We start from the raw sequence: 72,089 nt of genomic DNA, 5'->3' as shown, positions 1-72,089 counted from the left end.
CGCGAGTTACTAGGAACATCTAGTATCAAGAAGAAGCAGTCAACTAGTGTCTTCTGTAGGATGAATACCGTGCAAGCAGACACGTAAGATTTGCACGAATAAGGGAAGAGGAGTGCCATTTTCGGTTGCCGGTGTGGTCGCCTCCACATGTCGCGCCGGTCTTCTTTTTGCCGGGGAAACCGATGTTCTGGAGGAGGGTGCAGGCTTGGACGAACCCATGGCCAAATTATTGACTGTGTTGTCGTGGTCGTATGTCGGCGGAGGGGAAGCAGATCCGAGGCGGCGAAGGACAGCGTAGCAGGAATAGCTCCGGTGCGGTGGAGGGTGGCGAAGTTGGAGCGGCAGCGGTGAGGCGCAGGATGGCGTGGTTGAACTGGTTCGGGTACGGACGGCTCGGCCTCGGCTTCAACTACTAGCCGTGGAGGGCGTTGCGGTTGAGGTTGCGGTGGACGACGACGTCGGGGTATCAGCTCCGGCGTGATGGAGGAGGGCGGCGGTTCATGGGTGGAATGGGGTGGCGGACGGAGGACGCCGGGGTTTCGTGGCTGGTGGAGAGGTAGTTTTTGCGCCCACGGAGTACGAATGGGGAATCGGACGGGTGGGCGAGGGGGAGGGGGAGAACCATGTTTCGGTCTGGGACGCGCTTGTTTTTGGCTTTTTTGAACAGAAGATGGGACGCGCTTGTTTGAAATTTGGAAAAGTACAAACTTTGCCCCCCTCTTAAATTTCGGACCTACTGCGGGTCGGGGGTAGGATGGTAATCCCAGGTGTCCCAAATAGTGGGCGGGAGCGATTTCGGTCGCGCGCATGTGTGCATAGGTGGACATTGTGTATGAATGTTTTTCGGAGGCGGTTGCGTGGCGTCTAGATGAAGCTATAAACCTACCCTGGTTTAGACCTTTGGACGTCAGGCCGGTAGGTTTCACGGGTCAGAGTTATTAGAAAAATAATTTCCTTGTACTACCAAACATCGGTCTCACGCGATTTCGGGCGAGTAGAGGCTCTTTTGGCGCTTCGTTCGAAATTTTGAAACACAAGCATTCACGTTTAGAGTACTCTTGAACTTTGATGATTGACCTAAATAGACAACGTTAAATTTGACCTTGTATGTTTGAAAATCTCATTAAATTATCCGCTTCTTTTTGAAATTTTGACACTTGAAAATCCTATAACTACGATTATTTTGGAATGGAGGAGATAAATTTGAATCTATTTTGTACACGACTACATATGTTATTATGTACAAAATCAGAGCAAAGATTGGTGCCCCCATAATTTAGGTATGATTTACAAATGCCATGATATCAAATTCAAAATATTGAATGGACTTCATGTTGAATTCGATTTTTTTAAACCACCTTAAGTTGGTTCAAATGTATGCTAGTTCATAGGTAGCTATTTATAATGTTAATTGTGTAACTTTCGTATGTATAATGTGCTTTACACACACAACATGAACTATACTCACGTTTATATTCGATTGCTAAAGTGATGCATTGTCTGGAGTTCAAAATACTAACTATGTGGATCAATTGTGTTGAATAATAATATAGACATGCTCAAATTCGATAGAATCTAGATGTCTAATGGATCAATGACTATTCCTTACGCGAATTGCAAATATCATGATCCCATCCTAATATTTGGATACAATTTATATCTTTAATCAATGTGTACAGCAGTCTTGTACGTGTAGTTTCACTCTCCATCGGTGGTCTCTCACACATGCTCACACACTCTCTCCCGAGGTTTCTTTCTCGCTCACATGCTCTCAATATAACCCTCCCTCCCTCTCGTAACCATTTACGACTGTTTTCACTAACCTTTATCACAAGCACTCTTCCTCTCGCAAGCATACACACGCACAATCCCCATGACCCTTTCTATATACATAGACCTGCCTACGTGTCTCCTGTACGCACATTATCTTTAGGCATGTCTCTCACGCATTGTCTCACACATCTCTTCCTAATCGACGAGTATGATTCTAGCAGAGCATTCTGTACGATGCCCCTTAAAGTTAGGTTGGATGAATAGTAATATCAGAGATAAAGGGGTTACCTTAGTCCGAGAACCTAGGGTTACAAATCCTAGCCGGCTTTGTCAGTGGACATAGAGTCCTTCACAATTATGCTATCTTTGTCTTGTACGACTAGTCATCCATGGGTCTCCCTAAATGCGTCACGGGCCGACCAATGTGGCGCAGGACGGAACCGAACGAAGGGCCTCACCTCGACCCACCGGACCTCACGCGGTGACACACCCTCTGCCCCCACGTCTCGTTATCTTCTCACACCCACACATACCAACACAGACACCACACACACAAAAAATATTCTCCTGGTGCCTCTATCCACTCCCCCTTGCATATACACACTCAAGGGAATCTCTCGCCGTGAGGTCATATTCGTCTCTCTCTCTCTAGACCACTCTCATTTCTCGTGTTATCTCTCCCACGTCCCCCCCCCCCTCGGCCCCTCTATCCATGCCTCTCTCGAATACATAATACACACACATACCTCTCTAGGCCCTGCCAAATGCATCAAGTACACATTCACACATGTTACATCACGTAACCCATTGATTTAAAAAGCCCTCTCTTCACGTTTATTTCGCATACAACATTCCTTTTGAATAAAGTGTGGCCAAAAAAATATTTTAGAATTTCTACATATATACAACATTACAAAGTTATATGGAGGAGTATGAACGCTTGCATTGCATGGTGCCCACGATGATATTTATTCCGCACTGTGAATTTGTATATTTTATACTATATATAAAGTTAGTCATAATAAAGAGAAACGAAGAGCATCTCTCTCTCCATCGCATACCCCCCCTCTACGCCCCTTTCACGTACGCACACAAACTATCTTCAGGTCCTCTAAAAGTAAGCCCCCAGCACATTCACGCATGTTTCATCTCTCTCGCGCGATATATATAGTGACGATCATTGTATTTGAAGCGAAAGCACGATACGCACATTGGACTTCAGAATCCACTCATTACGGTCACCATTTACGTTTTGTGGTTATATACAGTCACGGGCTCACCGTACAACTCTGTATTTGCTCAAGACACGACTAGTTGACCAGTTAAACGCTCCACGTGGCACCTCTAGTGTTGCATCACATTATCTCACTACCATCGGCCCACCTGTCGGCTTGTATCTACTCTACATCTACACTCTTATAAAATACTAGCAAGATGCCCATCCGTTGCATGGAACATCAAGATGCATTTGTATGAGTAGTTTATCTTGTGGGAGAAAAGGATGAACAAGGGAAGGCCGTATTTGCAAGTGTGGAGAGGGGTGTGGGTATCTTTTTGCAAAATTGCCATAGTTTCCTTCCTATCCGTCAGATATAGATCGGACGGCCTATATTGCAGGATGGCAGGCACACGATCATCACCGACTATGCTTTTTATAAGAGTAGGGATAAAATACACTCTTATAAAAACAGAGTTGGTGATGATGGTGTGCCTGCCATCCTGCAATATAGGCCGTCCGATTTATATCTGACGGATAGAAAAGAAACTATGACAATTTTGCAAAAAGGTACCCACACACCTCTCCACATTTACACACACCTCTCCACATTTGCAAATAAGGCCTTCCCTCGTTCATCCTTTTCTCTCACAAGATAAACTAGTCATACAAATGCATCTTGATGTTACGTGCAACACACGGGCATCTTGCTAGTAAGAATGAAAACAAACGACAAAAATATATTGGACGGTGGTTCGAAGTCATGACCGCGGGCACAGCGGACAAGGTGGCCTTGCATTGGTATGCTGAGCCGTCTGTTTTAACACACATGAGCTGGTGTGGTGATTATACACACACGCACGCATGCACACGAACTGCATGCACGCAACACTCACACGAACACATGCACCCACGCACGCACGCAACACTCACACGTACACACGCAGCCACGCACGCACGCAACACTCACACGCACACACGCACGCATGCATGCACACACCAGTACACCACACGACCAACACACACTCTCACGCTCAAGTGCTCAACCTACACGTGCATGCGCACACATCAGGCCCTGACAGACACATACACAACCAGGTGATTCCCGCGCATGGGGTGGAGTCTTGTCGCGCCTGCGTAAATTTGTGTTTATCTGACCTTTTTCCTATGCGAACTAACATGTGGGACCCACAAGGAACGTGGTCAATTTAACTAGTCAACATGGTGCCACGCAGACTATTTGGCCGGTCAACAGAGTGCAATCCGATGCTGAACCGTGAGCAACTGACCGTATAATCATCGCAAAACGTATATAGTGACCGTAATCAGCTTATTCTGAAGTTCGGTGAACGTACTACGCTTTTTTCTCTGTAGGCCCTCCAAAACTACATCTCTACACGTTCTCGCATGTTACATCTAACAACTATGCAATACAGCACTACTACTACACTCTAACACAATAAATCATATGTGTTTTTACTTTTACTAGATATCATATTGTTACTTAATTATTCAGTTTGCATACATTAAAATTGCCTTTGAAATGTATGGCCAGTATCATATACCGCGCGGGGAAAATCCCGCCCTTTCCTGTTTAATCGGGTTTGTATCGATGGATCGTGCGAAACAGCAAAACTATAGTATTATATACAGTACAAGTGACAGTTCACTGGGCCGTCGTGTCGTGTACTCCTCCGTCGTAAGAGTGGAGCGCTCGCTTTCATAAATCTTCTAGTCCCTTTCGCCGACATGTGGGACATCAAGCTACCGGGTCCACGTGCCATACCGGAATACAGTGCAGAGCAGCCGGGGTGAAGCACCCAGTCATGGCGCCGGCGTAGTAATGAGCAATGAGGCGTCAAATCACAAAGCTACATCTTTCCCGCAGTTAAGTTGGAGGGATGAAGTAATAATGCTAAAAAATAAGTTGGAGGGACGAAGCAACCATCATTTCACTCGTTGCTGAATCCGCTTCTCCCTCATCTTCTTCAAGTTAACCACGTGTTGCTTCTGCCGTTGTTCTGCCTCATGTGGGAAGCGGATCGGCTTGGTAAAGCACTGACACGTGGGACCGCATGTTAGCAAACCGCCAGGACAACGTCCTCTAAAAATAAGAAACCCCCCCCCCCCCCGCGCCATTCGCGCGACAAAATCACCTCCTTTTTACTAATCTTGATTCTATAATTTTTTAGATCAATATAATTGAGATTTGTATAGATAGCACACAGGAGCAAAACCCAGTGGTACGGTTAAGGGCATCCACAATGTGTAGCCAAATGTGAAAATAGCTTTTGGCATCGTGGGAACCATTGTGGACGGTGTTGCCAAAGCCAAAAGGATGGAACCGAAGCTCCCTGATTGATTGATTGAAGGAATAGAAAAATGCAACGTCTCTTCTCTTTCTCCTGTGCTTGGACGCATGTACAGTATAGAGGACAGAGTCTACTCCCCTGTCCCTTCTATCACAAATCACAAAGCAGTTAGGCGTCAAATCACAAAGCACGGACGAAGCAACCATCATTTCACTCTTCGCTGACTCAGCTTCTCCATCGTCTTCTTCGAGAAACCATCTCATCGGACGACGCTATTGTGTACGAGTAGTACTAGTACATTTACGCGTCCTTTGGTTCAACGGACTTCCTGGATGCAAATAAGGCGGTTGTCTCGGCTTGCAGGCGGCACTTGCGAACGACTTACCGTGGTCTCCCTCAATGGTGTTCTCTGTCGAACGCACTTCGCCAAACCACAACGTTCGAGATATCGTCGACGTCACCGCAATGGGGAAGGAAGTCAAATATAGTTACTACCTCCATTTTTTTGTACACAAGGCCAGTATATCAAAATTACAATTTGCAAAAGGCCACTAACACTAATCGAGGCAAAATTGATGGGGTTTGCCTCGTACTAGCAACCAAGGACATTAATATCCCCTGCATGCATGCGAAAGTGAGAAGGTTGGTTTGCATGGCGCTGCATTAATCAAGCGATGAGGAGTGAGATGGTTAGCTCTTTGGGCTTTGGAGGAAAAAATACGCATTAATTGACACGTGAAACAAGGATTTGTATCGATTAATCCCGCGAAGGAAAACCCCGCCTTTCTTTTTTAACACTAGTACTCCTAGTACGTAGTACTACGTACTTATCCTGTTTGGGTCTAGGCCTTGCATTGCCATACTTCGCCACACATTTTTGCCAAGCTTGCCTAAAGTTTTCAAAATGAAAAGGAGGTACACTTGCACATGGCTGTCGCGGTTGCACCGCACCCTCACACGGTCGCTCCTGCACGCCGCGGTCGCACCGCACCCTCACATGCACAGTCACTCCTGCACGCCGCAAACCCAACCAAGGGAACACACCCTCACTGACACGTGCTGTCGCATGTGAACAAACCAAACTCAGCCATCCTACCACTGACACATAATTTTCGTTCATAGAGTATGTTTATCCAACCACATGTTGGGGAGTATCCGTACGGCCCGTGCGGTGGTCTGTTGAGGAAGAAGAAGAGGTGAGGAAGAAGGGTTAGGAGACGTAGGATATTCATCCAACCGCCTGAAATGGTAGACTGACCCAAGTCAGGCGACTTGCATAACAATATGTGTTTTTACACAGCAAAAGATCCATAAAAACAACAACATAAAGAAAAACTATCACTGCTCGCGGAACGAGACGGCCTCGTCGTCTTTGGCTGCCGGCACGAACCAGCCGTAGCTGTCGACGTGTGTCTCCGCATCGTGGTTGTCCTCGGCCTCCAGCTACTCGTTCACGCAGAGCGTGCGGGCGCTCTGCACGGACGAGAGCATCGCCCGGTTCAAGTCGAGGACGTCCGGTTCCGCCTGCAGGAGGGCCTCGATGGCAGCGGCATCCGCGCGCTCCGCGTTGAGTCGAGCCTCCGCTGCCTGGTTCAAGTCCAGGACGTCCGGTTCCGCCAGCAGGAGGGCCTCGATGAGAGCGGCATCCGCGCGCTCCGTGTCGAGTTGAGCCTCTGCCGCCCGGTTCAAGTCCAGGACGTCCGGTTCCGCCTACAGGAGGGCCTCGATGGTAGTGGCATCTGCGCGCTCCGCCTCAAGTTGAGCCTCCGCCGCCCGGTTCACATCCACGACATCCGGTTCCGCCTACAGAAGAGCCTCGATGGCAGCGGCATGCGCGCGCTCCGCGTCGAGTTGAGCCTCTGCCTCCCGGTCCTCCTTTAGTATCGCCAGGTTGAACCGCTGGTCCGCCTGCACCATGGGGGACTCGGACGCCGGCACGAAGTCGACGTCCATCATCTCATACCCATCGGGGGCCTTCTGCGCCGCGACCTCCGCCATGAACATTGGATCGGCTTCCTCCTCCTCGTAGCTTGGCTCCAGAGAACTCGGGGATTGGCCCGCCGCAAAGCGAGCTTGGGAACAGAGCTCTCTGGCACCGACCGCCGCCGCGATTTCTGCGCGGCGCTCCGGCGTCAGCATCTTGTAGTACGTGATCTTGCGGCGCACCATGGCTTTCCGGCGAACTAGGGGACGCTTGATGCGGGCTAGGGGATCGAAAGGTGGGGAAGGGGCTGGAGATTAGGTGTGGTTTTAGGGCAGTGGCTGGCGTAGGCCGAGCAGCGAAGGTTCTGGTGTGAATAGTGGTTCCGGTGATGACTGGTCAATCGGTTTTGACTGTACATCGCTCTTGTCGCGTTCGCGTTGCAGCCCAGCATGCTGAACCCTCCACGTTGCTCACCGAATGGAACGCGCTTCGTCTTGCGTTTTTGCTCGCTTGTGGGACCGCAGTTGAGAGCAAACCGACGTCCCTCCCCCTCCCCCGCCCGCGTCATTTTATGCAGAGTAAATAAAAACAGAGGGAGTATACTACGGATGAGGATCCCCTGACGTGGCCGAACCCATTGAGTAACTGACATGCGGGGCCTAGCAAGCATGGGGTCCGCCAGTAAGTGACCGAAAGGGAGGGTAAGGCAGGGATACGTATGTGAAAGGAGCTTCCAATGATATAATTTTCACATTATACATCTCATGTACTATTAATCTTGTCAATAGTCAAATGCGGTTTTGAAAAAGCATTAGAGCATGGTTAATAATATAGCCAGTCGATGGCTATAAGGAACTGCCATGTCATCTATAGCCATCATCTATTATATGCACTCATACAGTAGTGTGGGCTATAAGGTTGGCTATTTCCCGCAAAAAAATTATAAGGTTGGCTATTGTATTAGTACTTTTTTCCATCTCCTCTCCATCTCTTTCTTCATATTTATTGTATGTATTTAACTAGGAATGCGTATATAGCTAGGCTCTTGCATGAGAGCTCACTCCCCTTACTTTTTCACATCTCTCTCCTCCACATAGGCCCTATATAAATGGAAGGAAGGAGTACAACTATGAGCACTGCATACTCTAGTACAGATGTTGTCAGTACTCCACTAGTACTATTGGACAGGGAGCTTAAAAAAGTTACTATTGGACTGGCTATACGTGGCGAAATCCTAGTAGGAAGAGCATGCGCGAGAACAAGCACATTCACGTGGTTGAAAACAAATTGGAAACCATCTCGAGTACAAATCTAGGAGTACGTACGAATCTAACAATATTGATTGGGCGTTGTTGAATGTTGATACTTTTTTTTTATCAAAGTAGAGATACTTTGACTATACATAAAACTTATATGTAAACTAGAAAGGATAGGAGGGAGTATATTGTATGTTCAAAAACGAAACGAACATTGAATACCCTTTATATATGATTTGCGGATGCTACGATCACCAGTTCAAAATTTTGAATCCGCCTTAGGTATCACACATGCCCCCACTCATTCTCTCTCGATTTCATCTCGGGGTCCGGAGATCGATTGAAAGAGGACTAGGGTGGGTACAATACGTTCGTTTCGCTTATGAACGTACAATATACTCCCTCTGATCCCCACAGACCCCCCCCCCGGCGGGTCATTTCTATCATAGAAACAGACCAAACCTTTATCTCCTTGCACGACACGCAATTGATCTCTGAACATCAATCGATCTCGTCAACATGTGTCGGGGCATGAACCGAATGGGATGTCAAAACTAAGACGCGGAGCGACACGTAGTGGAGGCAAAGTGAAACTTTAAACGAACCGTTTGTTTGTATGCATGTCGGACAAATTACAAATAAACATTGGAAATACAAGCATGGTCTAGGCCCACATGCGAATGATACTTGACGGAATGTTCAAATGAAGCATGCGGGAGGATGGACTCGACCGTAGGGCGACATGATCGATGGATAAGAGGGTTGGAGAGGAATGAGAAATAAGCAAACGCCACATGATTATACTTGAACGGCTCAAATAAACAATAAGTTGTCTCGCTTGGCCTACATAGTGAAAGGCCTAATGCGCAACGCGGAGCACTGACGCTCGAATATGGCCGGGAAAACAGAGAAACCGACATGTGGGGCACACCTGTCGGGACGACGTAGCGCAAACTAGTGAGGAGCTGGCCCACGACCTCCTCGCCACCGGCAACCGTTCATGTGGGTCGTGGGAGCCAACAACGTGGCGCAGCTCCAGCACCGCCTCTGGACACGGCGACCGCGGTGAGCGACATGCTCATCGTCGCTAGACACGGTCGGTTTCACTGTGCCGAGGGTGGCGTTAGTGCTGTGGCACGACCAACAGTATGTTTGGTTTGTGCCCAAGGTTGCCCCATCAAAGCATTGGGTAACCAAAATTTTGGTTGAGGTTTTGGTTGCCCATGATTTGGCCGACATCGGCAAGAAAAATGAACTAGAGTTGGCTAGAGTTCATTGGCATGCCAAAAAAATGGCAACCATCCAAACAAAGACCAATCTTTGGGTCATGACCAAAATTTTGGTAAGGTGCACTTTGGCCACAATCCAAACACACCCCAACACCAGACTCGTCGAGGATGCACGGGGCGCCGGGACGCGTCCGCGGAGTGGTGTAGCGCGGCCAACTGCATCCTCAGGACCTGAGACCATGCCGGGTCGTCTTGCTTTTTCAATGACATGCGTCGATCGCATGTGAGCAAAGGGCATCTCCAACGTAGCCACGACCACAGCTGACTACCCTGGCACACCAAAAACCCTCATCCCTCGCGCCATCGCGTGGTGCGTTCCCAGCCGGCGCCAGCTGCCCGCATTCACGCCATCCGTCCGTATGCCGTCGTTAAGAGGCTCGGTGCCCGAGGAACCAACTCTGGCGACTTAATGACGCACCAGGACGCTTGGCCTCACCGGAATGCGCTACTTAAAGCGGCAACGCCCAGCTAACCTCCACACCATAGTGCATCGTCCTCCTACTTGGCACCACATCCGCCATGACCGCAAGCGCGAACTCTCTGCGGGAGAGCTTGTCTTCGGGGATGAAGCTCGAGGTCGCCGCCCTCGCTCAAGTCGTCGCACAAGCGGTGGCCACGCTGGCGGCCGACGACGGGAGCACCGTCAGCCACGCGTTCTACTTGCCGCCGTCCAACGTCCGGCACCGCCGAGGTTGGGGACTCCTCCGAGGATGAGTAGGGCATGGGAGGCGGCAGGGCATGGTGTGCCAACTGGCCGGTCCGTCTCCCATGTTCTACTTTTCCTCGCCGGAGACCGCACCTTCACTTCACGGGTCTTGAACCCCGCCCCCGTACATGGAGATCGCAGATGGAGGACGTCGGTTGCCGCTGTAGAATAGGTTTAGGGTCGGGTTTCTTTTATTTTTCTGTCCTATAAAAGTTCGAAATGTAACGAAAATCTTCCGTGTTTGCATTAATCTCGGCCGGTGTATATGAACTTTCACAATAATATAGTATATTGTAGGAGTACTAGCAAGATGCCCATGCGTTGCATGGAAGATCAAGATCTTGTGGGAGAAAAGGATGAACGAGGGAAGGCCTTATCTGCAAATGCACATTCACGCATTTCACATCTTTCTACATCTACGGGAACCTATGAAAGGGTTAACGTAAATTGCCTCTCTATCTCCTCCCCTGATTTTCATGGTGGTGGGCCCCTCCCTCCCCCCAATCTACAATCAACAGCTCACACGTTTCACATTATGTTAATTACGTAACTGGGACTATGTAGGTGTAGCATTACTCCTCCTAAAAAACCCAACTAAGCCAACCTCCCAGCATATCACGCGGGAAAAGACCCAGCCGCGCCGTTTTAGTCGGGATTACCGGATTACTAGTAGTAGTATCGATGGATCGCGCGAAGCAACAAGTTTTTTTTTTTGAGGGGGCGAAGCACCTAGTTTAAAAGGAAAAAAGGTGGTACACTCACATCACCCCTGTCGCGGTCGCATTGCACCCCACACACGTTCGGTCCTGCACACGGCTCACGCAAACGGAACGCGCTTCGGCTTGCCTCTTCACTGACACGTGGGACTGCACTTGGAGCAACCGACCATGCGCCAAACTCCCCCCGCCCACCGCGCGAAAATCCTCCCCCCACCCAAAAATTTCCCTCAAATCCTAGATTCAACCGCCCTTCGGCCAACTAGCCAATAATATTCCTCAAACCCCCCTCCCCCCCGTCCCCCTCCACTCCATTCGCTCCGCCAAAGCCGCCCTCCCCGCCACGCCGATACGTCGGCGCCGCGGTTCGTCGAGGGGACGCACGGCGATCCTCTCGCTCCCACAGTACGCTCTCGTAGACTGCCGTCCTCTAGCCGCGCCGCCGCCGCTAGCGACGTTCTTGTGGAGGCGCACGGCGGTCAGCGCCGCCACCACTGGCGACGTTCATGTGGAGACGCACGGTGGTCAGCTTCTCCCACGGTACGCGCATTCTAGACTAAGGCCCCGTGCATGTCGGTGTAGCGTTGAATGTTAGCTGATAGACGCTGTTAATCTCACTGTTTGCCGAAGTAGTTTACTGTCAATATGCTCTGCTTAAGAAGCTTCCTTGCCCTGTTCTGCACTCAATCTGCTTAGCTGACATGGCCTTCCAAGGTCGATTAGTTGCTAAAATATCCTGCCATATATTTATTGTGACGTAGATTGCCATGGTCAGTAGCCAATCTGTTAGGTGAAATAGCTCTACACCGTTTTATACTCGATCTTTGTTGTTGCGATGGCCTTCGATAGTTCGATGGCTGTGTGCTCGGCCTCATTGACTGCTGAAACAGCCTGCCATAATTTAGCACTCAAATCTGTTTGCTGAATTAGCTTTACATATATTTCGTTACTTAGATCTGCTCGTCCAAATATCTTGCCATAGCTTTAGACATCGACCTACGTATTTTCTTCTGGACTTCATAAAAAAGCATATATGTTTTTCCTGTAATATCTAGTAGAAGAACTAATTTGTATGTCTAACAGATGGACAGGACTTGGATAACTTCTGCTCGAAGATTCTCCGCTGCATATGTCAAGGGGGTTGAAAACTTCATGAACTTTATCAGAGCTGAGTACGGTGGTCCGAAATCAGATGTGCTATGCCCGTGTAGCAGTTGTATGAATTCAGTTACAAGACCCCAGTCAACTGTGCAAAATCATCTACACTTGTATGGGATGTCGGTCACATATACTAGGTGGGTTCATCATGGTGAAGCTATGAACGTCAATGTTATTGACTACGTGGAAGCAGCAGATGACCATCTTGATCTGCCTGATGCTCAGGTGGAAGAGGAGGAGGAGGAGGTGGTGGCGGAGCCAGTGAGTTTGACCAACATTCAAACAATGCTACGAACTGCTCGTGCATTCCGTGAACTTTCACCTGCAGAAGAAAGACGATGGGCCCGCATGTTGGAACAATGCAACGTGGCTGTCACCCCAGGAAATAAGCTGTCAGTATTCTCAGCTATGGTCACCTTTCTTCAGGTGAAGACATCTGAGCGGATGACCAACAAATCATTCGATGCGATGTTGGCTGCTTTCCGCAAAGCTTTCCCAGATGCGTCTGAGCTGCCACACACCTACAGTAAAATGAAGAATTTCCTTCGTGCAGTTGGAATTGGATATGATATGATCCATGTTTGCAAGAATAATTGTGTTCTGTTCCGGAAGGATTATGCCAACTTAAGTGAATGCCCGAAATGTAAATCATCAAGATGGAAAGATGGCGATGCTGTGAAGAGGATTCCGCATAATGTTCTGAGACATTTTCCAATTACACCAAGATTGCAGAGGTTGTTTCATGATGCTGAAACAAGAGAGGATGTACTGTGGCATTCTAGGAACCAGGAGTACAGAGATCAGAATGTAATGAGCCATCCATCACATGGTAGTGAGTGGAAAAGCTTCAATCAGAAACACGAAAAGTTTGCTGCTGACCCGAGAAACATTAGACTTGGCTTAGCTTCAGATGGATTTAACCCATTTGGTCACCAGAGCGCCACATATAGCATGTGGCCAGTGCTTGTTATCCCTTACAACATGCCTCCAAATGTCTGGACCAAAGAATCAAACTACATGATGGCCTTGCTCATCCCAAGTCCAAAAAGTCCTGGAAAGGATTTTGATTTGTTCATGGAGTCTCTTGTGGAGGAACTTCAACAGCTATGGAGGGGTGTTCTCACTCCAGACCTATATAGCAGTCCACCAGCTGATTTCTTTCTGCGTGTTGTTATAATTTGGTGCATCCATGATTATCCGGCTTTGGGCACTATGTCAGGGCGAACGACACATGGTTACAATGCATGTGTTCACTGTGACAGGAATCCGCTGTCATACGCAATACTTAGCAAGATCTGTTACATTGGACACCGTTGTTTCCTTGCTAAGGACAAGCCGCATCTTAGAAAATACCAAAGACATGTGTTCAATGCAAAGCATGAAAACCGTGATGCGCCAAAGAGGCTCACCGGTGATGAGTTGCAAGTGGAATTAGAGAAGGTCAGGCATATTACACCAGGAAACCATCCTGATAATGGTAGCGGGAAAAGGAAGCGTGGCAGGGTAGAAGAGAGATTATTGTTTACCCGCAGGTCCACTTTGTGGGACTTGGAGTATTGGAAAGATTTGGATCTGCGGCATAATCTTGATGTGATGCACATCGAGAAAAATATATGTGACAGCATTATCGGCACACTTCTTAATATTGAAGGCAAGACGAAAGATACCTTAAAATCTAGGATTGATTTGACACACCTGGGTATCAGACATGATTTGCAGGTGTAAGATGAAGGTAAACCACGGGATATGGCACCAGCTGTGTACGTCTTGGACAAGGTAAAAAGAAAAGAATTCTGCGAGGTCCTGTCACGTGTGAGATTCCCACATGGATTTGCTTCCAACCCTGAAAGGAGAGTCAGTGCAGATGGAAACAAGGTACAAGGGTTGAAACCTCATGACTGCCACGTCCTACTTCAAAGGGTTTTACCTGTTATCCTTAGAGGATTGGGCCGCCCTGACTTATACAGAGCAGTTGCAGAGTTGGGACAATTCTTCAAGGAACTCTGCAGTAGAAATATCAGGATAGATGCTTTGGAGCGTCTTAGGACAAGATACCAACTATCCTATGCGACCTTGAGAAGATATATCCTCCAGCCTTCTTTGATGTGATGGTGCATTTGGCTGTTCATCTACCTGATGAGGCAGTACTTAGAGGTACAGTATAGTATGGCTGGATGTGCCCTATTGAAAGGCGGCTAGGCACTTTCAAGGGCTATGTTAGGAACAGAGCTAGACCCGAGGGTTCCATTGCAAAGGCCTACATTGCTACAGAAGCGTTGACATTCTGCTCAAATACATTGAAATAGCTGATCAGCTTAGCAAAGAGGTGGATGAAGACAATCCCAGGCTCAGTGTTTTTCGATTATTCTGTTCGAGTTACAGGGAAGAGTCGACAAGAGGACAAACTTAAAGATTTGGACAAAATGGTTTGGTATGTGTTGAATAACTGTCCTGAGATACTACCTTATATCAAGTAAGTGCTAAGTACTGCAGCTTATACATCGTAATCTACTAAACTTGCAGCACATTCTTATATATTTAGATGTTTGATGCGATCACTATGTTGTGCAGCATCTAAAAAAAGGAGTTACTGCCGCAAAATCCAAGAAACATTGACAAACTGGTTATGGCAGGATTTGCGAAATGGTTCAAGAGCCATGTAGGCTTTTGAATTGCACTATCAGTTTTTTTAATATATTGAGTACATAAGATGATCAGCTTGTCTATTTTCTAACCATAGGTTAAGAAGATGCGGGAGGATGGGCAGGCAATTGATGATGCCCTTTACTCACTAGCAATGGGTCCTGATACTCGGGTAAGACATTATGAATCTTGCATTGTTGGAGATGTGCGCTACAACACCCTTGCACGAGACGGAGGCAGGAAGACACAAAATAGTGTCATCATGAGCACGGATATGTATGACAAAGAGACAACTGAAATGTATGCTAACATAACAGACATTGTTCAGTTGCAGTATATCTCCAGTTTTGTGGATCATTGGTGTGTGATTCTGTTGTGCTGTTGTTGGTATAACCTGTTTTCCAGGATCGCAAAACGCAGAGCTGATGATTATTTCAAATCCATCAATGTCAAGGCGGCGTACCAGACCAACGAGCCTTTTATTTTGGCAAATCAAGCAACACAGATATTTTTCTTGGAAGACACATTTGCACGTAGCGATGACTGGAGAGTATTGCAAAGGTTTGAGCAGAGGAATACGTTTAATAAAGTTGCACAACAAGATGATGCTTACACTACTCCTGATGTACAAGATAACACAAATGTTCCTAATATCTTTGAGAACCATCACGTCAATGACGCCGACGAAAAGATTGCCTGTCGTGCTGTGGACATACAAGAGTTGATCGAGAAGAAGCCAACGTTCGAGGAAGTTGAGGACGAAGAAGAAGATGACACCGTGGGGAATTACGATTCAGACTGATACACATGGCGAAGATGTTGACGCTGCTGCTACGGATGATGATTACATTGCTTTTGTCGTATTTGCCTGTCAGAAGACGTTTTTTTATCTACTATGTGAAATTGTGTTTGCTATGACAACTGAAACCTGATGAACATGTTGTTTAGTATTAACCTGTGAGAACATCACTTGTTATGTATGCTGATTTGTGTTTGGTGATTGTATGACGAGTAAAACATGATGACATTGTTGTTTAGTTGTACTCATATTTGGCTGTGAAACTTGAATTTGATGTAGTTTGTTGTTGGACTGCAATTTGCTCGACGTCTTCGAATGAGAACAAAGCTGACCCAATAGGGCCTCTGCTTATTTATTTATTTATTACCAAAAGGGCCTCTGCTATTTATTTATTTATGAGCAAAAGGGGATACCCCCTGATTTCCGTTAATAGAAATCATTAGATGTTCACAACACTATGCCCAGCCTGCTACACAGGTTTCATTCATTACTAGTTTCAGCAAAGTGCTCATGTCATAGCCACTGAATACATCACGAGTGCTACATACACTGCAAATAAAGAGACAATCATCCTACAGAGCACATCGATTTTGCCCATTATCTTCACAAGCTCTTTCATCTCCTCATTGCTGTCAAGGCCGTTCAGCAGCTGTTGCTTGGCCATGATCAGAGGAACTGCATCTTTAACCTTCTGCTCTGCATCTTCCTCTTCTGTCATTCCTTCAGTTACTTGTCCAACACCCCAACCTGCTGGTATTGGGATTCCTCGGCTAACCAAATAATCAGCGTAGTTACACTCCCCCACATCAGCAACTTCCCAGAAATACAAATCACACGAATCTTCCCTTTTTGCATGAATCAAATTGGAAGATCATCAACCAAACTATTAAAAAATCAGCAACTGAAAGCAGCAGAACAACACTTAAACATATTGTTACCCCATGATTCGGGCATTTGTAGAAGACTCGGCCAGGGTTGAGGATTATGGTTGAGACGCGACGGATGACTCTGCATGATTTGCAGCAGTGGCACCACACCAACGACAGCGGGTTGCGATGAGCAACCGGCTGCGGTGCGCGTGCCGGCGAGGGTGTGATGAGACCCACAGGCGATGGTACGGGTGGCGACTTGGCGCATATTTGGTTGTTGTCTGCTGAAGAGCAGGTGGACGAGCAGCCAGCAGACATGGTTGCTGCGGCCAGAGCTTCTGATGCTAGGCAGAGTAAGTAGAGAAGAGGAGAAGCGAACGTTGGATATGTCAGTTTCATTACTTGCAGAGTAGCATAGCACCATATATAGTCATAGTCTAGGTTTGGATTCGAACCAGCTACAGGAGCATGTCTCTCTTTTTTCTAAAACTCAGCAACGTCTCTTTACTGGTACACTAGCTTGTTCTGTACGCCTTCTCAAGTCTTTGATTCCTCCACCTGACATCTGGGACCCATCGGAAGGGCCTCTGTATTTCGCAAAAAAAAACGTCTGCCTCGCTGACAGGTCGGACCCACCAGCTATTTTCGCACGCAAGGAAGTGCCTCCTTATTACGCACAAAAAAAATGAATACTCCCCCTGCCAGCTGGAACCCAGCATAGTGGGAGGCTGACTTGTGGGCCTACCAAGTTGACGGGGACGGAGGGCTTTGTTAACTTAGTCAATATGAACGATTCTAGCTCCAGTTACCGTACGATGTTCATCCAACGGCAGTAGTGCTTCTTCAACCTCTGGTCTTCTTGCTCCAGCCGCCCAAACCAGCGCCGGTCGTGCCGCGTGCTCCTGCCTCCCGTGGCCGGCTGTGATGCCGCGGAGGCCTCACCGCCCCCTACTACTCCCACCGCTGGCCAGGGCATCCCTCTACTCACCCACACCCCCTGTTATTTTGCGGCGACGACAGCCTCACACCGCAGCCGGACCAGTGGACCCTCATACTCCTCTCCGCGTGGGCATCCACTGCCGCGTCTTCCCCGGCTCCGTGTCGTCCCCTTCCTAGGCCTCGCCGTCGTCCACCGCCTTGGTGCTCTCGGCGCGGCGTGGTCAATATGGTCAACAACCGACTTCCATTGGAAGAGTACTGTACGTGGAGAGGCTGACAGCTGGGTCCACGGCCGCAGCTGGGTCCACGGCCACAGCCCAGTTTTTTTGTGATTTGCCAAGTAAGTCGCTTTGTCAGGCCTGTTGTGCTGCAAATCTTTCAAGACGAGGAGAGCTTCATTCGACTGGCCGAGAAAATGGCCTATCAGTAATGAGAAATGGGTTGTACATTTTTAAAACACATCAAACCGGCAATTAGTTTCAAATTTCTTTTTTTCATTTCGAGAGTTTAAATTGCATTGATTTTTATGCGTGGACAATTTGTTGGATTTTATATTGATATACATTTATTTTTAAAATCAGTTTGAATGTGACTCAAAATTTCGGGATTAAAAACAGTTCGGACCGCACCGAAATATGCAAAATTTCATATAATTTTTTAACCGTGGCCACAATATGGGCTGTAATGCTAACAAAAAGAATATGGGCTCCAAAAAAACCTTAAGAATTAGCAAATGGGATGCAAATTATTAGAAATAATGGTAGATGGGTTGTATGATGTTTTCCACAGATTTGAGACTTTCCTAAAAAAAAGGTTGACGCACAAGCAAGGACTGTTGGATGTGAAGGAAATATGCCCTAGAGGCAATAATAAAGTTATTATTTATTTCCTTATTTCATGATAAATGTTTATTATTCATGCTAGAATTGTATTAACCGGAAACTTGATACATGTGTGAATACATAGACAAAACAATATGTCACTAGTATGCCTCTACTTGGCTAGCTCGTTGAATCAAAGATGGTTAAGTTTCCTAGCCATAGACATGAGTTGTCATTTGATTAACGGGATCACATCATTAGGAGAATGATGTGATTGACTTGACTGAGGGAGTCCTGGATTAGGGGGTCCTCGGACAGCTGGACTATATCCTTTGGCCGGACTGTTGGACTATGAAGATACAAGATTGAAGACTTCGTCCCGTGTCCGGATGGGACTCTCCATGGCGTGGAAGGCAAGCTTGGCGATACGGATATGTAGATCTCCTCCCTTGTAACCGACTCTATGTAACCCTAGCCCCCTCCGGTGTCTATATAAACCGGAGGGTTTTAGTCCGTAGAACAACAATCATACCATAGGCTAGCTTCTAGGGTTTAGCCTCTATGATCTCGTGGTAGATCAACTCTTGTAATACTCATATCATCAAGATCAATCAAGCAGGAAGTAGGGTATTACCTCCATCGAGAGGGCCCGAACCTGGGTAAACATTGTATCCCCCGCCTCCTGTTACCATCCCCCTTAGACGCACAGTTCGGGACCCCCTACCCGAGATCCGCCGGTTTTGACACCGACATTGGTGCTCTCATTGAGAGTTCCGCTGTGCCGTCACCGTGAGGCTCGATGGCTGCTTCGATCATCGGCAATGATGCGATCCAGGGTGAGATTTTCCTCCTCGGACAAATCTTCGTATTCGGCGGCTTCGTACTACGGGCCAACTCGCTTGGCCATCTGGAGCAGATCGATAGCTACGCCCCTGGCCATCAGGCCGGGTTTGGAAACTTGAACTATACTGCCGAGATCAGCGGAGACTTGATCTTCGATGGATTCGAGCCCATGTCAGGTGCGCCGCACAATCGCGACGAGCATGATTTAGCTCTGCCGTCGGACAGTGTTCGGGAGATCACACCTGCAACCACTCCGGCCCTCAATCCGGAACAAATTGCGCCATCTGTGGACGGGTGGATGGACCCCGCCACGGAGGCCGCGCACTCAATGGCATAGCGCCGAATACTAACTTCACCTCCTACGAGACCCGTGTTGCCGAACCCTTGGATTCGTCCCCGGCCACGGACTCCGAGCCGCTTGCATCCGTGCCTATCAAATCTGATTGGGCACCGATCATGGAGTTTACCTCCGCGGATATCTTTCAGCACTCGCCTTTTGGCGACATACTAAACTCGTTGAAATCTCTCTCCCTGTCAGGAGACCCTTGGCCGAACTATGTACATACTCGTCGATGTAGAGGCGCGCACGTGTCGTAGTAGAGGCGCGCACGTAGCATGTACACGTACGTACAACGGCCAGTGTGCAAGAAAGAAAATACGGCCACGTACGTACATACGGGCAGGGTCTCGAACGCCTAGTCGCGCATACGTACGGCCAGGGCTCATGTACATGGCTGGGTCGAAACGGAGAAACCGCGTCGTCGTCGTGTTCATGGGGAGGCAACGGAATGCGTCGTGTTCATCGGGAGGCAACGGAACGCGTGGGAGCCAACCGGCTTGGACGGAACAGCCGATGGAAACGAGGCCTGGCGTACCGCAGAACAGAGGAAACGGCCTTGTGTTCGACCGGCCACGTTCAAAATGGGATTCTGTTCATCGGGAGGGGTCTGGCGTACCGCAAAACGGAGGAAACGGACCTCCTACGGTCGAAACGGGGGTCCTGTTGATCGGGAGGGGTGTGGCGTACCACAAAACGGAGGAAACGGACTTGTGTTGGAGCGCTGCGGTCGAAACGGGGGTCCTGTTCATCAGGAGGGGTGTGGCGTACCGCAAAACGGGACTCCACGGGATACTGTTCATCTCCACCGCCGACCCCCTCCAGCCTCCACGGGCTACTGTTCATCCACCGTCGACCTCCTCCAGCCTCCACCTATGACTGTTCATCCACGGGCTCCTGTTCATCCAGCCTCCACCGCGCGCTACTCCACCGGCTACTGTTCAACCAGCCCTCTCCACGGGCTCCTGTTCAACCACCCCTCCACGGGCTACTGTTCATCCAACCCTCCACCATCTACTGTTCAAACAACCCTCCACGGGGTGGTCCTATTCATCCAGCCCTCCACGGGGTCCTGTTCATCCAGCCCCAACCGGCTCGATCGATCGGGGTCCTGTTCATCTAGAAGCAACACCACGGGGTCCTGTTCATCCACCCCCAACGGGAACTGTTCATCCAAACCCCCCAGCAACGCTCATTGTTCATCCAGAGGCAGCATCGATCGGCTTCAGTTAGCAGCAGTAGCGAAGGAATCGCTCGATCGGGTTCAGTTAACAGCCATCGATCGATCGCTCGGGTTCAGTAACGCGTAGCCTGCAGTGCAATCACTCGGGTTCAGTTAGAGCCCAACGCCTCGCTCGGGTTCAGTTAGAGCCCAACGCCTCGCACCCACGCGCGTGCATGTACGAGAGAAATGCGCATCGCTCGGCCCCGACCACCCACCGTAACCGGGAACACCCCGATATTTTCCTCGCCCTCGCTTCTACCACGGTTTTTTCCGTCATGGACGGCCCAAAGAATGTCATGCAGCTGCGTCTCCGGCCCGCCCAGGACGAAAAGCCCATTTTCTGTCATGATTTTTTATCATAGAAGTAGGACCCCACCACATCTATGATGATACCGTGTTTTGTCACAATTATTGTCATAGAAGTGTCATAAGTATGACAAAAAAAATTCGTTCGGCCCAAAATGTCACGGATGTGTCTTTTTTTGTAGTGATTATTTATGGCCCCAAAAAATTTGTTATACATTATGGTCATAAATCTTTTAAGCACATTAAAAGTCAAGCAAATCTGAAACAGTAAACATGCTAAATGGGTTGAATTCATTGAGATTGAGTACAAAATAAGCTAAAGAAGAAATACATGAAATAAGTTTGTCATTAATGATGGATTTGTGTTTTGTTTGTCATTTGTTCTTGCAGGAGGCGCATGAAGGAGGTTTATGGGACATGTTGGTGTGTAGAATACGGAGGACGCACTTGCCACATTTCGTCGATCTGGCGGAAGATAAGACGAGATGTTGAGCATTTTGTTGCTCGCTGCACTACATGTCAGAAAGCTTCAATTGGTTTATATATCCCCTTGCCTGTACCTAGTGTTCCGTGGGAGGACATATCCATGGACTTTGTTTTAGGTTTACCATGAACAAAGAAGGGGAGAGATAAGATATTTACTGTTGTGGACAAATATTCTAAAATGACTCACTTTATACCATGTCATAAAAGTGATGTTGTTGCTAATGTTGTTGATTTGTTTTTTCGTGAAATTATTCGCTTGCATGGTGTGTCAAAAAATACTGAAGATGTTTATGGGCTAAGTTTGAGACTAAACTGCTTTTCAGTACTACATGTCACCCCAAACTGATGGACAACCAGAAGTAGTCCATATGATCTTGTCTACTATGCTTAGGGTTGCTCTAAAGAACAACTTGAAAATATGGAAATAATATTTGCCTCATATTGAATTAGTTTATAACAGTTCACTTCATTCTACCACTACGATATGCTCTTTTGAAATTGCATATGGATTTCTATCTTGTGTACCCATTGCTTTGTTGCCTCTTCCATCTTCGGAGAAGGTTAATTTTGATGTTAAGCAACGTGCTAAATTGATCTTAGCAAAGAACGAGCTAACTAAGAAAAATATTGAGCATTTGAAGGCTAAATACAAACTTACTGAGGATAAGGGTAGAAAACATGTTCTCTTTGCATCTGGATATCTTGTTAGGTTACACTTATGTAAATATAGGTTTTCTTATCTGCGCAAGTCAAAGCTAATGCCATGTTCTAATATTTTTTAAGGTGTTAGAGAAAATAAACGATAATACATATGAACTTGAGCTCTTTGTAAATTTTGGGGTTAGCCCACCGTTTAGTTTAACATTGCAGATTTAAAGCCTTATTTGAGAGAAGAATATGAGCTTACTTCAAGGATGACGTCAATTCAACAAGGGGAGGATGGTGAGGATGTCCCTTCCGGTGTTACGCCCATAGCTCATGCTCCTACACAAATTGACCAATTACTAAGGCTCTCGCATGCCAATTAAATTATCATGTATGTCTGATTTCTGGAACCATTACAAAATTTCATGAGAATATGATGTTGTTTAAATTAGATGCTTTTGTATTATTTAGGAATGAAGGACCTATCATGAATAAGAGGGATGGGCACTTAAGCATGATCAAGTTGAGAGGAATGCACACACGTATGGAACAATAATAATGAAGCTCCAAGTGAAGATTACACAAATTTGAAGTCTCCATAAGGATGTATGAAGTCTTGTATGAAATACACAAGATGCTAATTCATTATTTTCGTCCATAGCCTTCTATGGGTGACGTGCCACCTTATTTTCGTGCCAAGTCCATGTATTTTTGAAATCTTTTCAAAGGCTATTTTTAGAGTTTATGTTGGAACGGAAAATGACATAGGATGAATTTAGTCCCACCTTTGTAATGGTGGATGAATTTTCCCTCCGCCTCCCCATAAATACAACCCTTAGGGCGCGCCGAAATTTGGATTTTGTTTAGTTAAAAAGTTACCCATATGTAGAAATTATGCGTACTTCATTTGTGTGAACGGCTAGTCCTAACCGCTTATAGAAACCCAATTTTCATCAATAATGTTTTCATCTTAATTCGTAGTATCCATATTTGCAAATTTTAGTCTTGGTTTGTTTTGGGTTTACTTGCATAACTAGTGTAGGATCGAAAGTATGTCTAGAGGGGGGGTGATTAGACTACTTGACCAAATAAAAATCTAGCCTTTTCCCAATTTTAAGTCTTGGCAGATTTTAGCAACTTAGCACAAGTCAAGTAATCAACCTACACATGCAATTCTAAGAGTATAGTAGCAGAATGTAAAACAATTGCATATGAAGGTAAAGGGAGGAGTTTGGAGGGAGCAAACGCAATGTAGACATGGAGATTTTTTATCCGTGGTTCCGATAGGTGGTGCTATCGTACATCCACATTGATGGAGACTTCAACCCACGAAGGGTAACGGTTGCGCGAGTCCACGGAGGGCTCCACCCATGAAGGGTCCATGAAGAAGCAACCTTGTCTATCCCACCATGGCCATCGCCCACGAAGGACTTGCCTCACTAGGGTAGATCTTCATGAAGTAGGCGATCTCCTTGCCCGTACAAACTCCTTGGTTCAACTCCACAATCTTGACGGAGGCTCCCAAGTGACACCTAGCCAATCTAGGAGACATCACTCTCCAAAAGGTAATAGATGGTGTGTTGATGATGAACTCCTTGCTCTTGTGCTTCAAATGATAGTCTCCCCAACACTCAACTCTCTCTCATAGGATTGGATTTGGTAGAAAGATGATTTGAGTGGAAAGCAACTTGGGGAAGGCTAGAGATCAAGATTTATGTGGTTGGAAAGTTGTTTGCACTTGTCCTTGCCAAAATGATAAGAGTGAAGTATGTTGGTGGAGTCACCCTCAAGAACTCTCTATTTCTTCTTCTTAGGGATCCACACCATCTTGATGGGAATCCTTGGAGTTGTAGTCATACTTGATGAAGTGGAAATTGATGTAGTCTTGGGAACCCACTTGACCAAGGCTTTAGGAGCTTCTTCAAATGCATCAATCTCCTCTTGAAGCTTGTCCTTGCCTTTTAGCTTGTGGTCTTGTGGTGGAAGATCATCTTGAGCTTGTGTTCCTTGGAAAGAAGTAGGATCATACTTCTCTTGTTGAGGAACAAACTTCGTCTTGGGGTATTGATCTTCTTCCCACTCAACTCCATTGGCATTGAACTTTCCTTCAAAACCAACACCTTGATTCTTCCGGTGTCTTCCTTGCTTGCGTACAATTTCCTCAAATTGCTTACTTCCAGCAAGACTCTTGTAAACACCTTTCTCTATAATTCCCTTCAATAAGTCATTTTCTTGCCCAAGTGTAACTTGGCTAAGAGAATCATTAGTGGAATCAAGAGAACTACTAGAAGCAACAACATTGGATTTAGCATGATTGTTGTTACTACTAGAGGAAGAATCTTTCTTGTTCTTGTTGCTAGATTTAAGTTGTGGCATGTAAGTAGACAAGAGTAAACACTTGGCAATGTAAGAAGGACTTTTCTTGCGAAGATCATCATTGATTGCTTTTAAGAACTCATGCTCTTGCTCAAGGTTGAGCTTTTCGAAGCGTAGCTTCTCATGAGTCTTTAAAAGTTCTCAATGATCTTCCAAGGTAGTTTCATGAGCTAACTTAAGAGTGTTTAGTTCTTTAGTTAGCCGCTCAATCTCCTTCTTATCATCGTCATTCGTTTTATCTTAATTATCATGATTAATAGCAAGTTCATCATAGTTTTCATAACTAGAGTTGTCAACAAGTAAATCATCATCTCCTAGCAAATCATCTTCATCACTATTAAAATCAACATACTCGGGGTGTGTTACCTTTGGACCTTTAGCCATGAAGCATCTTCCAATTCCTTCATTTGGTGAGTCAAATATGTCGTAGGAGTTGGTTGACACAAGTGCTAGACCGGCAACACCTTCATCTTGAGTATATTCGGAGTCGGAGTGATAACTTCTTCCGGAGTGATGGTCGGAGTCGAAGCCGGATACCCATTCACCAACATGAGTTTGATGTCTTCTTTTTGTGTAGCTCTTTGATGATTTGTCCTTCCTCTCCGAATCCTTGCTTCTCCGAGAGGGTCTTCGTTCATAACGATCATCTCTACTCCTTCTCTCTCTTGGTGGTGATTCTTCTCTTCTACTTCTTCTCTTGGGAGAATCTTCTCTTCTTTTGTAGGGAGCCGTACACTCATTTGAGTAGTGTCCGGGTCTTCCACAATTGTAGCAATTCCGTTCACGACTTGAAGATCTCTTGTCATTGTAGGACCTTGACTTGGAGCTTCTTTCCTTGCTTCTACTCTTGTAGAATTTGTTGAAGTTCTTCACCATTAGGCTCAATTCTTCATTGAAGGTTTGTTTCTCACTTGATGATGTGGGAGCTTCACGTGAGGCTTTGTAAGCACCACTTGACTTGTTATGGAGCTCTTCCTTATCCTTAAGTGACATCTCATGAGCAACAATTCTTCCAATGACTTCCGTTGGCTTGAGACCTTTGTAATTGGGCATCATTTGGATCAATGTGCATGGTATCATATTTTCCATCCAAGGCTCTTAGGATCTTCTTGATGATGAATCTATCGGTCATCTCTTCACTTCCTAAGCCGGCAATCTCATTTGTGATGAGAGCAAGCCTAGAGTACATTTCAGCGACACCTTCACCATCCTTCATTTTGAACTTGTCAAGTTGACTTTGAAGCACATCCAATTTGGATTCCTTGACGGAGTCGGTACCTTCGTGCATGTCAATCAAAGTATCCCAAATTTCCTTTGCATTCTCAAGACGGCTGATTTTGTTGAACTCTTCGGGGCACAATCCGTTGAAGAGAATATCACAAGCTTGAGCATTGTATTGCAGCATCTTCAATTCTTCCATAGTAGCTTCACGGTTCGGTTCTCTCCCATCAAAGAATTCACCTTGCAAGCCAATACACACAATAGCCCAAACGGCAGGGTTATATCCAAGAATATGCATTTTCATCTTATGCTTCCAACTAGCAAAATTAGTACCATCAAAGTAAGGACCTCTACGGTGGTAATTTCCCTCACTAGACGCCATACTCTCCTAGGTTGTGAAACCAAGGCTATGATCACCAAAAGCTATGGAAATCAAGGCAAATGGAGACCAAAGCTCTGATACCACTTGTAGGATCGAAAGTATGTCTAGAGGGGGGGTGATTAGACTACTTGACCAAATAAAAATCTAGCCTTTTCCCAATTTTAAGTCTTGGCAGATTTTAGCAACTTAGCACAAGTCAAGTAATCAACCTACACATGCAATTCTAAGAGTATAGCAGCGGAATGTAAAACAATTGCACATGAAGGTCTAGAGTTTGGAGGGAGCAAACGTAATGTAGACACGGAGATTTTTTATCCGTGGTTCCGATAGGTGGTGCTATCGTACATCCACGTTGATGGAGACTTCAACCCACGAAGGGTAACGGTTGCGCGAGTCCACGGAGGGCTCCACCCACGAAGGGTCCATGAAGAAGCAACCTTGTCTATCCCACCATGGCCATCGCCCATGAAGGACTTGCCTCACTAGGGTAGATCTTCATGAAGTAGGCGATCTCCTTGCCCGTACAAACTCCTTGGTTCAACTCCACAATCTTGACGGAGGCTCCCAAGTGACACCTAGCCACTCTAGGAGACACCACTCTCCAAAAGGTAATAGATGGTGTGTTGATGATGAACTCCTTGCTCTTGTGCTTCAAATGATAGTCTCCCCAACACTCAGCTCTCTCTCATAGGATTGGATTTGGTAGAAAGATGATTTGAGTGGAAAGCAACTTGGGGAAGGCTAGAGATCAAGATTTATGTGGTTGGAATGGAATATCTTGACCTCAACACAAGTGTAGGTGGTTCTCTCTCAGAAAATGTATGTTGGAAGTGTAGGCATGTTCTGATGGCTCTCTCCATGAATGAAGAGTGGGTGGAGGGGTATATATAGCCTCCACACAAAATCTAACCGTTACACACAAATCACCAAACTCGGTGGGACCGAATTATAAAACTCGGTCAGACCGATTTAGTTCAAAATGTGAACGTTAGGATTTTCAGTGGGACCGACATGTCAACTCGGTGGGACCGATGGTGTTAGGGTTAGGGCATAACGTAATCTCGGTGAGACCGATTACACAAACTCGGTGGGACCGATTTTGGTAATAAGCAAACAGAGAGTTGTTCAGGCAAACTCAGTGGGACCGATTCGCTCATTTCGGTTAGACCAAAACGTTACGAAGGGGAAACAAAGAGTTTGCATTGCAATCTCGGTGGGACCGATCGCTCATCTCAGTTGGACCGAAACATTACGAAGGGAAACAGAGAGGTTGCAATCCCATCTCGGTGAGACCGAGATCCCTATCGGTGAGACCGAAGTGACTAGGGTTTGTGGCAGTGGCTATGTCAAGTGAACTCGGTGGCGCCGGATAGAAAGTTTCGGTGGGGCCGAGTTTGACGTTTGGTTTGGGACATATGTGGATATGAGAAAGTAGTTGAGGGTTTTTGGAGCATATCACTAAGCTTTTTGAGCAAGTAACTCATTAAGCAACACCTCACCCCTTTTAATAGTATTGGCTTTTCCTATGGACTCAATGTGATCTTGGATCACTAAAAGTAAAATGTAGAGTCTTGTGCTTTGAGCTTGAGCCAATCTTTTGAGCATTTTGAGGGGTCCACTTCCTATTCCATGCCATGCCAATCATTGAGCTTTTCCTGAAATATTTATCTTGAAATAGCATTAGCTCAATGAGCTATATGTTGTTAGGAATTACCAAAACCACCCAGGGATTGTTGCACTTTCAACTAGACTTTTGTGGTCAGGTTGATCATGCTCCGACATGGTCGATAAACTCTCGAAGTTGGTTTAGCGATTGCTAAGGCGTGACATCTTCATACGTTCATAGTCGGATCGCCAAAGTCTACTCCACCCAAAATGATTGTTAACTCTCATTGAAAGATCAGGACACCTTAGCCTATATCAGCCGCCGGCCCGGAACACTCCATGACACTCCCCTCTTTGACGGCCTAGCCAGTCTAGGTCGCCATTGTGTCGAATCTTCCACCTCCCGGATGTCGTGCATGAGCGCCGCCAGCTTAGATCTGTTGCTGCCTGATTTCCATCCGCGGACACTCACCACGACAACACACCAACTCTGGCGGTGACAAGAGGGGAAGTGGATTTTTTGCCGGTGGAGATTAATTTGTTCCTTCTTTGGCTCTGTGTATACTCAACCATGTGAACGCACATATGCATATTGTAACCCTCTGAGCACCTTCGAGATACTGAGCTGACACAACATCTTAAGATTGGCGAAGTCGTCACAGACGCCTTCATAGTAGACAAAAATGTCTCCTCTCACTGAATGCCGAAAGGCTTGAATTAAAAAATGCAACCACAAGTGCAAGTCCAGTACTTGAACCCTTTTGGGTTGGTTCCACCAGAAGGAACCCACCCATTTGATCTACTCTCAGTTCACACTGCTAAACTAAAGCTATCATATCTCTAGTCCTAAAGTATCTCTACTCCTAAAGGGGGAGCTGGTAGTCTTGCCTCACTCCCACCAAGCCCTTTGCAAATCCTATATTACGCCCGCGAGCGTCATACATACAACCTTTTGCTGAAGTACAACCAAGTTCGGGCCGGCCCATCTGACGCTTGCATTAACTCAATAGCACTTTTCCAAAACAACGTCATGCATTAACTCAATCAAATCAAATCTTAACAAAATCCCAACGGAATCCAAACTTTTCTTTCATTCCACTACTCATACTTAAATCAAATCAAATCTTACCTAAACATCAACTATAGTCAAAATTGGTCGACCCAATTGACAGTGCGCGCGCATTTTTTGTTTCCTTTCTATGTTTTCTTTTTTGGTTCCATTTTTTTATGTTTCATTTTTTCTATGACCAACATATTATTTTGTGCTTGGCATACTTCTAGAATCGACATTTTCCGAAAAAAAATCCAAACAAATCGACACTTTCCCGAAACAACGTCATGCATTAACTCAATCAAATCTTAAAAATCTCAATGAAATCCAAACTTTACTTGCCTTACACTACTCATACCCAAATCAAATCGTACCAAAACATCAACTATGGTCAAAATTGGCAGGCCCATTTGACAGTGCACACACATTTTTTTCTTCTTCTATGTTTTGGTTTCATTTTTTATCTTTTATTTTTTCTGTGACCAACATATTTTTTTTGTGCTCGGCATATTATTAGAATCAACACTTTCCGAAAACAAAATCTAAACGCATCGTCACTTTCCCAAAATAACGTCATGCATTAAGTCAATGAAATCAAATATTAAAAATCTCAACAAAATCCAAACTTTGCTTGTTTTCCACTCCTCATACCCAAATCAAATCAAAAAATTACCAAAACGTCAACTATAGTCAAAATTGACCGGCCCATTTGACACGTGCGAGCGTATTTTTTCATTTTTCTCCTATGTTTTCTTTTTTGGTTTCTTTTTTTTTTCATTTTTCTATGACCAACATATTATTTTGTACTCGGCATAGTATTAGAATGAACACTTTCCAAAAACAAAGTCCAAACAAATCGACACTTTTCCAAAACAATGTCATGCATTAACTCAATCAAATCAAAATTTAAATATTCTCAACAAAATTCAAACTTTCCTTGCCTTCCACTACTCATACCCAAATCAAATCAAATCGTACCAAAACATCAACTATAGTCAAAATTGGCTGGCCCATTTGACACATGCGAGTGTTTTTTTCATTTTTCTTCTATGTTTTCTTTATGTTTCACTATTTTTACGGACATATTATTTTCTGCTCGGTATACTATTATAATTGACTCTTTCCAAAAACAAGATAAAAAGGGCATTTTCCCAAAACAACGCCATTAACTCAATCAAATCAAATCTTAAGAAAATCTCAGCTAAAACCAAATTTCACTTGCCTTCCAGTACTCATACCAAAATCAAATCAAATCTTACCAAAACATCAACTATAATGAATGTTGGCCGGCCCATTTGACGCGTGCACGCGTTTTTCTCTCTAAGTTTCGTTTTAGGTTCCTTTTTTGATTCGTTTTTTCTATGATCAATCTATTATTTTGTACTTGGAATACTATCAGAATCCACACAAACCTGTACGCCATGATGAGTTGGTAGTGTCAGCCTCATTCCGGTTAAACCTCCACCACCATTTTTTATCCCACTAATTTATTTAACCCGGCTTTTAGCCCACTGATGTACTTAATCCGGTTTTTATCTTCCAAAGCTACACAAATCATGTAGATCGATCTTCGGTATATTTAGTAATGTCGTTATCGAAAAAAATCAATCATAGTGATCTCTAATCAATCTTTAAAGACCAAATCTACAGAAAGGAATCAATGTTTGATAACACAAGATGGCATTTATGAAAATGAATCAATCACATGCCTAAAATCTCTCTCTTTATTATTAAGGGCAGTCTATTATTAAATGGCAATGCATAATAGTCCTCTTTGGTTCCCATGACTCCCATCGATCGAAGGGATACCCCACTGATTTTTTTATCGTTCCCTCCCATCGGTTTATTGAATTTTTTATTCTTGATTTGGCCTGCATCGCACAAGCCTCTCTTCTCTCTCTCTCTCTCTCTCCCCAGCGGTCGATTACCCTCCGCATAGGGATCCTCCTATAGAATGAGGTTGCGGCTCCGCCGGTCGACTCCTGCTCTTCCTTGACTAGGGTTTCTATATCAAGCTGCCCACACCACCATGTGCACCTACCTATGGATGTCACCCTTCTTCCGCCATGGTGACCGACCCCAACCCTCGACAGCGACGTGTGCCCACTCTGCGGCAACTCGAGGACCAGGCGAGAAGGAGGAGGTGGAGGAGCTATGGTGTCATGCTCTCCCTCGACGATTTAAAGTCATTCGCCCTACAACACTCGCTCGATTCGGCTCCTCCACACTCGGTCCTTCCATTCTTGATGTGTCGCGAGAGTCTACACGGAGGCGGCGACCAGAAAATATGAAATTTGATGTATGACAGTAATATAATTGTTGCTGATTAGAACTCTTTGTGTTTCTTGAAATTAAATGATTGCCATAGAATATGAAATTTGAGTATGACGGTTGTTGAGCTGTAAATAATTTGGCAAGCAATAATAAAATGAAGAGTGGCTTCTCGGACATTCCTCACGGTGATGGCGGCCACAACGGCATCGCGAAGCAACGGGTGGCGATGACGGCGACCGGAACATCTCGGAGCGGTAGGTAGCGGCGACGACCTTGGGCCAGCGCGTGGGTGGAGATGCTCATCACAACCAACGTCTAGATCCGCTCCATTCAGCCATGCTTGAGCTTCTCGGGCGTTCCTCGTGACGGAGGCGGCGACCTGCCTATGGATGTCACCCTTCTTCCGCCCATGGTAAGCGACCCTGACCCCCGACAGCGACGTCAGCCCGCTCTGCGGAAGCTCGAGGACTAGGCGGGAAGGAGGAGGTGGAGGAGCTGCGACATCACGCTCTCCCTCGATGATTTAAAGTCGTTTGTCCTATAGCACCCGCTCGATTCGGCTCGTCCACACTCAGTACTTCTTTTGTTGATGTGTCGTAGGAGCCTGCACGGAGGCGGCAACCGGTGAACATGAAATTTGATGTATGACGGTAATAGAATTATTGTCGATTATACCTCTTTGTATTTCTTGAAATTAAATAGTTTGCCATAGAATATGAAATTTGAGCAAGACAGTTGTTGAACTAAAAATAATCTGGTGAGTAATAATAAAATGAGGAATAACTTCTGGAAATTCCTCACGGTGGTGACAGCCATAGTGGCATCATGAAGCAGTGGGTGGCGTCGGCGGCGACCGCAACATCTCTGAGCGGTAGGTGGTGGCAGCGGTCCTGGGCCAGCGCTTGGGCAGAGATGCTCCACATAACCGGCGTCTGGAACCGCTCCATTCAGTCGTGCTCGAGCTTCTCTGTCATTCCACATGACGGAGGCGGCGACCATGGCGTCACAGAGCCATGGGTGGCGGCGTCCCAGGTCCTACGCGCGAGCGGACATGCTATTTAAGAGGTTTTTTTTCGCAAGATGTCATTTAAGAGGGTCTATGTTTCTAAAAAAAAATTATTTTTTCTATACAAGAATTTGCACCTTCATCGAGTTTAATTTTTATTTTAGTTAGTTGTGAGCGGTATTGCTTAAGTTTTCTTTCAACTAATTGATTGACATCGAAGAAACGCCATCATAGCTCTCTTGCATTATTTATGAGATTACATCGAAGAAAGGGGTTCATCAACCCAATATGATGTTTCTTGTAATTAAAACAAGATACATCTAACTCTTACATCATATGATTTACTTCTCTTTTGAAAGTGCTTTAATTTGGCCCTTCCATTAGATCGTCAAAACTTTTTTTTTGAGGGAAGGCCTTCATGGCTAGCTTTATTAATAATCAAGAGAAGTTACATCATCCACCAAACTGGAAATAATACAGGCCGGGGCCTCATCATTCCAGGAGTTCGAGATCTTATTACAGAAACAAAAGCTGGCTAGCTCATGCGCTGCCTGATTACAAGATCTAAGGCAATGTTTAAACTTGACCTTCCCGATAAGTGACGCCGCATCCACGCAATCCGCAAACACCGCAGCAGCTGCATCCCACCATCTGCTTTCACCTGTGCAATATTGTATCACCACGAGCGAGTCCGATTCAACTTCCACCCTTGGAAATCCCAGTGAGTTTGCAAATATAAGCCCTTCCCTCATTGCCATTGCCTCCGAAGTAACAGCATCATAGGCATGAGGAAAGTATTTGCATTGAGCAGCCAAAAAATTCCCCTTGCTATCTCTTAGAACCGCGGCTACTGCTCCAGGCCCTACATCAGCATGAAACGCTGCATCGACGTTCAGTTTCACAAACTTCGGTTCAGGTCTGCACCAAGTATTCACCAGATCGGTGTGCTTCTTTGAAAAGGCTTCGTAGTAGTTATTTGTGATTGCAAGGACAGAAATAGGCCACTTTGTTGGGTCCAGCCGTTTACCATCATGTGTAACTTGTCGTCGAATCCACCAAAGGTACCATATTCCCACCTTAGTCAAAACTTAATCATGCTAAGGAATCACAATGGTCAACGGAAAGGTGGGATACGGAAGAGGAACTTTAGCGGTTGTAACGTGCTCGTGGCATTTCTCGTCTTCTGCCCACATTTTCCCCTTCTTTTCGACACGTTTTGGGGCAACAATTTTACTGGCTACTGCCCATTGAACATATAAACGCTGCTAGAGTACCCGCCATTCTAGCGTCATCTCCGTCTGAAATTCATCCTGTATGCTCGATTTGCACTGCTGTCCATTGGCATCGTACTTTTCATCGCCGTGGTAAACATCTGGGCGCTCGTTTTTGTGTAAGTTGCGTAATCGGGCTAGAGCGACTGACGCATGGGCCATCCTTGCGCACGGGCCAGCCTAGCAGCGACAGGGCGTGTGCGTGCCTTTGTCGGGGTGAAAGCATTGGCGATCGATCGTGGGTTACCAGTGTCGTGGGTTGGCAGGGCGTTTTTTTACCGTCCTCGTTTGCACCCAGCGGCGACGCCTCCGCTTCAGCCGCAGCAGACCCATCTGTCGGTCTCATGAGTGCGCGGCTAGCGAGCGAGCGGGCGGCCTGGGCAAGCGGGCACGATAGAAAAGAAAAGGGGAAGCGGCAGCGAGAGAAAAGAGAAGAGGCAGCCAGACCTAGCCCGCGCCCCCGCAGCCGCCTCCTCTCCTGCCGCCGCCTCCTCTCCTGCCACCGCCGTCGCCTCGGCCTCGGCTGGCCCGTGCTCTGCCGACGCCCGTCGGCCTCGATCCGGCCTCGGCAGGAGGGAAGCAGCAGCCTCGCCCCGTGCTCCGTCGGTGCCCGTCGGCCTCGACCCGTCATCGGCAGGAGAGTGCTTGGGGGAGGAGAGGAAGGCGGTGCTCCAGGCAGGGGTGTTGGGTAGAGAGATATGGCGGCAGCAGCAGCAGCAGCTCGTCTCTCCTCTTCGTCTCATCTCATGGATGAGGGCGTCGGCTCCAGAAGCTCTAGGAGTGGAAGACGTCTTCCTCCAGAATTTGGTCGAGGTGCTCCTCTCTCTTTGCTTCTTCTCTTTTCTCTGTACTTTGTTTGGGCAGTATTTGCCCTGTCATGTTTTTATGATGTGTTCATGAGCTAATTTGTTCTTATGGTGGTTCCACCTTTATTTCTATCTGGCAGGATTTTGTTGCAACGACACTATGCTGACTTTTTGTGTTTTTGGAATTTGTTAATGAAATTCTGGTTAAGCGCTTTGACTTGGCCAGTGATCTTGTCTCAAATTACAGTTTTGGAATTTGTCAATGAAATTCTACAATCAGGTAAACCTTTTGTTTGGTCTATTCGTCGATAGAATATTCTAGACACTTGACTAGATGTTGTATACCAAGCAGTTCATCAATTCTCTTGCTGGCCTGTAGTGTTCGCCATCATGTAATTTTAGGAACAAAATTAAGAGAAAACTTACTGCATTTTATGTGTGAGCCATTGAGGATTTCTGATAGTCTTTACATTATAATGTTTTTGGTGCAGACCATCGATTTTACTAAGTCTTCGTCTATTACTTTTTGCAAATTTCAGCATGAATATGCATTCGAAATTGTTCTCAGTTATGCATATATTCATTTTCTTAGATGTGCAGTATGCAATCATGTTCTTTTCTTGCGATGCTTTTGGCATGTTAATCTTTCATTTGAAGGAGAATCACCAAGCGGAATTGAGACTATTATCAAAAATCCTCATTTTGTAGAAGGGTTAAGCAATTGGTCCGGACAAAATGTAATATCCGCAGGCATGAGTTAACTGCATATGGGAATGTAAATCACATAAATGGCAGCTACTTTGCATCAGTAACAGGACAGGTTCACAGTTGGAATGGCATACAACAAGATATCACAGGCAGTGTAAAGAAAAGTTTCTTACGAGATTAGTTCTCCTGTTTGCAGATTTGGCAGTGCTAATGATACTAAAGTTCATGCTACTTTGTGGGTATAAGAATATGGCTGTGAACAATAGCTATGCATTTCAAAGTAAGTATGTTGATTTTAGTATTTAAACGCTTTCTTGGCAATGTTATCTTATATTCCATTACAATATGTTACAGTATCTTCTAGGGCCACAGATATCACTGGTTTACTAAATTATAGGGGTCACATATATCACGGGTTTACTAAATTTCAGGGTTACAGATGCCACAAGGCTTGCCTAACAAAGGTTCACTGAAAAGGAATGGCTTGACAAAAAAAGGTGGTTATTTCTTCCTTTAACTGTTTCAATCCTCTTTTTTTTCATTTTCATGCTTAAAGGAATGTTAATTCTTATGTTTTACTATTTACAAAATAAACATATACCAGCTGGCTTCTTAAGGGGGCTTGCTGTTGATTTTTTTTTGTTGGATTAGATGGCTGCCAGTATGCATAACATCTTGAGTGTCTTGTTGATGTTCTGGATAAAGCAATTGACAAAATATGTGTAAACTATGTTCTGTTTAACAAAAAAATCCTTATCCACTTCACTCTTCTTACCTTATATGACATACAGGACTATCATTGGTCTAGGTTAAAGCAGTTGTTGTGATCAGGCAGAGAGAATTTGAGAGCGTCAACAAAAATCCTTATCCGCTGCACTTTATAAATGTTTTTTCAGTGGCTGTTTGATATAGATGTTTCATTCGTTGCATCAGAACATATGATTCTGGGAGCAAATTATCTCCGCTGATCTGTTTTAGTGAGATGCCTGATTAGCTGCACAAGCATACATGGTTCTGTTAATAATTTGTTTGCCCTGATCATCTTGATATTCAGTTATGTTGGTATGGTCAGAAAACAAGCTTCAAAGTAATTATGATGACCGTTTGCATGGTGGGTCTTGTAAGCAATATGCTTTGCGTATTCATGATTCAACCATTTGTTGGATGTTTTAGTTTACATGTTCGGGCTAGAGCAACTGACGCATGGGCCAGTCTTGCACGCAGGCCAGCCTCGAAGCGACATGTTGTGTGTGTGCTTCTGTCCGGGTGAAAGCATGGGCAAATCGATCATGGGTTGTCAGGTGCGTGGGTGGGTTCGCGCAGGCGGGTGGGTGGATTCAAGCCGTCTACTCGCACCATGCTCGCTTCCACCTAGCCGCGACTCTTCCTCATCAAAGAGCCTTGGGCCCATTCGTCGGTCTCTTGGGTACATGCGCCTGGTGAGGTCCTTCATTTACCCGCCTGTCTCTCTCCCTTTACCCTCGTCACCACCAATCCCTTTCGTCCTCGATCCCTGCCTCCCCATCCAGTTCCCATTCGCCGTTCTCCTCGCTCCCATCCACGGCGAGCGGGACGGCCGTGAGAGAATATCAGTGGGGGCGCGCGTAGAGCCTGAGAGCCGGCGGAAGCAGGGGCTGGGTGTTCGCGGCCGACGGGGTCTGGCGGGCGTGGCGGGTGTGGCGGCAGCTGGAAGGGCAGCAACGGCGCGTCGACCAGACCGGCAGCGACCCCGAGGGGAAGGGACCGGCAGACGCATACAAGCGGGAGAGGCTTGGGGGCCTCGTGGATTGGGATGGCGGTCGCCCGAGTTTCTTCGCTTGATCTGGAGAGGGCCATGGCAGTGCACGTGAGGGGCGGAGGCGAGCGACCCTATGGAGCCGCACACATCGACAGGTAATCTCCCCGTCTTCCCTTCGCTTCTCCTCTCCTCCCCTTCGTTTCTCACTCCTCTTCGATCTCGGCTGCACATTTGCGTCCTCGCCATCTTTTTCTCCCAGTTTTTACTGGTTGATTCTTCGGTTCCTTGATGAGTGCATACCTGACTGTGCTAATTATGTCTCCTGCCCCTCCTTGTGTCACCTTGCCGCGGCACATGGCCTCTGCCCCTTTCTCTCTAACAATAACTAATATTTCTAATATTTTTGTGTGATGATCCTTGTGTGAGATGGATCTTTCTAATATTTCTGTCTGATGAAAGTTGTAATCAATTGCATATTTTCTTGGCACTTTATTATGTGATATCTGTTTGGGGCATTACCTTTCTAATATGTGCTAACTTTCTGCTGATTGAAGGGAGAAGCTCGAGCCGCAGCGGGTCCATGGCGCCATCGCTGTCACAGCAGGAGGAGCGTGGGCCGCAGAGACGTCCGGATCTGTCCAGCCCTCACGCCGCCGTCCGGCCACCCTAGAGGTTTGTTCCTGCGTCCTCGCCTCCATCCTCTGAATTTTTGTGCCCGTGTCCTCCCCTCCGTTTGGCTCTTGTTGAAGTGCCACCGATTTCTTCTGCTACCTAAGAAGTACTAATGCTCATATTTTTACAATTTGGTTTCCATAGCTTTTAGTCATGGGATCTTGAGGAAAGCAGTTAATACATTATGATTGTGTCGACTATACTGAATCTACAAAGCCTTTTTGTGTGCAGAGAAATTCACACTCTACATTAGTTGCAAAAGATGCTAATTTTGATCTTAATAATTATAGTTGATGTTCAAGCAGTAGCGAGTTTGGCAACCTCACGGTCATCTAATTCGGAATTCACGTCCTACCCTCAAAGCTTAGCTTAATATTATTCATTTTCTGGTTTAAACTATTTCTTGAAGCCTTCTTTCAGCTCGCACTTGTATGCTAATTAAACTTATTTCTGGGTGTAAGAAGAGTTCAGAGCAAAGCAGGCCAACATCTTTGCTGCAACATCTTTGCTGCACTGGACCGGCTCTACATCCGTGGTGGCGGGCACGGCCTCCGCTGCCGGGTGCACGATGAGGCGCTCGAGGGGTAGGGCCGCTTGCGGCACAGGTGCCCGTCGTGTATCCCAGCGGGGCACCCGAGGCAGCTGCAACTGGCCGGCGAGTTTGGCTGATTTCAACATGTCAAGGTGGGCTTCAACCAATCCTTCTTCCCCTCCCTCTCTCTTTGTGCAACTATGGAATCTTGTGCAATGTGCTCTGCTTCCATCTCTTTTCTTTTTTTAAATGAATCTCGACTCAGGAGAGCATGATCTTTAGGCTAGCATTACTGTCAAGGACCTCACCTTCCTATTGAATTGCTTATGTTTGTACAACATGTATTTTTCAAAATTAGTTGCTTACAGTGTGATGAATTCTATTAACTTTTAGTTCAAAAGAAACGGCGACAATGTTAAGAGTTCTTTTGTGATGTTGCATGGTGTTCTGATTTTTGCGTTCTGGCATTCTTTCTTAATTCTGAGTTCAAAGAATCACTTGATGCTATTGACCAAAAAGCGATTTTGTTACGGTTCCTCTGAGTTAGTAAACCAAAAGGACTAAAACATCATCGGTCGGCAGTTGTTGAGTTTTTCAGATTGATATTGCCTTGGTTACCACTTTGTTTGGTAATTACACTATAAATTCTTGAGATATAGTGCAGTGGTTGATAGTTTGTCTTATAATCATAGTTGTTGTAGCATCTGAGAATGATTTACTTCTCTAGCCAGCTCTGCTTCTGTGATTTCAGAGTATATGTTGTTATAAGTTTGTCATCTTCAACGTTTGGTGCCCATATGGAGTTCAATAGAAGATTAACACTGGTAATTAGAGGTGACTTTGACCACCATTATATGTTGCTGTTACAGAAGAAGACCATGGCTACCGGAGGACTATATGAACAAGGCTCGCCAGGTCCTGCATCATCAACTAACAGCCAACTCCAAACGATTACTCAGGTTAACTCTCCTTCTATAACTAACCCATTTTACAATTGCTCTCCTTTCCTAGGTAAAGATAGTATAATCAGCTTGGTTAACAAATAGCACATTCCATATGAAAAATACTGGAGTAGATAGTTTACACGATATACCTTGGTACTCTAGCTATTTTGTTTAGTTGGTAAATAAAGAGTAAGTTTGTCTCATCCAAAGTAGATAGATTGTGTACCTGTGATCCTATATAGGCATAGTAGCCAATTGTGTATAAACCAGGTGTGTTCGTATGTATAAGAGACATCCATATTTTCGTGAGTATAGTCCCTTTACCCTGCTTACTGTATCTACAATCATTAGTTATTTGAACCCCAGCTGAAACTGTTGTCTTATATTACTGAAAGTTGCAGAATATCCCAACAAAAGGCAGAATTCCTTGTAGGATAAATAAAACTGCATCTGATGCTAACAAGTCTAGGAATTCCAGAGGCCGAGTATCGTTGCAGGGTATATGCGAACAACAAAATCTATGCCACAACTCTTTTCAGTACATCTATGGTACCACTCAAAGGTAGACCTCTAATTATGAATTTCCTTCCATGCCGCCATCATCTTGTTGTGCACTAACAGTTTGTTTAAAATCCTATGTTATTCAGATAAAATTTGGTGGTTTAGATGAAATTTCATCAAAAGGTTTCCCCGTCATTAACATAGTGGTCCTAATTTGTTCTTATGTCTCTAGGTGTCCTCATTTCGGGATAGTAAGTCCGATGACAAGAGATTCTACATATTTTCTCCCACAAAGGCACTTAAGTTGAAGACATGTTCAAAAGATGACCGTGTCTCTGTGGTCGAGGCCTTGGTCTTGGTCAGGAGTGTTTATTCGCTCAGGTTGCTTAGTGGAAGAATAACTTTGGTGCATAGTGACATTTCTATTTTGACTGCAAGGAATCAAAATCGGATGCACCAGGAGGCTTTAAACGAGAGTCTTATACAGGATTGAGAATAGATTATGCTTTCGGAGTTTTCATGCTACTGAAAGCAACTGAAGCTACGCTATGAGGATCATCTAAGCTTGTTTGGATCCAGTAGATACCATTTTTGAGGTAAGAATGGCTGTGAATATTAATTACTGCTGCATATTCTTTGAGACCGTGCAAAATTCTAAGATAAAATGCTTATATGAAGTTCATAGGTAGCAGAAACTGCTTATGCCTGAAACTAAATAGTAGAACTACATCATATGCTCATTGGTCATTTTGCTTGGAGACATATTGAGTTCGTTAAGCCTACTAATTAGCTAGAACAAGTTCAGCCAAGAGGTAGATGTTATTTGTTCTTTCTTGCTCTTTCTTTTGTTGATATTCAGTCCTAGCCTCACAAAACCGCGTTACACTTTCACTTATAATGAGCCAAGAGAGAGAATGTTCATTAGTTTTATTTGGGTTTAGTGTACATAAATAATTAGCTAAGTTTGGTTATATTTAGCATTAGATGTTTCCCAGCAATGAAAAATGGTGGCCTGTTTTTCACCCTTGACAAGTTACATTAGCAATGTGTAAAAGTTTGTCAAAGCTGGCTGTGTAAACCTGCCTCCTAGGAGGATGTAAATTCCCTCTCTTTCCAATGCAATGAAACGCAAAAGCCATTTGCGTTTTCTCGAAAAAAAACTGAAGGCCAAGGTAGATTCCTCAATGTACATATTGTTTGCACTTTCTAAGTACTGAAGTATGTATATTTTAGATAAAGTAGCATTTGCCAGTAGAGATCATGGTTGGGTCAACATATATTTCCACTCAACATTGGCATATTTAGAGCTTTCTATATATTTTATATTTTCTTTCAGCGAGTTTTTCTGAAGATGTGTCAATGTTCAACCTGGAGAATGTTCATGTAAAGGCTAGTACACAAGCATGTCTACTTTACCATATGGATGGTGGATTTACAGGACAAATTTATGCACCAGCTTTGAATTCCATGACGTCGCACGGACTATGTGGAACCCACTGATTCATAGTGATGTATTTTCTTCGAGAAAGAGAGGACTGTGCAATCAGGAGTACAATATGTGATCATCAAGTGTAAGAAATGGCAAGAATATGTGGTATGTATTTCAGTCTGCGTACTAACGAAGTGTATTGACTGTTCATGCTGCTATAATAAGCTCGATGATTTACTATGGAAACAGAAAAACACTTAAGAAGCATCTTAATTTTTATGTACTGAGATTTTAGAGGCTGTTATTGACATTGATTTCCTTTATGCTAGAGATGCTGGTAAGAAATCTACATGAGAACATACTTTGGTTTAATTCTTGGTTAGCACTTATCTGTTCTTTGCATTCAAAGAACTCATTTGTTTCTTAAAAAAAAAGATAAGAAATATTGCAATCTTAATTGGCACAGTTTGGCCCTTTCATCACTTGGTATATAGTATTTCTTAGATACACCAACAATGAATTTTGGTTAGCACAAGAAATTGATACAGTACAATAGATTAACTATTGCGGTAGATTTATTGATTTTTGTCGGGTTGTGGTATCTATCTGTAGCATCTGGAAGATGCCAAAAATACAATAAGCCTTTTTTCACAAGGTTTTTTGGTGTTGCTCAATGCTCATTACCTCTGGTATTATTTTCTCTTTTAGTCCTTTACTACTATTATCTCGTGCTTCTAAATATTATGAAAAACGTTCGAGTGAATCAAAGACTGTACATATGAGAAGGTATGTGAGTTTGTTGCATTTTAGAGAATAGCCACACCTCCCTTGCGTTTGCATAGAACAAGGATGACAAACTTTGGTTTAATTTGGTCAGCACGTAACTCATTTGTTTTGTAAAAGAAGATAACAAATATTGCAATCTTAATTGGCGCAGTTTGGCCCTTTCATCTCTTGGTATGTAGTGTTTTTTAGATACACCAACAATGAATTTTCTTAGATACACTAAATGATGAACATGGCATATGTTAGGATGCATAGCATAATGTATATGTTAATTAGAAAATACTCTTTAGCATCTGAAACATCTAAAAGCCATCACTCAACTATGTATTATATACAATATACCCAGCTCAATGATTGGAGCAGTCCGAGCCACTTATTAGTACTCAACATTGAATCACTCATCTAAGTATCAACACGACTTGCCTATTAACATAGTAGTGCTAGGTCCTCGGTGTTCGTTCTTACTCTCTATTTTCCGAGTCTTTGGTCTCTATTCACATTTCGTTTTCTATTTTCATATCACTCTGTATTCACTCGGTATCTTGGTTTCTCTTTGTTTAGTCTCCCGTACCTCTTTTTTCCATTTGTATGTCTAAGGTAAGAATGAGAGATTAGATAAACAAACAGGAAAGTGCTTACTTTGTTCAGTGGATGCATTCCGTCACTGTCCATCAACAAGTTCAACTCCGGCGATGGTTCACCGATGTGGGCCGATGCACCACGTCAGGAACGTCAATGGCCTGACAGGCCATTTTCCAACTGGGCCTGTTGTAAATGACGAGACCATGAGGATGCAGACAGTAATGTTGCTCCTGGTATAGTTATTTAGTGAAGTTATAAGCTTCTCCTTTTGGAGTTTACTTCTACGAGTGATTAGTCCCTGCATCTTGTTCTATTTTTCAGAAAATGAATATATACTTTGTCGTGCCACTAATCTCAGCAAAATAGCAGATCATGATGCCCCTCGTGCTATAGTGGAATTGAATCACAAAAATTCTACATATTCATAAAACACCGAAGGAGGTTAGTTTTTACCTGAGCGGCAATGGCGACTGCCGTGGGCTTGCTGGAGCCTCCCTAGCCATGGAAAGTCACCAGCTTCAGGGAGTGCCAGGCTGCCAGAAGAGACGCCACCTTCGGCAGGGAGCGACAACAACAACCGTGAGGATTTGGCTCGCCGATACGAGTGACAGCGGCGCCATCTGCAGATTCCGCAGCTCCGAGTTGTAGCGGGAGCTGCCAGGCTGCCCAGATGCAGATGGAGCAGCTGCGGTGCTGCGCCTTCGAGCTGCTGGGCCGCCGAGATGCAGTTGGAGCCGCAGTGCCTTCGAGCTGCAGCGTGATCCGCTCCCCCGTGAAGTTGCAGCGTGATCCACCGCGAAGATGGAGCCCAGCGTGAATCGCCTTCACCAGGTGTTTTCTCCAGTACAGTGGGGAGAGGAAGAGGATGAACTGATCGATGGAATGAAGGCTGACAATCCACCACGTGGTTATCTCTGGCGTTATATGTGCAACCCGTGTGTATAGGTGTCAACCCGTGTGTATAGGTGTCCAGACTCCAGAGTGTGTGGTTCTTTCTCAGAATGTCACGGTTGTATTGTTATCTTTGGTGCTAATTTGTACTTTATGTAACTGGTATAATCTGTATTGTTTCATCAAATTTATTCCCACTTATCTTAATATAAGAGCATCTGCAACCACAAGTATCAAAATCCTTATCTAAAGGTCTGCGGACGTGTCCGGATGTGTCTGCAGACAGTGATTGATCAACACATAAAAATTGTTTCCACAATCGGATATCCCATTTGCAAATCATCAAATTTATACAATTACATGTAACATGAAACTATTCTAAAATTTCGCCGGTGACCGTCATTATTGTTCCGGCAGTGTCCATGTCCAACGGCTGGTTGTGCCCCTTGGAGTGGAAGTGCGGTCACCGACGAGGTAGAGTAGGACATGGGACACACATCAGCTCATGGGACTCCAGGTGCTGATGTATCCCATGACCTACTCTTGTCAGAGCCTGGAGCCTGCATGTCGCCGGTGGAAATGAGCTTGATGATGGATCCGCCGTGGTCGAAGGCCGACACGTCCATCACGACGCGGTTGTGGCGTCAGGGGTCACCGATCACCTGTTGCAACGTCGAAGAGTGCGACTCCGTCACGCCCATGTCTGTCGCGAGGGCTATCGTCGGCTCCCACACCCACTGCCTCGCATGGTGGGAACACAACGCCATATTTGCGTCTGACATGAAGCGGATGTGCACCTCCGCCTCGGTGCACTAATGAAGCGGTTGAGCATCCGCCACAGCGTTCGGACACCAGACGGATCACACTGCCTCCAGCGAGGCAGTGGCGACGCGCGTCGCACCGGATCCGTGCGTCATTTGTTGGAAATATGCCCTAGAGGCAATAATAAATGGTTATTATTATATTTCTTTGTTCATGATAATTGTCTATTGTTCATGCTATAATTGTGTTATCCGGAAATCGTAATACATGTGTGAATGCATAGACCACAACGTGTCCCTAGTAAGCCTCTAGTTGACTAGGTCGTTGATCAATAGATAGTCATGGTTTCCTGACTATGGACATTGGATGTCATTGATAACGGGATCACATCATTGGGAGAATGATGTGATGGACAAGACCCAATCCTAAGCATAGCATAAAAGATCGTGTAGTTTCGTTTGCTAGAGCTTTTCCAATGTCAAGTATCTTTTCCTTAGACCATGAGATCGTGCAACTCCCGGATACCGTAGGAGTACTTTGGGTGTGCCAAACGTCACAACGTAACTGGGTGACTATAAAGGTGCATTACGGGTATCTCCGAAAGTATCTGTTGGCACGGATCGAGACTGGGATTTGTCACTCCGTGTGACGGAGAGGTATCTCTGGGCCCACTCGGTAATGCATCATCATAATGAGCTCAATGTGACTAAGGCGTTAGTCACGGGATCATGCATTGCGGTACGAGTAAAGAGACTTGCCGGTAACGAGATTGAACAAGGTATTGGGATACCGACGATCGAATCTCGGGCAAGTAACATACCGATTGACAAAGGGAATTGTATACGGGATTGATTGAATCCTCGACATCGTGGTTCATCCGATAAGATCATCGTGGAACATGTGGGAGCCAACATGGGTATCCAGATCCCGCTGTTGGTTATTGACCGGAGAGGCGTCTCGGTCATGTCTGCATGTCTCCCGAACCCGTAGGGTCTACACACTTAAGGTTCGGTGACGCTAGGGTTGTAGAGATATGAGTATGCGGAAACCCGAAAGCTGTTCGGAGTCCCGGATGAGATCCCGGACGTCACGAGGAGTTCCGGAATGGTCCGGAGGTGAAGAACTATATATAGGAAGTCCAGTTTCGGCCACCGGGAAAGTTTCGGGGGTTATCGGTATTGTACCGGGACCACCGGAAGGGTCCCGGGGGTCCACCGGGTGGGCCACCTGTCCCGGAGGGCCCCATGGGCTGAAGTGGGACGGGAACCAGCCCATAGTGGGCTGGGGCGCCCCCCATGGGCCTCCCCTCTGCGCCTAGGGTTGGAAACCCTAGGGTGGGGGGGCGCCCCACTTGACTTGGGGGGTAAGTTACCCCCCTGGCCGCCGCCCCCCCCCATCCAGATGGGATCCTGGCCGGCGCACCCCCCCTCCTAGGGGGCCTATATAAAGGGGGGGAGGGAGGGCAGTACTATAACAGCCTTGGGCGCCTCCCTCCTCCCCTGCCACACCTCTCCCTCTCGCAGAAGCTCGGCGAAGCCCTGCCGAGACCCGCTACATCCACCACCACGCCGTCGTGCTGCTGGATCTCCATCAACCTCTTCTTCCCCCTTGCTGGATCAAGAAGGAGGAGACGTCGCTGCACCGTACGTGTGTTGAACGCGGAGGTGCCGTCCGTTCGGCACTCGGTCATCGGTGATTTGGATCACGGCGAGTACGACTCCGTCATCCACGTTCATTGGAACGCTTCCGCTCGCGATCTACAAGGGTATGTAGATGCACTCCTTTCCCCTCGTTGCTAGTATACTCCATAGATGGATCTTGGTGAGCGTAGGAAAATTTTAAAATTATGCTACGATTCCCAACAGTGGTATCAGAGCCAGGCCTATGCGTAGTTACTATGCACGAGTAGAACACAAAGCAGTTGTGGGCGTTGATGTTGCCAAGTCTTCTTGCCGCTACTAGTCGTATCTTGTTTCGGCGGTATTGTAGGATGAAGCGGCCCGGACCGACCTTACACATACGCTTACGTGAGACAGGTTCCACCGACTGACATGCACTAGTTGCATAAGGTGGCTAGTGGGTGTCTGTCTCTCCTACTTTAGTCGGAACGGATTCGATGAAAAGGGTCCTTATGAAGGGTAAATAGAAATTGGCAAATCACGTTGTGGTTTTACGTAGGTAAGAAACGTTCTTGCTAGAAACCTATACAAGCCACGTAAAAAACTTGCAACAACAATTAGAGGACGTCTAACTTGTTTTTGCAGCAAGTGCTACGTGATGTGATATGGCCAGAAGATGTGATGAATGATATATGTGATGTATGAGATTGATCATATTCTTGTAATAGGAATCACGACTTGCATGTCGATGAGTATGACAACCGGCAGGAGCCATAGGAGTTGTCTTTATTATTTTGTATGACCTGCGTGTCTTTGAATAATGCCATGTAAATTACTTTACTTTGTTGCTAAACGCGTTAGCCATAGAAGTAGAAGTAATCGTTGGCGTGACGACTTCATGAAGACACAATGATGGAGATCATGATGATGGAGATCATGGTGTCATGCCGGTGACGAAGATGATCATGGTGCCCCGAAGATGGAGATCAAAGGAGCATAATGATATTGGCCATATCATGTCACTATTTGATTGCATGTGATGTTTATCATGTTTTGCATCTTATTTGCTTAGAACGACGGTAGTAAGTAAGATGATCCCTTATGATAATTTCAAGAAAAGTGTTCCCCCTAACTGTGCACCGTTGCGAAGGTTCGTTGTTTCGAAGCACCACGTGATGATCGGGTGTGATAGATTCTAACGTTCGAATACAACGGGTGTTGACGAGCCTAGCATGTACAGACATGGCCTCGGAACACACGCAATACACTTAGGTTGACTTGACGAGCCTAGCATGTACAGACATGGCCTCGGAACACGGAGGACCGAAAGGTCGAGCATGAGTCGTATAGAAGATACGATCAACATGGAGATGTTCACCGATCTTGACTAGTCCGTCTCACGTGATGATCGGACACGGCCTAGTTAAACTCGGATCATGTTTCACTTAGATGACTAGAGGGATGTCTATCTGAGTGGGAGTTCATTGAGTAATTTGATTAGATGAACTTAATTATCATGAACTTAGTCTAAAAATCTTTACACTATGTCTTGTAGATCAAATGGCCCACGTTGTCCTCAATTTCAACACGTTCCTAGAGAAAACCAAGCTGAAAGATGATGGCAGCAACTATACGGACTGGGTCCGGAACCTGAGGATCATCCTCATAGCAGCCAAGAAAGATTATGTCTTAGAAGCACCGCTAGGTGAAGCACCAATCCCAGAGAACCAAGACGTTATGAACGCTTGGCAGCAGCGTGCTGATGATTACTCCCTCGTTCAGTGCGGCATGCTTTACAGTTTAGAACCGGGTCTCCAAAAGCGTTTTGAGAAACATGGAGCATATGAGATGTTCGAGGAGCTGAAAATGGTTTTCCAAGCTCATGCCCGGGTCGAGAGATATGAAGTCTCCGACAAGTTCTTCAGCTGTAAAATGGAGGAGAATAGTTCTGTTAGTGAGCACATACTCAGAATGTCTGGGTTGCATAACCGCTTGTCTCAGCTGGGAGTCAATCTCCCGGATGACGCGGTCATAGACAGAATCCTCCAGTCGCTTCCACCAAGCTACAAGAGCTTTGTGATGAACTTCAATATGCAGGGGATGGAAAAGACCATTCCTGAGGTATATTCAATGTTGAAATCAGCGGAGGTGGAGATCAGAAAAGAACATCAAGTGTTGATGGTGAATAAAACCACTAAGTTCAAGAAGGGCAAGGGTAAGAAGAACTTCAAGAAGGACGGCAAGGGAGTTGCCGCGCCCGGTAAGACAGTTGCCGGGAAGAAGCCAAGGAATGGACCCAAGCCCGAGACTGAGTGTTTTTATTGCAAGGGAAGTGGTCACTGGAAGCGGAACTGCCCCAAATACTTAGCGGACAAGAAGGCCGGCAACACCAAAGGTATATGTGATATACGTGTAATTGATGTGTACCTTACCAGTACTCGTAGTAGCTCCTGGGTATTTGATACCGGTGCGGTTGCTCATATTTGTAACTCAAAACAGGAACTACGGAATAAACGGAGACTGGCGAAGGACGAGGTGACGATGCGCGTCGGGAATGGTTCCAAGATCGATGTGATCGCCGTCGGCACGCTACCTCTGCATCTACCTACGGGATTAGTTTTAAACCTCAATAATTGTTATTTAGTGCCAGCTTTGAGCATGAACATTGTATCTGGATCTCGTTTAATTCGAGATGGCTACTCATTTAAATCCGAGAATAATGGTTGTTCTATTTATATGAGAGATATGTTTTATGGTCATGCCCCGCTGGTTAATGGTTTATTCTTGATGAATCTCGAACGTGATGTTACACATATTCATAGTGTGAATACCAAAAGATGTAAAGTTGATAACGATAGTCCCACATACTTGTGGCACTGCCGCCTTGGTCACATTGGTGTCAAGCGCATGAAGAAGCTCCATGGAGATGGACTTTTGGAGTCTCTTGATTACGAATCATTTGACACGTGCGAACCATGCCTCATGGGTAAGATGACCAAGACTCCGTTCTCCGGAACAATGGAGCGAGCAACCAACTTATTGGAAATCATACATACCGATGTGTGCGGTCCAATGAGTGTTGAGGCTCGCGGAGGATAACGTTATGTTCTCACTCTCACTGATGACTTAAGTAGATATGGGTATGTCTACCTAATGAAACACAAGTCTGAAACCTTTGAAAAGTTCAAGGAATTTCAGAGTGAGGTTGAGAACCAACGTGACAGAAAAATAAAATTCTTACGATCAGATCGTGGTGGAGAATATTTAAGTCACGAGTTTGGTGCACACTTAAGGAAATGTGGAATCGTTTCACAACTCACGCCGCCTGGAACACCTCAGCGAAACGGTGTGTCCGAACGTCGTAATCGCACTCTATTGGATATGGTGCGATCTATGATGTCTCTTACCGATTTACCGCTCTCATTTTGGGGCTATGCTTTAGAGACTGCCGCATTCACTTTAAATAGGGCTCCGTCGAAATCCGTTGAGACGACACCGTATGAATTATGGTTTGGGAAGAAACCTAAGCTGTCGTTTCTAAAAGTTTGGGGATGCGATGCTTATGTCAAGAAACTTCAACCTGAAAAGCTCGAACCCAAGTCGGAAAAATGCGTCTTCATAGGATATCCTAAGGAAACTATTGGGTATACCTTCTACCTCAGATCCGAAGGCAAGATCTTCGTTGCCAAAAAACGGGTCCTTTCTGGAGAAGGAGTTTCTCTCGAAAGAATTAAGTGGGAGGAAAGTGGAACTTGATGAGGTGATAGTCACCCCTTCCGAACCGGAAAGTAGCGCAGCGCGGGAAGATGTTCCTGTGGTGCCTACACCGACTGGGGAGGAAGTTAATGATGATGATCATGAAGCTTCGGATCAAGTTACTACTGAACTTCGTAGGTCCACAAGGACACGTTCCGCACCAGAGTGGTACGGCAACCCTGTCCTGGAAATCATGTTGTTAGACAACGGTGAACCTTCGAACTATGAAGAAGCGATGGCGGGCCCGGATTCCGACAAATGGCTAGAAGCCATGAAATCCGAGATAGGATCCATGTATGAAAACAAAGTATGGACTTTGACTGACTTGCCCGATGATCGGCGAGCCATAGAAAACAAATGGATCTTTAAGAAGAAGACGGACGCGGATGGTAATGTGACCATCTATAAGGCTCGACTTGTCGCTAAGGGTTTTCGACAAGTTCAAGGGGTTGACTACGATGAGACTTTCTCACCCGTAGCGAAGCTGAAGTCCGTCCGAATCATGTTAGCAATTGCCGCATACTATGATTATGAGATATGGCAGATGGACGTCAAAACGGCATTTCTTAACGGCTTCCTTAAGGAAGAGTTGTATATGATGCAGCCGGAAGGTTTTGTCGATCCTAAGAATGCTAACAAAGTATGCAAGCTCCAGCGCTCAATCTATGGGCTGGTGCAAGCATCTCGGAGTTGGAACATTCGCTTTGATGAGATGATCAAAGCGTTTGGGTTTACACAGACTTATGGAGAAGCCTGTGTTTACAAGAAAGTGAGTGGGAGCTCTGTAGCATTTCTCTTATTATATGTGGATGACATATTATTGATGGGAAATGATATAGAATTCTTGGAAAGTATAAAGGCCTATTTGAATAAGTGTTTTTCAATGAAGGACCTTGGAGAAGCTGCTTATATATTAGGCATCAAGATCTATAGAGATAGATCAAGACGCCTCATTGGTCTTTCACAGAGTACATACCTTGACAAGATATTGAAGAAGTTCAATATGGATCAGTCCAAGAAGGGGTTCTTGCCTGTATTGCAAGGTGTGCAATTGAGCACGGCTCAATGCCCGACCACGGCAGAAGATAGAGAAAAGATGAGTGTCACCCCCTATGCCTCGGCCATAGGGTCTATTATGTATGCCATGCTGTGTACCAGACCTGATGTAAACCTTGCCGTAAGTTTGGTAGGAAGGTACCAAAGTAATCCCGGCATGGAACACTGGACAGCGGTCAAGAATATCCTGAAGTACCTGAAGAGGACTAAGGATATGTTTCTCGTTTATGGAGGTGACGAAGAGCTCGTCGTAAAGGGTTACGTCGACGCTAGCTTCGACACAGATCTGGATGACTCGAAGTCACAAACCGGATACGTGTATATTTTGAATGGAGGAGCAGTAAGCTGGTGCAGTTGCAAGCAAAGCGTCGTGGCGGGATCTACATGTGAAGCGGAGTACATGGCAGCCTCGGAGGCAGCGCAGGAAGCAGTCTGGATGAAGGAGTTCATTACCGACCTAGGGGTGATTCCCAATGCGTCGGGCCCGATGACTCTCTTCTGTGACAACACTGGAGCTATTGCCCTTGCGAAGGAGTCCAGGTTTCACAGGAAGACCAGGCATATCAAGCGTCGCTTCAACTCCATTCGTGAAAGTGTTCAAAATGAAGACATAGATATTTGTAAAGTACATACGGTCCTGAATGTAGCAGATCCGTTGACTAAACCTCTCCCTAGAGCAAAACATGGTCAACACCAGGACACAATGGGTGTTCGATTCATCACAATGTAACTAGATTATTGACTCTAGTGCAAGTGGGAGACTGTTGGAAATATGCCCTAGAGGCAATAATAAATGGTTATTATTATATTTCTTTGTTCATGATAATTGTCTATTGTTCATGCTATAATTGTGTTATCCGGAAATCGTAATACATGTGTGAATGCATAGACCACAACGTGTCCCTAGTAAGCCTCTAGTTGACTAGGTCGTTGATCAATAGATAGTCATGGTTTCCTGACTATGGACATTGGATGTCATTGATAACGGGATCACATCATTGGGAGAATGATGTGATGGACAAGACCCAATCCTAAGCATAGCATAAAAGATCGTGTAGTTTCGTTTGCTAGAGCTTTTCCAATGTCAAGTATCTTTTCCTTAGACCATGAGATCGTGCAACTCCCGGATACCGTAGGAGTACTTTGGGTGTGCCAAACGTCACAACGTAACTGGGTGACTATAAAGGTGCATTACGGGTATCTCCGAAAGTATCTGTTGGCACGGATCGAGACTAGGATTTGTCACTCCGTGTGACGGAGAGGTATCTCTGGGCCCACTCGGTAATGCATCATCATAATGAGCTCAATGTGACTAAGGCGTTAGTCATGGGATCATGCATTGCGGTACGAGTAAAGAGACTTGCCGGTAACGAGATTGAACAAGGTATTGGGATACCGACGATCGAATCTCGGGCAAGTAACATACCGATTGACAAAGGGAATTGTATACGGGATTGATTGAATCCTCGACATCGTGGTTCATCCGATGAGATCATCGTGGAACATGTGGGAGCCAACATGGGTATCCAGATCCCGCTGTTGGTTATTGACCGGAGAGGCGTCTCGGTCATGTCTGCATGTCTCCCGAACCCGTAGGGTCTACACACTTAAGGTTCGGTGACGCTAGGGTTGTAGAGATATGAGTATGCGGAAACCCGAAAGCTGTTCGGAGTCCCGGATGAGATCCCGGACGTCACGAGGAGTTCCGGAATGGTCCGGAGGTGAAGAACTATATATAGGAAGTCCAGTTTCGGCCACCGGGAAAGTTTCGGGGGTTATCGGTATTGTACCGGGACCACCGGAAGGGTCCCGGGGGTCCACCGGGTGGGGCCACCTGTCCCGGAGGGCCCCATGGGCTGAAGTGGGACAGGAACCAGCCCATAGTGGGCTGGGGCGCCCCCCATGGGCCTCCCCTCTGCGCCTAGGGTTGGAAACCCTAGGGTGGGGGGGCGCCCCACTTGACTTGGGGGGTAAGTTACCCCCCTGGCCGCCCCCCATCCAGATGGGATCCTGGCCGGCGCACCCCCCTCCCAGGGGGCCTATATAAAGGGGGAGGGAGGGAGGGCAGTACTATAACAGCCTTGGGCGCCTCCCTCCTCCCCTGCCACACCTCTCCCTCTCGCAGAAGCTCGGCGAAGCCCTGCCGAGACCCGCTACATCCACCACCACGCCGTCGTGCTACTGGATCTCCATCAACCTCTCCTTCCCCCTTGCTGGATCAAGAAGGAGGAGACGTCGCTGCACCGTACGTATGTTGAACGCGGAGGTGCCGTCCGTTCGACACTCGGTCATCGGTGATTTGGATCACGGCGAGTACGACTCCGTCATCCACGTTCATTGGAACGCTTCCGCTCGCGATCTACAAGGGTATGTAGATGCACTCCTTTCCCCTCGTTGCTAGTATACTCCATAGATGGATCTTGGTGAGCGTAGGAAAATTTTAAAATTATGCTACGATTCCCAACATCATTTGGGTGGACGCAATGGGTTCCCGCTAGATGGAGTACGAGCGATGTTGGGCAGACTCCTCCCGAGATCGACGGAGCACAATGCGGACAACCATCTCTTCTCCTAGAGGCCGCGTGGGACGAGTTTCCAGTCAACGGATCAAGATGCGTAGGACTCGGATCCGCTAACCGCCATGCCGGAGATCGCCCGAAAGGAGTTTGGGGGCGAAGGGGAAGTAGAGAGGGTGGGGGTTGGAATGGAGTGGAGTGGAATGCAACTAGCGGTTCATCTAGAGTTCATGCAGGTTTGAATATATGTGGGATCGAGTGCGCCCCATTGGGCAGGATTGAAAGGCAAAAAATCCATCTAAAGGCAGGAAAGTACATTCTCCATGTTAAGGGCTACATTACTCCTTTCATTCCAACAACTCTCACGGCAACTGCTAAAAGATATAGCTTTATTCAATTTAACATAGGTGAGCCTTGCATCCACTACTTAGATGAGTTTAGTCGCCACATTGTGCTACAACCATATGTTCGTAGAGTGTGAAAGATCATCCGCAGCACCACCACGCCCGATCGCTACTATGTGTGCCACATGACAGAAACATTCGCAACAGACGGCAAAAGAATGGTAATCCTTTGCAATTGCTCTGTCCAATTTCATACAATAGCATGGTATAAAATGATATAGTAACTAACCTTTACTGTTATTTTCAGTACTTTAGCGTTCCCTTTTCTACGGGTTCCCTTTTCCCACACATGGATGTTGACCGTGGTGAACTGCCAATCCCTACTGGAGATGGAACTACCGCTGTCACAACCCGCTTTATCAAGGGTGTTGGCAAAAAGGGCCACCATCACTAAAGGCTGGAGCAACTTCTTCCGTCACGCAGACATGAACAAAGGGCAAGCATATGCTTTCGCCTTCAAATGCACTTCCAAGGGACTGCGTCTGATCATCTACTCAATGTAAGTCAACTGCAAAAGCCCCTTGTTATATAACTTAATATTAGTATAAAGCCCATCAAGACTTCTGTGTTTATCATCCTTTTGGATCTTATGTAATCCACTATGACCATCCTGTGCATTTAGCTATCGATTATTTGCTGCTTAGACTGCTGTTCGGTATGCTTTTGAAACAACCATGATAAAATAAATATATGCTTTCGTCTTCAACTACACGTCCAAAGGCCTCTGCAGGATTGTCTATCCAATCTACACAGATCACAAGAATCCTTTCCTACATGACTTGGTGCATCATTTTCGATCTTACATAAAACAAACCATGACAATCCTATGCGTATGACTATCGCTTGCTTGCTGCATATAGTATCATGAGCTATGCTTTTCGAACAACAATATGTTAATGCATACTCTTACAATACCTGGCTTACATTCGGCCTTTGCGCGCAACGGGTCATCTAGTCTCCTGAAAACGGGCTAGCGAGAGGGCGAAGCAAAGCTAGGCTAAAAAGTGTGCATCACTTGTCTCGCACTTCACTTCCTCATGGCCCACGTGCTCCAGCGGTCGAGCCGGACCAGAGATCCCACGGCCACCTGTCCTCTGACCTGCAAATCACACCGTTGCTACCAATAAAACACCCAAAGCCAAAACCCGAGCTGAGAAAATCCGGCCGCTTCTCCCTGGCCGCACCGCCGCGATCACTCCCTCCCCTCCGCCCCCGCCTCCTCCCACCCGCCGGCGCCGCCGGCCATGGAGGACGCCTACGCCAAGTCCGTCGCGGAGGTAAGCCCCCGCCTCGCGCCATCGCTTGACCTTCCCCCCCTCGCCGCCGCCGCCGCGTCTCACGGATCTGGTCGCCGCCCTTCCTCGCAGGTGCTCCAAGCGTTCGGCGTGGACCGGACCAAGGGCCTCTCCGACTCGCAGGTGCTGCTCCCGAGCCGTCCGCGCTGTGGTTTTTGTTCTGAGTTACGGGGAATGGGGGGGCTGATTTGGTTTTTTGCTTGTGTGGGCAGGTGGAGCAGCATGCCTCGCTCTACGGCAAAAACGGTGAGCAACTTCCTGCCGTCCAATGCGTTTTCGTTCTCTTATTGTCGCCGAACCGTTTGTGTTAAGTAACAAATGGAGAGAAGGATATGAGGTTTTGCTGAGCGAGGAAGTTTTTCAGACGAGGAATTGTTTAATTCCTTCGCACCAACCTTGAAATGTATTCTATCCAAATTCATCAGAATAGGGCTTTTTATTTCGCACACGGCGGCTATCTATAGTTCTATATTTTGTCAGCATTGATATGCCCTCCCTCTGCTTTGGTGGTTAAGTCCTAGCCGCTAGAACCATCTAAAACCAGAGCATTTCTAAATAAGGAGATGTGCTCGGTGACCTTTTTGCAATACTAATAACGGCCTCACACCTTATAACTTGCTGAGGTTATCCGACAAAAAACATTTTGTCACGGATGTAATGCCATAACCCGCACGTATCAACTTTCATAATCCCTGAATGAAATTTGAAAGTCACCTTGATGCTGATTTAACTGAATTGATACAGCTTTCATACTTTGGATGTAGTTCAGATCCCTACCATTTTTCCAGTAAAATTTGAAAGCTTCAGTCGAGACCCCTGCACAATTTTGAGGGCAGACATATTTATGTTATCATCTAATTTTGCATTGTGGTGTTCATACATTTTGATTCTTGTTATCATTATTGTGGCCTCTAACTGATTGCTGCACTTTGCTTTCGTGCATGGATGATCTGCAGTGCTGCCCCAAGAAGAAAGTAAGTTATCAGCTCTAACTTCTAACGTTCATTTTACGTGCGGCAACACATTTCATATTACCTGTTACACCTTTTCTCCAGTGTTTGCCGTCAGAAAATGTTGGTACTTGGTATTCCATTGTCTCTGTCTTACTCCATCTACCCTTTCTGAATAACTGAATATAAGTCAACCATGGATTGACAGGGATGCATGCAAACTACGAGTTCTACTACTGTAGTTGGCATGCTACAATTACTCAATATGATTTAAATATGGGTAGAAAGCAAAAGTATTGTAATGATTATATGTCAAGTTTGCCAATGTACTTGCATTGCGAAACGACAATTTTGAAAAGTTGGACGTTTTATGAGAAGGAGAGTATCATTGAAATGTGTAAGCTCTACTGTTTGATGATTCCCATGTAAAAATGATTTATTTTTGTAAGGTAGTAGAAAATGTTAAGGGTAGTAGTATAATAGTACGCGTTTTATAGGTATTTGTTACTGTTGGATTGAATAGGTATGCCCTTTGGGCTCGTTTAATGCACCCAGTCGGGCTGTTTCTCTGCAGATACAAGAAATAACCCCAAGACATACATACTAGTCATACTACCCCTTAACATCCTTTACCTTGGATGATGACTTGTTGTACCAAGCTTTTGCAAATACCGTGTTAGACAAATACCTTGTTGGATGATCACCAAATTATATTGTATTGGGTCTTTGTTGTTCTCTTTGCCACCAGCTACAGAAGTTAAGTTTATTGAAGTTCATAACAACTAACTCGATTCTGTTCTAGGAGGATTTTACCAAAAGAAAGAAAAATCGTAACCAGAACAAACGAATAAGGATTTCGAGGAAGATAAATAGATAAAGGAAAGTTAGTTTTGTTACCCTTTATTCATCATCTATTAACGTGAAACTTCTGACCCAGGTACCCCCTTCTGGAAGTTAGTTTTGAAGCAGTTTGATGATTTACTCGTCAAAATATTGATAGCAGCTGCTGTGGTATCCTTCCTTTTGGCTCGATTGAATGGTGAAACTGGATTAACAGCATTTTTGGAACCATCTGTAAGTTGATCCAGTTTGGAGGATATGTCCTATGTGAGGAAGATGATTTTCAAGTGCTTAATGAAGGCAGTAACTAACAAGATGGCCTTTATTTTGATTGCATAGGTCATATTTATGATATTAGCAGCAAATGCAGCAGTTGGTGTGATCACAGAAACAAATGCTGAAAAAGCTCTCGAGGTTCTTACTTTTAAATAAGGCTCTAGTGTTGTGCTCAATTCTGCAGATCTGGTTTACTGCTGTTTGATATGATTTTCTTTTTGCACGTGCTGTGAGATATTATGTGTGGCTTTAAATCTTCTGCTGTCCTATGTTTTCTTGTTTCCCTCTTTCCCTACAAACATCATACACATTACTTCAAGGTGAAACTTGGAATGTTTAAATGGCTGTTAGCTACTCCCTCCGTTCCTAAATATAAGTCTTTTTAGAGATTCCAATATGGACTACATACGGAGCAAAATGAGTGAATCTACACTCTAAAATACGTCTATATACATTCATATGTAGTTTGTATTGAAATCTCTAGAAAAACTTATATTTAGGAACGGAGGGAGTAATTCTTGGATGCATAATCGCGAATACTCCATGTTCACCCTGGTCATGTTCTCTTGTTTCCAACTCCATTATAGTTTGTTTCACATATTTGGAGCAATACAGTACTGATTTTGGTCCTAATTATTCCTTTACTACGCATGGTTAATCTAACTCCATATGCTAGTTATTAACTTCATCTTGTACTATGTAACTACAATTGGCATTGCAATGGCCAACTCTTGTTGTCCATCCACAATGACTTGCTTATGAAAAAATCTGTAGGAGTTGCGAGCATATCAAGCAGATGTTGCAACGGTGCTTCGCAATGGTAATAAACTTTCTGAATTGATTATTGCATTTTGAGCGTGTAAGCATATTTTCACACAATTATTTATTTGCAGTCTTCTGATTGAACTTTTGTTAATTATGACTATGAGTTGCATCTACTCTTTAGTTTTGAAATTGGAAATATGTGCTTGTAACCATTCCACTTGAAAAAATTCAAGTTCAACAAAATCAACTTGCTTTGACAGACATGTGAGGCATGAGCTCATATGTCATTGGCACTGCAGGTTGGTTTGTGTGAGCTGGACCCAGGGAATGCCATGCTTATCGTAGAACTTGTGAAGGTGTTCCATAAGAAGGGCATCATTCTCTTGGAAGAGACTGATGATGCCAAGGCCACTTTTAGATTTGGGTTTACATACATTGTCACAGGCTGCTAAAGATCTGACTGTGCCTGAGCCTACTTATATCGTGGACGCATCATGTCAAGAAGCAGAGTCTTGTGCAAACCTTAGTCCCTGTCAGTTGTTTGTTTTGTGCATGTCCTATGCGTGCATGTACATGTGTCATTAAAGTAGGAGTTGGGCTGCACTTGCAGCTTTATTAAAGTTGGTTTGTAAGACTATGAATTGAAGCAAAAATGCTTTGATTAAGAGCAACATTTACTTACATCATACTTTCTTGCTTCAGAAGTTCCTTTTAATCAGCTTCCACCTGGGTAATGATCCTTGTATTTGTTGATTTGTGAAAACAAAGTGTTTATCTTGATATCTACGATTGGATTGATATATCTTCACTTGAAAGACTCGTTATTAAATATTACTAATGTTCTCTAAATTATTTATTTATATTCATATGATTGAGTCACTTGTCAATGTTCAATTTGTTAGGTTGCTTTTCTATACTTCCAGCAACAGAACTTGTCCCTGGAGATATTGTAGAAGTGGGAGGTACTGTCCAAGGCCATTCAAGTGATTTCCATTTAGCATAATGCTGATTATGTTCCTGATCTAACTTGGTTACACCTTGTTTCTTATGGGCAGTTGGTTGCAAAGTTCCAGCTGACATGAGAATGGTTGAAATGCTAAGCCATCAATTGCGTGTTGACCAGGCAATTCTGACAGGTATTTTTTGTGTTGTCCTGTGCTATCCTCCTGTCCATCCTAATATTAGAAGTTGACTAGTTTGTCGTGGCAATCTTGTTTTAGAGAACAGGAGAAATGTTATGCCCTTTGTTTGGTCAATTGATCTGGCCATATCATTGTCGCTAGAGACATTACTAGGTGCATGGTATAACCTATCAACAGCTAACATACATGTTTCTGAATCACTTGTTTATTTTGTGCATTATTCTAGGGGAAAGCTGTTCAGTGGCTAAAGAGCTTGATTCAACTTCAGCAATGAATGCTGTCTACCAGGACAAAACAAACATTCTTTTCTCGGTAGGTGTATATGTGCAGCTTAGTATCTTGGTAGTCACATAGATCTATTGATTTTTTATAGCGTTCAGTCTAGGGAACTAATCAAGTAAACATGCTTTTTTAAGTGAAAATATCTGAACTTCAATGCGAATCCGTTGGTTGAGGGATGATGAATCAGATTGGAATGTCCTGAAAATGTAGGAGCCATGTGAGGCTGTTATTCAGGATATGTCCCATCCATTTTTTTCCATTGTGGAAACACTGCTCATACCTACATGTCTTGTTTGCTCAAAATAATTGAAATCTGTGCTAGCGATCTTTTGTCCTCTCTGATTATTGACAAGCATATTCGTTTGGCCGTTAGGTAAGATTGAGAAACGATGAAAAATAATACGCAGTTTGATATGTTTAAGTCTTTGTAGGATTGTATGATTATCTTTTGAAACCTTAATGTAACTCTTACATTTGAGAACTTGTAACACATAAAAGGGTTAAAAAGCCCACCTAGGTGTGCGAAAGCACTAGGAGAGCAATATGTAGCCTTGGCCCTAGGTTCTCTGCCGAAGGCGTTTTCACTGGTGACGCATCGATGAGGAGGGACAAGGAGGTGGTGTGTGGACATTGAAAATGAACGTCTGCAGCAAGGTAAGAAAGTGTGGTAGCGGGACACCACCCGTGGCGGCGTGTCATCAGTGATGGGGTTGATGGCATTAGATGTTGTTGCTCATGCAGTCGTGGTGACAGCGGCAGCACGATCTGTAGGCAGATGTGAACCATGACGTAACTAAAGCAGCAACTTAGTGGGCAAATGGGCCTAGTGGGGCCTTAATTTTTCCTTTTTCATTTCAGTTTTGAGTTTTTGACTCTTTCACCCCTCTAATTTCTACCCGCTTGAGCAGTGAAGCCTGCAGCAGCTGCTGCTGTCATGCAGAGCGTCTTAGCATGCCTAGGCGCCACTTAGGTTTGTCGTCCAGATCGCCGTACATGTTCAGACTGCTCTGGAATTTAGAGGAACAAATTTCAGGCTACTGGCACTAGGCGGCACAAAACTCCTGCCTAGCATCCAGTGCCCTTTTAAACCTAAAAAAGTAGATATATCTTCTTGAACTGCTGAAATTCGAAGTCCGGGGTATTTTTCAAATTACATCTCAAAGAACACTTTCTCTTTAAAACTTTTGCTCATTACATCCATTCTCCAGTTGCTTCTTCTGAACTTTGCATGCTACCTGATGTCTTTGCTTCCCAGGGTACTGTTGTTGTAGCTGGTAGAGCAAGAGCTGTCGTTATTGGTGTTGGTTCTAATACTGCGATGGGAAGTATACGTGATGCAATGTTGAGAACAGAGGATGTAAGCATTCGATTTGCTTCTCATTTGTGTATATTATGATAAAATTTGATAATGATGTTTCTTATTCAAAGTATATATTTTCACTTTATCTTTTTGCTGCTCTAGTATTGTATTGTGTCTTAGCACTATGATTGCTTTATGTATAGTGACAATTTTACGTACTGACGATATTCCCACACATCCAGGAAGCGACTCCACTGAAGAAAAAACTGGACGAATTTGGCACATTTCTGGCAAAGGTAGCTGACCATGGTCTTTTCCAACATGTTATGAGTAGTTTTTCTTTCCAAAATTAAGGGCATTATTGCCTGAAAAATTATGACTGAAGCAAATGTATGGAACCAATCAAAATTATAACCATTTACTGGAAGAGAGCCTGATGAAGATTTCACAAGGAAAGCTAACCACAATTGAATCTTGTTTTCCTTTGCTCAAGAGCCTTAATGGTTTAGTATATTCATTTACACTTCTCTTGAAATATCAGCAACTTTATGATTGTAGTTTTGCTCCCAAATTTTATGTAGCTTTTCCATTTTTGTACTTGACTGTTTGATCCATCTCTTATTAATTAATTTGGATTCCCTTTATTTGCGCTCATATGTTTTTCTAACCTGTAAGATGCACATATCTAAATTATACTGAAGTCACGTTTACCTAGCTAGGGTTGCAGGTCCATGGCATGATACATGTCTGATAGATTAGAGACTTGGAAGTCATAATAATTCTAGTCTAAAACAAGTCCAACTCAGATCAGAAGTTGACCAGTGCAAACTGTCAACATAAGTTTGATTTCAGTGTATTTTCTGAAAATATTACTTGTGCTAATGGGGAAAATATTAGAATGACAAAAATAATGGGTGGAATATAAGCTCGGTTGAGAGTGAATCACCGTTGTTCTTTCAGGAATCATATAGTTTGAAGTTAAAATGCTTTTTCAGGCTTAATCAGAATTTTTTAATTTTATTTTCAGGTTATAGCAGGGATCTGTATTCTTGTTTGGGTTGTAAATATTGGCCATTTCCGAGATCCTTCTCATGGTGGCTTTCTTAGGGGTGCCATTCATTATTTTAAGGTAATATCAATATTCCTGTTTTGTCTGAATGTACAATTATTGGTATTTGCTCATTGTAGGTTCTGTAATACTTGTGCTAATGGGGAAAATATTAGAATTGCTTGTTGTGTGTTAAGCCAGAGTGCAGAATTTGGTATCGTTGGTTCTCTTTCGTAGACTGTATTTTCATGAAAGCTACATTCACACAAATTAGCTGGGGTTATTGTTGTCAGGCTCTAGTGCATGTATCTGTAGAATGACATTGTTTATAGCCATTTATTATAACTCGTATACTCAGGCCATTTATGATGTTGCACAGTATGGTCTGTATGTGGAAACTCGATTGTTCAGATGTGGTTGATGACAGCAATTTTCGTTTCATTCAAGTTGACTGGCTTAAAATCTTAAATGGGTTCCTTGTTCATATAGTTGTGTCCATTAAGTGGACCTACGTACATGCATTTGATAAAGAGCTGTCAATCCACCTCGGTTAGGCATTGTTATCTTTAATACTGCCCATTGCAAGCAAGTCATTTTAGCCCTAAGAACTTTTCTTTAAGTATAGATCGTTCTACAACCTGGAAGCTTATTTACTCATTGCTTTGTGTTATAGTTATACCCTTTGTAGTAAATGTGCATGTTCTCATTGATAATGAAGCTTTCTAACATATTGAATGAAAAAATGATAATGTTTGTGAATAATGAAGGGTGCCAATGCCATTTTGTATTGCTTCTTACTTCGTGTACCCAAAGCTATACTTAAGATTGGAGGGATTAGTTAATTTTGTACTTCCTTGTACCTTATACTGCTGCTTTCTACCGTTACTAATTATTGTGCCTAACTTTGATTTTTGGAAAATATGCACTGTTTTCTTTTGATAGGTAGCAGTTGCCCTTGCTGTTGCAGCTATTCCAGAAGGTCTCCCAGCTGTAGTAACAACGTGAGTTTCCTTACAAACAATTTGTAGCTTTCCAGTAGTGCCAAATAAAATATTTATGTGATTCAGTTGATATATCAACAAAAATATCTGATTTAAATCTGTAATTTGAAGGTGTACTTAATATCTCCAACTTTACCAGTGTTTGTTAATACTATAATGTTTCTCTCAATTAGTTAATTCTTAATTATTAATAAAGCACGAAATCAATTCAGATTCTTATCAAAATGGGTAGTGTGATCAATTGGAATTTGGAAAGTGAAGTTTGGAAGTTTGAAAGAGTGCATTGGGATTTAGATATTGTAACACAATGAGTTAATCCCATGGCCTGTTAGCTAGTTACTGAACTTGGCTTCCTTGTATATGGTGTGAACAATTTGTGCTGCTTGCGACAAAATTAGTCTTCTTTTTCGAGAAAACGCAAAGGATCTTTGCGTTTCATTGCATTGAAAAGATGGGAAAGAACAATCCTCCTAGGAGGCGAGTGTTACAAGGGCATGCGCCCGATCAGTGGACATCCCAGGATGCGGGCAGAACAACCTTGAGCCCCTGTGCCTCCGCTTGTACCCAACATTTGGCCTCATCTTTGATCCTATCCACTAACGTATCAATCGATGGTCTCACGTTGTCGAAGACGCATCTTTCAGATCATCTAGGGAACGAGCATGGTGATGGATTGCAGGGCTTTACGCAGCATGGGAGGTGTCTGCTCCTTCGCTCGCAGCCACCTGTCCATAAGGGTAGGTTCATGATCCGGTGGCTAGATGGTATGCGTGTCCAGTCCATGATGATGTGCCAGGTTTGCCGGGCGAACGGGCAGGCCAGGAGCAGGTGCTGGATTGTCTCCGGTGCCTGATCGCAGAGGAGGCATATGGGGTGATGCTGCAGACCGCGTCGGGCGAGCCGTGCTGTAGTCCAGCATCGGTATTGGCCGGCCAACCAGTGGAAGAACTTAACGCGATGCGGCACCCAACTCTTCCAGGTAAACTTCCATGAGGGGCATCGCGTGGATCCGTGGAAGGTGGCCGAGTAGGAGCTGTTGGCCGTCCATCTCCAGAGCAGCCGGACTGGCTCATTCGTAAGGGTGATGTGCTGCACGGCCTGCCAAAGCAACAGATATTGCCCAATCTTGTGTATCCCAAGGACTCCTTGGATATCGTGGGCTTAAGTGTTGCGAGCGAGTCTGGTGGTCTAGGCGGAGCTGGGAGTCATTTTTGACTAACCTTTTTTGAGTGGGAGAGAATTGATCTTGTGCATTTGTCTCAGCCATGACTCTGGTTAAGAAACTAGAAACATGACACTGTCCATTACCAGTCTTATCCTCAGTCTAGATGTTCTAAGTTTCTTGTTCATTTTATATTGAAGTGTAGTGGTTTACTTTGTTCCTTCTTGAAGTGAATATAACATCTCATTGGTTTACTTCTAGGTGCTTAGCTCTTGGTACCAAGAGAATGGCTCGCTTGAATGCCATTGTAAGGTCTTTGCCCTCTGTGGAGACATTAGGATGCACAACAGTCATTTGCAGTGACAAAACTGGCACTCTTACGACAAACATGATGTCAGTGTCTAAGGTGAGTACTCCAGTTTACAGCATCATTTCTCTTTTAGTTGGCCCTTTCATTTTATTTTCCTTTTGCATGCATAAGTGTGCAGTGGGATTTGACTAAAATACAATATGTGCTTTAAGATTAAAGTCTGTTACACTTGGTCAATATATTATGTTCACCGCATAACTAACAAGTGTCTTAATATCCCAGGTATGTGTTGTGCGGTCTGTGCACCAGAGACCAATAACTGATGAGTACTCTATTAGTGGAACCACATTTGCTCCTGATGGGTTTATATATGACGCCAGTGAAAATCAGGTACAATGATGTATTTCTCAGCTGTCACTAATTTGGTGATCATTATAGTGCAACGGCCTTAACCATCTATTTTCATTTGTCTTAACAGCTGAAATTATTCTTTTTTGACTGCAGTACAAGAACACATTGTGTAAATGATACCAAATTACCAAACCCATGACACATGATCAAGATTGTTACAATCCACTAGTCTTGTAGCCATTACTCTGCTAAGCTCAGCTTTACCAGGGAATGCCTTGCATTAGAGTAGAATGACAGAGTACGATGGTGCATAGCATAGCAACAATAGACATAGCCTTCTAGAGGCTAAGTTTAGTACACAACTTTTGACTGAGATGGTACAGCTCTACCCAGCGAGACAAATGTTAGGCTCTTGTAGATGGATTAATTGTGTGACCAGCCATATCAGTATATTAGCAACCTGCGGAACCCTTTGGGTTATTTATCGAGCGACCATGATGTCCCTTAGTTAGTGTGCAAAACATTGTACATGTGACATTTGGTTTAGGCACTAACTTTTCAGGCGGCTTTCATCTGTTGCAGCTGGAGTTTCCTCCTCAATCCCCATGTCTCCTTCATATAGCCATGTGTTCAGCTCTTTGCAATGAGTCCACTTTACAGTACAATCCTGATAAAAAAAGTTATGAGAAAATTGGAGAGTCCACTGAAGTTGCTTTGCGCGTTCTGGTGGAGAAGGTCAGTTGTTAGTCACGGTATCTGCTTATCAGTGCACTTTTGATAGCTTTCGTGGGAACTATCAATCTCAATTTTCATTTTGTTGATTGATTAGGTCGGTCTTCCTGGTTTTGATTCGATGCCTTCAGCTCTGAACATGCTAACTAAGCATGAGCGTGCATCGTACTGCAATCATTATTGGGAAAATCAGTTCAGAAAGGTTATATTTCTCTACTTGTTGGCATTGATATATTGATCTCATATTCTGTGGCCCTGTATTTGCAGCTCCCTTTAAGAGTACCCCCTGCCCCTACCCTATGTCTGCTACTCCCATGCATAAAGAACTTCCTTGATTATGAACTTGTTCTGCTAGCATATAAGTAGGCATTAGAAACATCATCCTTCTGTTAGTTGTTAAAAAATATACAGCAGGTCTGATACTTTATGCAACTATGCAAGTACTTCGAAAGTTCTTGTGGTATCAGCAGTTGTTCCTCCCACATACTAGAAAATTTCAATTGTTTAATTATCTATTTGCATAACTGATAAGGTTTTCATCTCAAGTCATTATTTAGGTAAACTGCAGTTGACACTTGGGTGGAATAGTATATGCACTATCTATTATATTGTTCACACTTTGACTATACTGCCCGCCTATATGCTGTATAGTCTAACTGGGTGTGACTTATTTAACTTAAATTTCGATCTTATTTCTTCAGATTTATATTATGATGTTCTTATGTTTTTTTCTTTCTGATATATTCTTTAGATATCAGTTCTAGACTTTTCCCGAGATCGCAAAATGATGAGCGTCCTTTGCAGTCGAAAACAACAGGAGATTATGTTTTCAAAAGGTGCCCCTGAAAGTGTAATGGCAAGATGCACACATATATTGTGCAATGATGATGGGTCTTCTGTACCATTGACTATGGACATACGTAATGAGCTGGAAGCTAGATTTCAAAGGTCAGCCTTTCCACGTGTAGTTTTTAGGGTTATGAGGTTGCATCTTTCTTAATGGATGTGATTAAATTATTGAAGCATTCAATTCATATAGTCAGATTTAACAATAGAAAAAAGGTTAGCCTTTAAATCTGCATGTAGCTTTTGGGTCATGAGGTTGTATGTTTCTTGATGGATATGATCACAACATTGAAACATTCAGTTCATATAGGCAGATGTAACAATATAACTGAGATTATTTCTGACGTGAAGGGACCTCGGTAATTTTGACCAAACCCTGCCACTAAGTTAGCACTTGGCAATGTCATATTGTTGCATATGATTTTTTTTCTCTAAATATGCTTACTAATCTTTTTTTTCCTACATCAAGTGCTTTAGATGAATATGTTCAATGATCTCCGAATGTTTCAGTTTTGCAGGAAAAGATACCCTAAGGTGCCTAGCATTAGCATTAAAACGAATGCCAGAAGGCCAACAAAGTCTTTCTTATGCTGATGAGGCAAATCTAACATTTATTGGATTGGTACGCTTTGTCACTCCTGCTGGTTCTGCTGTTCCTTCTTTAGTAGTCATCTACGTTTTGTTCACTCATTTTAATATGCTTTGCCTTTGTAGGCAGGTATGGTTTATGTTAGTTAAGATAGCAGTGCCACTAATAATTGATGATGCAAATTCTTTTGCTACTGGTTCAGGTTGGGATGCTTGACCCTCCAAGAGATGAAGTTCACAGTGCTATCCATTCTTGTATGTCAGCAGGGATTCGTGTTATTGTTGTTACTGGGGATAACAAGGTTGGTGAACATATTTGTTTATTTTTGCTCTTAAGATCTTTTGATACTGTTGAGAAAATAAATATGTGCTGTTTTAGTCCACTGCAGAATCTCTATGTCGGCAAATTGGTGCGTTTGAGCATTTAGATGACTTTACAGGGTATTCATATACAGCATCAGAATTTGAAGGGCTTCCTCCTTTGGAAAGGGCAAATGCATTGCGAAGGATGGTTCTGTTCTCCAGGTGATTTGAATATCATTACAACCTTGTTGAAGTTTAGGACATAGCTACCCCTTGCTGAATGGGTCATCCCAGTTTCTCTTGTAATGAGCTCCATGAACTTAATAGAATGCAAAGTAATAGAGCAGTATTCTACTGCATGAAAAATGTTTTTATTTTGCTATTGGGATCACCCAGCTCATTGCTGATGACTGGCTGTAGTGACATACACAAATAGTGCTGCCATAAGCAGTCGTACGTTGATGCAATGGCTGAGGTTGGAGTTTTGTTTTCCTATTATTAGTGTGGTTCCTTAGACTTGTTCCCGTGAGTGCTTTGTTACTAGAGATATAGTTCATCAGAAAAATATGGCATTCGCCATCTCAATTTTGAACACTAATTATACCTCCATTCTATCACAACCGAGTGGCACGGAACATAATATATGCTTACTTACCTGTGGCAAGTGACTACATTGGACATCGCAATAACTCAGACAAAAAAGTGGTAAAATGATTAAACCATGGACAGATGTAGGGATTAATCACCATTCTTCCGGTTTTGTACTCTTGATTGCCTTTTTATACCTGACTATTTTCACTGCAGAGTGGAACCTTCTCATAAGAAGATGCTTGTTGAAGCCTTGCAATCACATAATGAAGTGGTAAGCTTTTACTTGTTGATAAAGTTTCCATTGTGCTCTTTAGTCTTCATGGTGATGAAACTTATTTAGTTGCTATGGAATCGATCAATGGGAATTTATGCTTCACTTTCCACTTCATGCAATTCATTTTACGCAGTAGTCGTGTTTGTTTCACATGCAAGGTTGCAATGACTGGTGATGGAGTCAATGATGCACCTGCCCTGAAAAAAGCAGATATAGGAATAGCTATGGGATCAGGAACTGCTGTTGCAAAGGTATTGATTTTTTAAACCGATGTTAAGGTATAACTGCTATATAGATTAGAAGTAAACAGGGACATTGGTATTCATTATCTTGAGAATTTTGTTTCTTTCAAATATTTTCAGGCAATCCTTTTCTTCATGTTTTGGTTGCTTTTGCGGACCTTTTTGAATTTGACAACTTATGTTTACCTTTTTATTTCAGAGTGCTTCAGATATGGTATTGGCTGATGACAACTTCGCTACAATTGTTGCAGTAAGATTATGATCTGACTGATTAACATACAAATAAGACATAACAATTGGATCTTATTATGCTTGTTGTTTACTCAAACTTATTATTATCATTTGCTCACAGGCTGTTGCAGAGGGAAGGGCCATATATAATAACACCAAGCAGTTTATTCGATACATGATTTCATCAAATATTGGGGAGGTAGTTTGTATTTTTGTGGCAGCGGTGCTTGGGATGCCTGACACACTTGTACCTGTGAGTAGAAAACTCTTTCTTAGCTTCTATGTGTCTTGAGATGAAATATGTCGACTTATACAATCTATCATCTGTAGTTGAATAAGTATCGCAATCTTATATTTTGTTTTGGAATTAATGTGGCAAGAAAGTACAGTCATATGTGGCATGTTTATCTTGTCATTATATTTTGCCCCCTGCTTACTGCTGTATAATGTTTTTAACATACATATTTCTGGAGCTTCTTAATTTTGTAATTGGATGGAAAATCTGCTTACCTCTCTACTCCATCACTTTGTAGGTCCAGCTACTCTGGGTAAACCTTGTTACTGACGGGTTGCCTGCAACCGCAATTGGTTTTAACAAGCCTGATGGCAATATCATGGCAGTTAAGCCTCGTAAGGTAATATAAAAAGGGTGTTGCACCTGATGAGAGGGAGCTTTCCATCTTGTCATCATTGGATGGAATATATATTACTTATACATGGGCTAATGGTACTATATTCATGTATCTATACCTAACAGTGATACATGTATCTTATACTCCCTCCATTCCATAATTCTTGTCATGGTTTTAGTTCAATTTTAGTTCAAATTTGAACTAAAACCACGACAAGAATTGGGGAACGGAGGGAGTACCTAACAGTGATTACTTGGTAGCTTGTCATTTTTTTATAAACTAAGGTACGTTTTAGGTTGTCCCCATTATTATTTTAATGTTTATACTGACTTCAGTTAAAATTGGTTTAGCAGTTGATTGTATTTGCATAGTGAGTAAATTCATGTAACTTGACAATGTAGCTGTTCTGGTGTTATCAGGAATTCTAAAGTCTTCTACCAACTGTGAGATAAAGCAAGTCCACAGTACAATGTCCTCACTCTTAGAACTCGTTTGGCACATGAACATTCCTAAGTGATAATTGGATGCTGCAGTGGCCCAAATCCCTTCCTATTACTTTGCTTGTGCACTATGCTATATGTTTATGTGTACACTGGATTCCTTGTTGCGTCCATGAGAACTGTTGACTTATTTCATTTTAATTACTGTGTGGTAATTGCTTGGTACTTAGCAAAAAGTGTGAATTGCTGAGTGAGTCGGTTCAAGTAATAGCTATGATTTTAATTTTCTAGTTTGCCACATTTATCAAAATGCTCTTTCCTGCTGCATATTTGAATTGCAGGTGAACGAAGCTGTGGTCAGTGGATGGCTCTTTTTCCGCTATTTAGTCATTGGTGGTATGCACTAAAGTGCCTGTATTGACATTTATTAGCTTTGCTTCTGGAATTATTGTTGTTTCTTATAGTTTTGTTAATGCAGCTTACGTTGGTCTTGCCACTATAGCGGGGTTCGTTTGGTGGTTTGTTTATTCTGAAGATGGTCCTAGATTACCATACTCTGAATTGGTAAGTTGGGAATTCAAACTCTTTCTACTTTTTACACTGTTAATTTTTGGTGTTTATTGGGAAGTCTGGAACAGCACAGCAGTAATACATGTACCTGATAAACAGGGGTTACAACCCACCCATAAGCTTATACTTGAAAAGATATTCCTGTAGACTGTAGTGCAGTACTGCATACTTCTTTTTCACTGATTATCAAATACCTCTGCTGTTGTCAACTGCTTGCCTATCTCATTGGGTTGGATTTTCCAGGAGATCTTGGTCGACATGCTTGAGTGAGTCCTGCCAAGAAATCTTATACTCCCTCTGTAAAGTAATATAAGACCTTTTAGATCAGTACTTTAGTGATCTAAAAGGTCTTATATTACTTTACAGAGGTAGTATTTGTTTTCCAAAAAGGAAAACGGTTGTAGCAAGCCCTAGTGTAAAATTTGCATATTGTAAAAATATATACATATAAGATGTCAAAACCCTTTCTATATGATTTTTCCCAAATAGCACTGTGAGTAACATGGCATGTAATGTGCATTTTAAGTTATGAAACAACTCGTTTGTTCTGAGTTCAGCTTATACATAGAGATTCCTTTGTTGGGTCTCATGGTAGATGGATGGGCCGGTAATGGAGTTTCAAGCTGTCAATTCATATGGCCGTTTGGATGTACCCAGGGATTAAAAAAAATGCTTACATATACATATAAAAAGTTCTGGTTCATAGTCATATGCGGGAGCTGGTTAGGAATGGCCTTTCTCCTGGTCAGGTTTTATTGTAAATTCGAGCATCTAATTTGAGTTTGACTTGTTTCTCCTGGTTTGCCAGTCCATCGAAATTTTAAAAGAAATCAAACTTTGATCTGAATTCAAGGTGGTACATTCCTCTGGATCTTACTGCCATGCTTGGTTATTGCTTAGACTTTTACCCTTTCCTCACCACAGAATCATATTTCACTTGCATACTTGAATAGTTCAATTCTGTATGTTTGAGAGTTCTGAACGTGAAATCAGCAATAAATTTTTGTATGGTTCCTCTCCCTCTCCATGCCTGCTTAACAATATTCCTTATGGTCTATTTCCCCCTTCTTTATTTTGCTTGAAGTTTCTTATTGTGGCTCTTGTTCAAACATTACTGATTCAGTAAATTCTGAATATCTTTCTTTTCCTACTGCAGATCAATTTTGATTCATGTTCAACCAGGCAAACTTCATATCCTTGCAGCATCTTTGAGGATCGCCATCCATCAACTGTTTCAATGACTGTTCTTGTTGTTGTCGAGATGTTTAATGCCTTGAATAACCTAAGTGAAAATCAATCTCTACTGTAAGATCCCTTGTCTCTCATCTCATTCTGAGCCTCGTTTTTCCCCCGCATATAGCAGCACCCAATACCCATACTCCCATGTGCTACTTCTAATGAGCAGGAAACAGTTAGTTTAAATCTTGATATCTTGATAGATACACATGCATCTCTCCTGCATGATCTTGAAATTTCTTTCTCTGACCCAGTGGAACTTGTCCTGCTTGTAATATTTGGTCTGCGTATGTAAATTAATTTGCATAACCTGAAATGATTTTTGGAACTTCCCTTGCATCAGTGTCATTCACCCATGGAGTAACCTATGGCTTGTTGGGTCAATCATTCTGACGATGCTTCTTCACGTAGCAGTCTTGTATACGGAACCCCTGTCAGCTCTTTTCTCAGTAAGTCACTCATCTTCATTTTTGTGCAGTTGTGAGTTGTGACCCACGTCATGCAGTTAGTCACATTGTCACCTGTTCTTTTATAGTAAGCTTACAGTAACGCCAAAGAATTATTGATAATCGTGGTTTACTTATGCAGGTGTCTCCATTAACTTTGGCTGAGTGGAAAGTTGTTCTTTACCTATCCTTCCCTGTGAGTGTTTTTTTCTACCTTGAGTTGCCATGTTGTCCAAATTTCTGGTGAACCTAGTCTTTCTATATTAAAACATGGCAAGGACACGTGGGAATTCTGCCCCTACATAAAATTTGTTTACACTGTAGCTAGTTATGTCCGTTTACACATGTATCTAAACTTCTCCTTGGCCGTTAGGTAATTTTGATTGATGAGGTGTTGAAATTTTTCTCAAGAAGACCTCGAGGTATGTTCTCAAACGGTAGATTTTTTTTTAAACTTTAGTCAGCCAGAGCTGATCATTTTGTTATTTGCAGCTTGGAGTTTTCCTTTACGGTTATGGAGACGAGAAATGCTTCCAAAAGAAGCCCGAGATAATTGATTTTAGGACTAAGAAAGCTGTGCTCGAGATAGCATGAAGCTTGACTTTTGGCTGCGGTGAAACTAATTTTGGCTAATTTATTTGGGCTTGAAAGCTGACAAACATTGTAGAAAGTTTGTATACCTCCTTCTGTCGATTGGGTCAAACAGATATTGACAGGAACTATGTAATTTTAATGTATCAAAACATGAGTAGAGAGCAGTTTTGGATGAGTGTTGTAAGAAATAGTTATATAGAGACAGAATGTTCAAACTTGCAATGGACACTTCGAAGACACGAGCTCATAATTCCATAGGCTTGTACTCTCTCTGAGTATTTTTTATTGGAGACGTATCCCCAATGTCGCTTCACATCTTTAATTTAGGACATATCGCACAGCAAGCCTCTGACAATTTAGTCGGTCGAGGTTTCAAGCGTTTGTAATGCCCATTTTCATGCACCAGTAATGAAGATTCTATAAATTGTACTTTGAATTAACTAGCTAAAGAGTCATGTGTGTTGCAACGGAAGGAAAAAAAAATACCATAC

At 44.2% G+C, this 72,089-nt stretch overlaps 2 protein-coding genes across 20 annotated transcripts; both read left to right on the top strand.

Moving 5' to 3' along the window:
• Positions 1 to 33,751: 33,751 nt before the first annotated feature.
• Positions 33,752 to 43,268, top strand: LOC109751902 (uncharacterized). 19 transcript variants are annotated; one of them, XR_012181303.1, is made up of 11 exons: positions 33,752 to 34,262; positions 34,396 to 34,535; positions 35,160 to 35,243; positions 35,395 to 35,460; positions 37,256 to 37,373; positions 37,838 to 38,057; positions 38,775 to 38,864; positions 39,245 to 39,411; positions 39,583 to 39,946; positions 40,789 to 42,380; positions 42,517 to 43,268. XR_012181303.1 is itself a non-coding variant. In XM_073496157.1 (7 exons), exons 1-3 carry the CDS (start codon positions 36,756 to 36,758, stop codon positions 37,959 to 37,961), a joined length of 336 nt encoding a protein of 111 aa, XP_073352258.1. In that variant the 5' UTR covers positions 36,188 to 36,755; the 3' UTR covers positions 37,962 to 38,057; positions 38,778 to 38,864; positions 39,251 to 39,411; positions 39,583 to 39,946; positions 40,687 to 41,033. The 19 variants fall into 19 exon arrangements, 4 of the variants coding, with proteins under 4 accessions (XP_073352258.1, XP_073352256.1, XP_073352257.1 ...); XR_012181292.1 differs by having other exon boundaries at positions 40,687 to 42,380; XR_005753519.3 differs by lacking the exon at positions 42,517 to 43,268 and adding an exon at positions 36,188 to 36,856 and having other exon boundaries at positions 39,251 to 39,411; positions 40,687 to 41,033.
• An 11,010-nt stretch (positions 43,269 to 54,278) lies between these two features.
• LOC109751910 (calcium-transporting ATPase 3, endoplasmic reticulum-type) lies at positions 54,279 to 71,883 on the top strand. The gene is made up of 34 exons (XM_020310778.4): positions 54,279 to 54,428; positions 54,519 to 54,569; positions 54,659 to 54,692; positions 55,403 to 55,420; positions 56,334 to 56,470; positions 56,576 to 56,650; positions 57,287 to 57,332; positions 58,180 to 58,239; positions 58,333 to 58,413; positions 58,646 to 58,731; positions 59,957 to 60,058; positions 60,244 to 60,297; positions 61,029 to 61,130; positions 61,992 to 62,050; positions 63,474 to 63,618; positions 63,805 to 63,912; positions 64,456 to 64,608; positions 64,703 to 64,807; positions 65,357 to 65,553; positions 65,962 to 66,073; positions 66,243 to 66,341; positions 66,419 to 66,564; positions 67,147 to 67,204; positions 67,366 to 67,458; positions 67,649 to 67,699; positions 67,802 to 67,933; positions 68,214 to 68,315; positions 69,094 to 69,148; positions 69,231 to 69,316; positions 70,479 to 70,627; positions 70,902 to 71,007; positions 71,147 to 71,200; positions 71,378 to 71,426; positions 71,497 to 71,883. The coding sequence occupies exons 1-34, from the start codon at positions 54,396 to 54,398 to the stop codon at positions 71,559 to 71,561; spliced, it is 3,003 nt and encodes a 1,000-aa protein (XP_020166367.1). The 5' UTR covers positions 54,279 to 54,395; the 3' UTR covers positions 71,562 to 71,883.
• The last annotated feature ends 206 nt before the right edge of the window (positions 71,884 to 72,089 follow it).

This window comes from Aegilops tauschii, chromosome 4 (assembly GCF_002575655.3).
Source record: "Aegilops tauschii subsp. strangulata cultivar AL8/78 chromosome 4, Aet v6.0, whole genome shotgun sequence".
Classification (NCBI taxonomy): domain Eukaryota; kingdom Viridiplantae; phylum Streptophyta; class Magnoliopsida; order Poales; family Poaceae; genus Aegilops; species Aegilops tauschii.
Note: the sequence above shows the minus strand (reverse complement) of the source record. Positions and strands in the feature narration are given on the sequence as shown.

Bases quoted from the DNA above. Each gene is read 5' to 3' on its own strand.
- LOC109751910 (XM_020310778.4), top strand. From the start codon at position 54,396: ATGGAGGACGCCTACGCCAAGTCCGTCGCGGAG. The intron at 58,414-58,645 runs GTATTTTTTGTG...GCATTATTCTAG, and splicing joins TGACCAGGCAATTCTGACAG to GGGAAAGCTGTTCAGTGGCT. The intron at 67,934-68,213 runs GTGAGTAGAAAA...ATCACTTTGTAG, and splicing joins TGCCTGACACACTTGTACCT to GTCCAGCTACTCTGGGTAAA.
- LOC109751902 (XM_073496157.1), top strand. From the start codon at position 36,756: ATGGCGGTCGCCCGAGTTTCTTCGCTTGATCTGGAGAGGGCCATGGCA. The intron at 36,857-37,255 runs GTAATCTCCCCG...TGCTGATTGAAG, and splicing joins GGAGCCGCACACATCGACAG to GGAGAAGCTCGAGCCGCAGC. The intron at 37,374-37,844 runs GTTTGTTCCTGC...AGAAGAGTTCAG, and splicing joins GCCGTCCGGCCACCCTAGAG to AGCAAAGCAGGCCAACATCT.